The sequence below is a fragment of the Eucalyptus grandis genome, chromosome 5, assembly GCF_016545825.1.
Source record: "Eucalyptus grandis isolate ANBG69807.140 chromosome 5, ASM1654582v1, whole genome shotgun sequence".
Classification (NCBI taxonomy): domain Eukaryota; kingdom Viridiplantae; phylum Streptophyta; class Magnoliopsida; order Myrtales; family Myrtaceae; genus Eucalyptus; species Eucalyptus grandis.
The window spans coordinates 10,770,798-10,831,745 of NC_052616.1; the positions used below are offsets into that span (position 1 = coordinate 10,770,798).

At 40.0% G+C, this 60,948-nt stretch overlaps 7 protein-coding genes across 34 annotated transcripts in view; all 7 read right to left on the reverse strand.

Moving 5' to 3' along the window:
- The window catches only part of LOC104444165 (probable cinnamyl alcohol dehydrogenase 1), a 34,007-nt gene extending 33,193 nt beyond the window's left edge, over window positions 1–814 (reverse strand). For 3 of the 11 annotated variants that reach the window (XM_039312071.1, XM_039312069.1, XM_039312068.1), the window contains exons 1-2: window positions 500–631; window positions 320–417 (exon numbers count right to left, since the gene is read on the reverse strand). In XM_039312071.1, coding sequence (XP_039168005.1) covers window positions 320–417; window positions 500–535 — 134 coding nt within the window. In that variant the 5' untranslated portion in view covers window positions 536–631. Of the gene's footprint in view, window positions 1–319; window positions 418–499 lie in introns of all 11 variants that reach the window. The other 8 variants (XM_039312074.1, XM_039312073.1, XM_039312077.1 and 5 more) reach the window with 8 other exon arrangements.
- Window positions 815–4,444: 3,630 nt separating this feature from the next.
- Window positions 4,445–7,668, reverse strand: LOC104444164 (probable cinnamyl alcohol dehydrogenase 1). The gene is made up of 7 exons (XM_018873796.2): window positions 7,507–7,668; window positions 7,288–7,395; window positions 6,641–6,754; window positions 6,314–6,541; window positions 5,221–5,506; window positions 4,987–5,134; window positions 4,445–4,901 (listed from the first exon to the last, which is right to left on the reverse strand). The coding sequence occupies exons 2-7, from the start codon at window positions 7,374–7,376 to the stop codon at window positions 4,705–4,707; spliced, it is 1,062 nt and encodes a 353-aa protein (XP_018729341.2). The 5' UTR covers window positions 7,377–7,395; window positions 7,507–7,668; the 3' UTR covers window positions 4,445–4,704.
- A 17,721-nt stretch (window positions 7,669–25,389) lies between these two features.
- On the reverse strand, window positions 25,390–27,315 carry LOC104446184 (probable cinnamyl alcohol dehydrogenase 1). The gene is made up of 4 exons (XM_010060078.2): window positions 27,290–27,315; window positions 25,914–26,199; window positions 25,678–25,828; window positions 25,390–25,586 (listed from the first exon to the last, which is right to left on the reverse strand). The coding sequence occupies exons 1-4, from the start codon at window positions 27,313–27,315 to the stop codon at window positions 25,390–25,392; spliced, it is 660 nt and encodes a 219-aa protein (XP_010058380.2).
- Window positions 27,316–29,334: 2,019 nt separating this feature from the next.
- On the reverse strand, window positions 29,335–32,594 carry LOC104444157 (probable cinnamyl alcohol dehydrogenase 1). Of its 13 annotated transcripts, none has more exons than XM_010057777.3 (7): window positions 32,275–32,391; window positions 32,098–32,195; window positions 31,565–31,678; window positions 31,238–31,465; window positions 30,107–30,392; window positions 29,870–30,020; window positions 29,335–29,783 (listed from the first exon to the last, which is right to left on the reverse strand). In XM_010057777.3, the coding sequence occupies exons 1-7, from the start codon at window positions 32,308–32,310 to the stop codon at window positions 29,587–29,589; spliced, it is 1,110 nt and encodes a 369-aa protein (XP_010056079.2). In that variant the 5' UTR covers window positions 32,311–32,391; the 3' UTR covers window positions 29,335–29,586. The 13 variants fall into 13 exon arrangements, with proteins under 13 accessions (XP_010056079.2, XP_018729331.2, XP_039167996.1 ...); XM_018873786.2 differs by lacking the exon at window positions 32,275–32,391 and adding an exon at window positions 32,476–32,594 and having other exon boundaries at window positions 29,512–29,783; window positions 32,098–32,189; XM_039312062.1 differs by lacking the exon at window positions 32,275–32,391 and adding an exon at window positions 32,457–32,572 and having other exon boundaries at window positions 29,512–29,783.
- An 809-nt stretch (window positions 32,595–33,403) lies between these two features.
- Window positions 33,404–39,644, reverse strand: LOC104444166 (short-chain dehydrogenase TIC 32, chloroplastic). 6 transcript variants are annotated; one of them, XR_005550873.1, is made up of 11 exons: window positions 39,428–39,644; window positions 37,980–38,206; window positions 37,831–37,897; window positions 36,317–36,345; window positions 36,030–36,238; window positions 35,499–35,617; window positions 34,972–35,067; window positions 34,768–34,840; window positions 34,324–34,477; window positions 34,056–34,233; window positions 33,794–33,933 (listed from the first exon to the last, which is right to left on the reverse strand). XR_005550873.1 is itself a non-coding variant. In XM_039312059.1 (11 exons), the coding sequence occupies exons 2-10, from the start codon at window positions 38,193–38,195 to the stop codon at window positions 34,174–34,176; spliced, it is 1,023 nt and encodes a 340-aa protein (XP_039167993.1). In that variant the 5' UTR covers window positions 38,196–38,206; window positions 39,428–39,644; the 3' UTR covers window positions 33,841–33,933; window positions 34,159–34,173. The 6 variants fall into 6 exon arrangements, 5 of the variants coding, with proteins under 5 accessions (XP_010056096.1, XP_039167990.1, XP_039167991.1 ...); XM_039312059.1 differs by having other exon boundaries at window positions 33,841–33,933; window positions 34,159–34,233; XM_010057794.3 differs by lacking the exon at window positions 34,056–34,233 and having other exon boundaries at window positions 33,404–33,933; window positions 39,428–39,642.
- A 1,601-nt stretch (window positions 39,645–41,245) lies between these two features.
- Window positions 41,246–42,147, reverse strand: LOC104446181 (probable aquaporin NIP5-1). The gene is made up of 3 exons (XM_010060076.2): window positions 41,722–42,147; window positions 41,553–41,614; window positions 41,246–41,444 (listed from the first exon to the last, which is right to left on the reverse strand). Exons 1-3 carry the CDS (start codon window positions 42,145–42,147, stop codon window positions 41,246–41,248), a joined length of 687 nt encoding a protein of 228 aa, XP_010058378.2.
- Window positions 42,148–54,209: 12,062 nt separating this feature from the next.
- LOC104446186 (probable aquaporin NIP5-1) lies at window positions 54,210–55,221 on the reverse strand. Its single transcript, XM_010060080.3, has 3 exons — window positions 54,796–55,221; window positions 54,622–54,683; window positions 54,210–54,542 (listed from the first exon to the last, which is right to left on the reverse strand). The coding sequence occupies exons 1-3, from the start codon at window positions 55,219–55,221 to the stop codon at window positions 54,344–54,346; spliced, it is 687 nt and encodes a 228-aa protein (XP_010058382.1). The 3' UTR covers window positions 54,210–54,343.
- Between the last annotated feature and the right edge of the window lie 5,727 nt (window positions 55,222–60,948).

The following is a 60,948-nucleotide window of genomic DNA, read 5'->3' on the forward strand; positions in this document are numbered from 1 at the left end:
AATGAGAAAAGGAAAAATTCCATGACTACAAGCATATTTGTCCATACGGTAGATACAACCTCAAATGCTCAGAAAGGCAGCCAGTACAGGATCCTCATGTCTGCAGCCAGTACAGGATCCTCATGTCTGCCATGAAATTCTGAGTAACCCATAACCAACAATTCTCGACTCAGAATTCAGCGCATACACAACAAAAGAAAGAACGAAAAAAAAATGAAATGGTCTGGACCGAAACTGTCTCTCGTGAACACTGTACTGAGACTCTCGCATGAACACTTCGGTAGAAATCGAAAAAAAAAAAAAAAAAAAATGGCAATACCTGCGGGTGAATTTGTAGGGGGAGAGGAACCCAGAAGGGTCCCGGGCAGCCCAACCGAGGCAATCCTCCTTCCCACCCTCCGAGCTCATCTTCTGCACCTACACACCCGGCGAAGCAATCACACAAACAGGTACGGTTAGATTCATCCAAAGAAGAAGAAGAAAGGGTGAGAACGCGAACGAGAGAGTGCCCAAGATCAGAGACTCGACGGGTCATCACACGGCGACGACTCGAGTCACAACGAGCTCGCCATCACTCATCAACTCACTCACTCACCCACCCCCACCTACCCAAGCACAACCCCACAGCAACTCAGAGAGAGAGAGAGATGACTACGGAGATGGAGAGAGGTTACGCGGTGGTGGAGTATGCGGTAGCGCGAAGAGGGTGATGAGCCGAGCAGAGTCGAGGACGGGAGGTTCAACGAAGACTTTTGCCCCCTCCTACTTTGCAGGAAAGCTACGAGTCGTCGTATGGATTTTATGGCGGTGGCCCCTAGGCTCTAAAAGAAGGTTCGAGGAGCCTACTGCCTAGCCTTCTTTTGCTGTTAGTTTCAATATCTGCTGCTTTTCCGCCTTAGCCCAACCGACGTTGCCCTCAAAAGACATTAAAGATAAGGTAGTTGGAAGGAAACATCATCCGAAACTTAAAGATGGGGTAGTTGGAAGGAAACATTATACGAAACTTTGGTTCAATAGGTAACGTGATTTTCTAAATTTTTAATTTACCCAATATGATTTTTTAAAATTTTGGTATAGATTCAACTTAGTCTTTAGAGTATATATTGTCGCAAATTTTAAATTAATGAAATGACGACGTTGAATATTTTCATATGATCAAATGACAACATTAAATATGTACTAAAATTTCAAATAATATTGAATATTTTCATATAATTTTGAGATTATATAGAATATGTATCAAAGTTCATTAACTATATAGTTCCGTTCGTTTCACGAAAAATAATTTCTGGAAAACCGTTTTTAGATTTTTCGACATTCATTTCATGGAAAATGAATTCATTGGGAAAAATGTTTCTTCTAAATTAAGGGAAAATGTTTTCCACTTTTAAAAAGTGAAAAACATTTTCTTCACTCGATCTCTCTTATCTTACACCTCTAAAAATCTCTACTTTATCCTCACATTTCTTTTTCTTCTTTTCTTTTTTTAATTCAAATTATTTTTAATTTCCTTTTTATTTTATTTTTAATTTTTCTTTATTTTTCTTTTTCTTTTCTTTGTTTCCCATCTTTTCTTTCTTGGCTAGTTGTCAGTCATTACCAAGCGAATCTCGAGTTCGTCAATCTTAAGCTCACACTCTGCACTCTTACTTATCATTTTCTTTATTTACTCTACCCTGCAGTTGTACATTGCTCAAACAAATGGCTCTACATGCTTTACTTCTTTTTTCTTTTGTTTATTAGAACACAAAAGACGCATGAGAGAACAGGCCACTCAACTGGAAGATTCTCATGAGGGCTGTACATGCTTTGCTTCTTTTCTCTTTTACTTCTTTTTAAAATCCATACAGACATTTTTTAGAGTAGATGAGCGTTTGACAACAATGAGGGAACAAAGATATGCTCGAATTTAAATGCAAGTTCATATTTGATGGGTTTATAGGTCGGTAAGTGATGCATGCCTAAGTGGTGAAGTCTTAGAAAATATTTTCCTTACCAAACACCGAAAAATAATTTTCGAAACATTTTCAAGTTTTAGCTTAACACTAGAAAATATTGTAATTTTCCTAGAAAATGATTTTTGGAAAAATATTTTCCGGAAATGACCAATTTTTCACGAAACGAACGGACCCTTAGTCTCGGGAGTTTCTATGTTACATATGATCTAGTCCTTCAACTTTTCTATTTGTATACACTCAAATCTTTTGTCATATTCAGTTTTTATGCAGTTAAGTTTTATTTTGTTCATTCAAATCATTCAATGTTCTCGACTAGTGCAATTGAGTGCTTCACTCACCCATCATAACACACAATTCCATTTTTCTTTTTCCAAGTTTGCTTTTCGCTCATTTGGCACCACCTCAACATTGTGCGATATTTTCTACCTCAATGATAATACTATGTTATTGATTACTATGACACATTCAGCAAGAGGATTTACTGAACGATTTAATTGCACGAATCAAGAAAGTTAGAAGACTTGATTGAACAAAATATAAAGTTAAGAGGATCAAATTGTGCCGATATGGAAATTTGGATGACTAAAATTGCATCAAACCCTTTTATAGGGAGATGGGTCAGCCACAATAACATATTCTTTCTCAGTGACTGGCTTTGACACAACCAATGCAACATTAGTACGAAAATGAAAGATGAGTGGACAAAAGAAGGGCAACAGATGTTAAACGAAACCTGTTTCCCAAAAGCACCATGCAGAAACTTCCTTTCATTGGAAAATTTTTCTTGAAACGGAACTAAAGATTACTGGCTTCGACATAACCGATGAACATACCAAGAGCTGAGGCCTTATCCAACAACAACGTGAAAATGAAAAATGAGTTGAAAAGAATGGACAGCAGCTGTCAAATTAAACATTTTTTCCATGTCTCGTTCAGAACTTGTCACTCCTTCATTACAATCTTGACCCTTTTGAAATTGGAAGTGAAGGTTACTGGCTTCGACATGACCAATGTATAACTTGTCGCTCATGCAATATGGTATATAGAAATGAAAGATGAGTAGAAAAAGAAATGGACGATTGCTGTCAAATTAAAACCTTTCCCAAGTCAACTTGTCGCTCCCCTTCCTTCCATTAAAATGCTTTTATGGTGGAACTGAAGATTACTGGCTTTGACACAACCAATGTAAACCCTCCAAGAGGTGAGAGAACTTATGCAAAAGTATAAAAATGAAAGACAAGTCGAAAAGATGAGGACAATAACCAAACGCGTGCAACTCAATTGCACTTTTCGATAAGGATAAACTGTACCTCTCCTCATCATTGAAAGAGATAGGATTAAACGCAGACGTGATTGACATAGAGATTCTTACTAGAAATTAAATAAAAATAAGTCTTTCTTGGTAACAGGATGTTTGTTCTCGTGACCGTGTAGGTCTTTCTAGGTTCTCTGACGCGTGCCATGAGGTCATGGCATGTTATGCAACCAGAGATATCCATTCCATATTTCTATGGTAACTATCCATCGTTACCTCCTGTGAACCTAAGAAGAACAAAACCAATCCATAAAGCTGTGGAGGATCAAGAACAACCCGCCCTAAGTTATTGATGAACTGAGTTAACTGTTTGAAGCCTAAGTAGCGAATCATTTAAAGTTTAAGCTACTAAAATGTCAGATGCCAAACAGAAGGAAAATCTACAGAGCCAACATCTGCATCGGATCAACGATGGCATATCAACAACTAAGGGAAAAATCTGCTACTAAATATTTATCTGAAACTATAAGCGAGGATCACGTTGCACTTGCATAAGTCTGTTAACGCAGATCAATGGTCATGCTCTGGCTAGCTTTGTAAGAAGTTTGAAAACTCTACACCGACAGGCACCATTTGCAAGAAGACCTGTTCCCTCAAATGCTCATCTTTGTACTGAGCTGGAAATGCTTTTAGCAGATGACTGTGCCTCCAGAAACAAATCGCATGAAGTGGCCCACAATTCTCTGGCAAGTCCGGTGTCGTACGAAACTAAAGAAGAGTTGATAGTCCGGCCCTTCCCACCAAAGAATACACACCAGAAATTTCCTATATTTGCAAGACAGCGGCTATTAGTAAGCACTGTTCCAACATATAATAGCAGCCGCATAAGATTGATACCACAGATTATCAGCAGAGAAGGGAAAATCAATTCTGGAAACACTCTGTCATACCGTAGAATCAACATTAATGGATTTTACGTCCAATGCTAGTACGACCTCAATTGAGGATAAAACGAGAGAGACTCATTCAAGATGGTTCAGATAAGTGAAGCACCAGTACAGGAATGCTTTACACCAGCCCCATTTAGTGGGAAAAAATCACTATCACCCATATCTGCAGCTGTGGTTGCCTATTGAGATGAAACACAAGTGATTTCATTGCAGTCCCATCTAGCAGTCCCATCTAGCATATAGCAGAAATTAAAGATAACGATTGCAGTCAGAAAAACACATAAGAGAATTGTTGCTGTAACTCTCGTTACTTTATTCATCAGAACATAAGCCTATTAAATAGGCAGAACATCCAAACCACTTAGCAAGAAAATAGCTATAGAACAACAACAACAAAGACCCACTAACACACCCCACTGACCAGAACATGTGGAGAAACTAACTCCTAAAAACAAGCCATTTCCTATTGACTAGGACTCCACTATTACATTATTGAAGACATGTAAAAACTGAAAGTTAACTACTTCAACAATTGATGGTGTCACTTCAAGGAGTTCTCAATGTCGATCACGAATCGATACTTAACATCTCTCTTGATGAGCCTCTCTAGAGCTTCGTTGGCATAATCGATCGGTATCACTTCGATATTTGGGTATATCTTCTGCGCTGCACATAGGTCTATCATTTCTTGGGTATCCTTTGTTCCTCCCGTTAGGCTACCTGAAACAGTTCTCATATCTGCCAAAAGTTCACCACGAGCAACTTAGTTCACCTATCAGGTATAAAATTTCATTTAGTAATCAGATTTAAAACAAAAACATACTGAGGTTAAGGCTGGCTGGACTGAATTTAACTTCGCTTGAGCCGACCAATGCTAGAATGCCACCCGTCTTCAAAACAGACATGTAAGGATCAAACGGGTGATTGCCGGATGCCGTGTCAATTATAAAGTCCAGGGACTTAGCAATGGCCTGCGTGCATTGGATTTATCAGATCACAACAGAATTTGACCACCATGGATCTCAATGTGGATAATTCTAGTTTTTCCTCTTTTTACCTTCATCTGCTCTACGTCAGATGAGATAACGAAATGGTCAGCCCCAAGCAGGCTCAGTGCTTCCTCCTTTTTAGAAATGCTTGTACTGAACACTGTGACTTTTAGTCCAAAAGCCTTCCCAAACTTAACTGCCATATGACCGAGCCCGCCAAGTCCAATTACACCTAGAGACTTACCAGGTTGGTTCATCTTGTGACGTATCATTGGAGTGTACACCGTGAGTCCAGCACAGAGCAATGGCGCTGCTAGATCCATCGGGTAGTTTTCTGGAATCCTGAAGCAATACCTGTCAATGAAGCACCACAATTAAGTTTCCAAATAACACCAAGAGAGGAAGTGATTTCCCAATAGAATCAGCATCCTGTCTTTTTTGTCTAAAAGGAATCAAATCACAGAGCCAGAAATCCTATCTTCCGCATGCTAAGGAATTTTACTTGCTTAGACCACAATTCAGCATCATGTTGTTTCCGTGATCCTTGTTCTGACCACAAATTGCTCAAGACAAACATTTCTTGCTGTAGCAACAAAAATAAAGCAATTGCAGCATACCGGAGGCCACACTCGATTAAAATTAAGAAAAGTCACTTGCTCTAAGAAAGGAAACTGGTGGCATATCACATATGCTTGATTGAACACGTAATTTCTGTATTTCCTTCAATCAATTTCTCCAAGGGAGTCAAGATTCCTGTGGTTCTATCAGATACAAGAATTAGTGAAAGCACATACATTTAACTACCCATTTGATCTGATACTTATGATCTAACTTTAACAATCTAAGGACAGCTTATTCCATTCTTGACGATGGTTACTGAAAAGAAAGAATTTCTTTTTGCATTTAATAAAGCCAATTCTCCATTGAATGGTTTCAATGGTAATTGGATACAAAGGACTTAAAGACCCTCCAGAGCCGTTATAGAAAGTATCTTTATCCCTTTCCACATGATGCATTATGCCACTTCTGGTCACAATCAGAATACGAAGAAAATTAGCAGAGAAGAAGACATGACATGAAATCTTTTTTTGGCCACCATGATTTGAAATTCTTTCACAGTGCAAAATGCTGCCTAATAACATTGTGTCAATAAGCAATTACCTTTCATGGACGACAATGTGACTAGAATATCCTCCCTTTGTCACTGTACCGTCCGTATCGATTCCGTCAAAAGTCAAAACCATCTTTTCACAGTGGACTTCTAGCCCGTCATTGCAATACTCGCACTCTCTGCATGAATTGACATAAGTTCCCACACCCACATGATCGCCAACTTTGAAGCGTTGGACACTGGAGCCAACCTGTTTCACAATTCCAACTATCTCGTGCCTGAATCAATCAAAAAAATCATTCGCAAATTTTGTTTAGAGAATTATTAGGATGGTGCTAAGAAAAAAAGATTAACATTCGAATCACGCTGCATCCTACCCTGGCACCAGAGGATACTTGGAGGTTCCCGACATATTCCTAGTCCAAGCCACATCTGCATAGCACACTCCGCAGTGCGTGATCCTAATCGAGACGTCATCGCTTCCCACGGTCCTAAAGAGAGAATTCCCAAACAGGTGAGCATCTAATCAAGCAACTAATCAGACTCAGTTACCTTTTGTTCTCATTTTCCAGATCAATAAACTAAGCGTGGCTTACAATAATCATACATTCAACCCAAAACAAAATTTAAGAAAAGAGAAATGAAAAGGAACCAAATCCAAGACTATAGCATTTGTCTAAATAGTGCATACAACCTCAAATGCTCACAAAGGCAGCACCTGAATCCTAATGTCTGCCATGAAGTTCTAAGCAACTCATTCTGGGACATGACATATCTTGCGTACGAACAATTCTCTACCCAGAAATTAGTGCATACACAACACAATTTATAAAAGAAAAACGAAATGGTTTGGTCAATGTGGAAATTTAAATATATGACAAGCATCAAAAACTGTTTTGCATTACAGGTGAGAGGATAAGACCTGAGAACACTTTATTGAGACTTATTCAGACAAATACTTCAATAGAAATTGAAAGTATAAGGAGCAGATGAATTAAATAAAGAACAGTGGTAACAGTAATACCTGCGGCTGAATTTGTAGGGGGAGAGAAGTCCAGAAGGATCTCTGGCAGCCCAACCAAGACAATCTTCCTTCGCACCCTCTGAACTCATCGTTCCTCAACGACCTCAACTGAAATCGACCCACAAAAAAATTGCTGCGTTAATCTCTCAATAAGCTGAATTATGGAAGAAGAAGAAGAATTATTTTCGTGAAAGAGAAATGAAGAAGAGAATTTCAAACCGAAAAACAGAAGTTCAAATGGTCAAAAGGCCAAATGTCACGAAGACTTGGCAATTCCGTTTCCGTGCAGACAAGATTTTGCGGTCTGACTTTTGAGCAAAGAGCGAGATTAGCAGAGAACGAGGTTGAGCGCTCAAAAATAGTAAAATTGGTTTTGTGTTTTGTGTTTTGATTAGCATATTTGTCTTTTAATTGTTTTTTGGCTATGTGTGTATAAGCAAGAGTTATTCGGTTTGTAAACCGTCAAAGAAACGTGTGCTACAGCACCACGTCTCTCTAAGCCGCCGGAGAAGAAAAATCATGAAGAAAGTACAAGTATCTTGGGCACACAATAAAATATTAGTCTTGGCTAGCAATATTTTATTCTCTCTGAAGACAGCAAGAAGAAGAGATACGCAGCCCACGTTTTTTGACTGCCAAGAAGAAAAGTTCAACTTTAACTCTTGCACGTTTGAAGTCCATGCGGTGAAGTGCTTTTAGATATAGGGTTACGTTAGTTTAGTGTGTGTGAGAGAGTGAGAGAGTGAGATTTTAGAGAGAGTTTTAAGCTTAGCAAAGTTAGTGTATGTACTCTCTTAAGCCTTTATAAAAGCATATTGTGTAATATAATCTCTCTGTGTGTGTACTCTCTCCCTCCAAGTCCTTTTGGTTCCAACAATTGGTATCAGAGCTAGCAATGGCATCCACTAGTTCTGTTCAGTTGCAACTTCCAAAGTTGAACGGAAAAAATTACAACAACTGGTCCGTCCAGATGAAGGTTCTATTCAGGTCCCAAGATTTGTGGAACCTGGTGGAGAACGGCTACACCGAAGTAGCTGATGCTGAAGAATTCAATGCTTTGAGGAAGGAGGAGAAAGAAGCGTTGGTGGAATCTCGAAAGAAAGATCAGAAAGCATTATATGCGATCTTTCAAGCTGTGGAGGAGACGATATTTGAAAAAATATCGAGTGCGGAGACAGCGAAAGAAGCGTGGGATATATTGCAAAAATCCTACAAAGGCGATGATCGTGTCAGGCGGGTGCGGCTCCAAACACTTCGAGGAGATTTTGAGTCTTTATGCATGAATGACTCAGAATCTATCTCGGCTTACTTTGATCGTGTACAAACCATCGTTAACCAACTGAGGGTTAATGGTGAAGAGCTCCAAGATGTATGAGTCGTAGAAAAAATCTTGAGGTCTTTGACTGAAAGATTTGACTACGTTGTTGCGGCAATCGAAGAAGGCCAAGATATATCAACCATGACGTTGGAGAGGTTGATGGGTTCATTATGTTCGCATGAGCAAAGAATGAACCAGAAGTCTATCAGTTCGAATTCTGAGCAAGCACTGCAGAGTCGGGTCACTCAATCAAATCGAGGAGGTCATCATGGTGGCAGAGGTCGTGGAGGTCGTGGAGGTGCTGGAGGTAGAGGTGGAAATCTGAATTCCACTAAAAGATATAAAACACGTGACAAATCAAAAGTCAAGTGTTTTAACTGTAACAAATTCGGACATTACAAATCCGAATGTCAAGCAAACATGAGGCAAGAGCAGCCAGAATATGTGCACGCTGTCGATGCAAATGAAGGCGTGGTGTTAGCATACCAAATGGATGACTCAAGTACCATGGACACAAAAATTTGGTACCTTGATACTGGGTGCAGCAATCACATGTGTGGTCAAAAGGAGCTATTTTTGAAGTTAGATGAGACGGTCGTGGTGAAGTCAACTTCGGGAATAAATCCAAAATTCTCGTGATGGGCAAAGGTAACATTGATATCAACTCAAAAGATGGTACTAATGTTACTATTGCAGACGTTTACTTTGTGCCGGAACTCTTTTGGAATTTGCTGAGTGTTGGGCAACTATCCGAAAAAGGCCACAAAGTTAACATTGAAAATGGTGTGTGCACCATTAGAGGCGCAAACAATAAGTTGATTACGACGACACAGATGATGAAGAACCGGATGTTTCCTCTATCCCTTCAGACGAAGACTCTATTGAGTTTCCAAGCAACGACAAAAGATAGCAAGTGGCTATGGCATCTTCGGTTCGGTCATCTAAATTTTCGTGGACTTAAATTACTAGTCCAGAAAAAGATGGTGACTGGCATGCCCTTGATCGACGCTCCAGACCACTCATGTGAAGGATGTCTCGTTGGAAAGCAACATCGGAAATCTTTTCAAATTGGGAGAGCTAGAAGAGCCAAGCAACCTCTGGAGTTGGTACATACAGATATCTGTGGCCCTGTTGAGGTGGAATCATTTGGACAAAAAAGGTACACGCTAATTTTTGTCGATGATTTTACTAGAAAAACATGGGCTTATTTTTTGAGAGAAAAATCTGAAGCTTTTGGCAAATTTAAAGAATTCAAAGTCTATGTTGAGAAACAGAGTGGCTTTAATTTAAAGACATTGAGATCGGATAGAGGTGGAGAGTTTACTTCCAATGAATTTGACAATTATTGTAAAATTCATGGAGTGAAACGTCAGTTGACTGCTAGCTATACTCCTCAGCAAAACGGTATAGCAGAAAGAAAGAATAGAACAATTTTTGAAATGGCAAGAAGTATGCTAAAGGCTAAAGCATTACCGAAGAAGTTTTGGGCAGAAGCCGTTGCTTGTGCTGTATTTGTGATGAACAGGTGTCCAACAAGGAGTGTTCTTGGAAGAACCCCAGAAGAGGCTTGGAGCAGCAACAAGCCAGATGTTTCGTTCCTACGGGTATTTGGGTGCGTAGCATATCCCCATATACCGGATGAACGAAGAAAAAAGTTGGATGATAAAAGCGAGAAGTGCATTTTCATTGGATATAGTAATGTGACTAAGGGTTATAAGCTATATAATCCTGTCACGGAGAAGGTAATTATTAGCGGGGATGTCCAATTTTTTGAAGATGAAGCCGGGACTGGAATCAAAAGGCTGACCAGAAAGACATTACTATGGAAGATGAACCATTAGTGAGGGAGACCGAAGAATCTTCAATTGAAGATCCATCACTTTCACCTGGTAATTCATCCTCCTCACCAGCAAAGACTGCAGAACCATTGATTCGTCGTTCACAACGACCGCAGAAGACGCCAGTAAAATTCAAGGATTATGTGGTCACAAGAGTTGATCATAATGACAGTGACGAAATCACGATGAAACAATGGTAAACTTTTGTTTATTTACCGAATGTGACCCCATATCCTATGATGATGCAGCGAGATGAGAAGTGGAACCAAGCAATGGATGAAGAAATCCACTCCATTGAAAAGAATGACACGTGGGTGCTAACTTCTTTACCACTTGGTAAGAAGCCTATAGGTGTCAAGTGGGTGTACAAAACAAAGTGCAAACCCAACGGTCAGGTGGACCGTTACAAAGCTAGACTGGTGGTGAAAGGCTACAAGCAAAAGCCAGGTATTGATTATTTTGAAGTATTTGCACCAGTGGCTCGAATGGATACCATTCGAATGATCTTGGCACTTGCAGCTCAGAACCATTGGAAAATCCATCAAATGGATGTGAAATCGGCATTCCTTAATGGTTTTCTCGATGAGGAAGTATATGTGGAGCAACCACAAGGTTATGTGAAGAAAGGGCGTGAAAATCAAGTTTATAAACTGAAAAAGCGTTGTATGGGCTAAAACGGGCACCTCGAGCTTGGTACACGAGGATTGATACTTACCTGTTGGAGCATGGCTTTCAAAAGTGCCCTTATGAGCATACACTGTATATCAAATCAAATACTAACGGCGATATTATAATTATTTGCCTTTATGTTGATGATTTGATATTTACAGGAAGCTGTGAGAAGATGTTTGCTGAATTCAAGGAGGCCAAGACAAGTCAATTTGAGATGACAGATTTGGGATTAATGTCCTATTTTCTGGGCCTTGAAGTGAAGCAGACAAATGAAGACATATTTGTTTCACAGCAGAAGTATGCTAATGATATTTTGAAGCGATTCAATATGGAAATGCTCAAATCAATTCGAACTCCTGTAGCAGAACGGTTGGAGTTGAGGAAAGAAGGAACCGGTGAACTGGTAAATCCCACTTATTTTAAAAGTATTGTTGGCAGTTTAAGATATTTGGCTACCACTAGGCCAGATATAACTTATGGCGTGGGAATTATTAGTCGGTTTATGGAGAAACCATACCAATCACATTTGCAAGCAGCAAAAAGAATTTTAAGGTATGTCAGTGGAACTCGTGATCATGGAATTTTATATTCTTACACTGACAACTTCAGTTTAGTGGGGTATACAGACAGTGATTGGGCAGGTGATACTGAAACACGGAAGAGCACTTCCGGATATGCGTTCTTTCTTGGATCAGGAATAATTTCTTGGTCATCAAAGAAACAACAAGTTATTGCACTCTCAACAGTTGAAGCAGAATACATTGCAGTATCTTCAGCAGCATGTCAGGCGATGTGGCTTCGAAGGATGCTTTTTGAGCTTATGCATGAACAAAAAGGTCCTACTAAATTGATGTGTGATAACAAGTCAGCGATTGCATTGGCCAAGAATCCCGTATTTCATGGCAGGAGCAAACATATCGACATCAAGTATCATTATATTCGTGAGCTGATTAAAGAATGTGAGATTGAACTTGATTTCTGTAAATCCGAAGACCAGATTGCAGATATTTTGACAAAACCATTGAAGGCAGATTTGTTCGAGAAATTGAAGACAATGCTTGGTGTCGTAGTCTTACAAAATCAATTTTAAGGGAGGCTGTTAGAAAATAGTAAAATTGGTTTTGTGTCTTGTGTTTTGATTAGCATATTTGTCTTTTAATTGTTTTTTGGCTATGTGTGTATAAGCAAGAGTTATTCGGTTTGTAAACCGTCAAAGAAACGTGTGCTACAGCACCACGTCTCTCTAAGCCGCCGGAGAAGAAAAATCATGAAGAAAGTACAAGTATCTTGGGCACACAATAAAATATTAGTCTTGGCTAGCAATATTTTATTCTCTCTGAAGACAGCAAGAAGAAGAGATACGCAGCCCACGTTTTTTGATTGCCAAGAAGAAAAGTTCAACTTTAACTCTTGCACGTTTGAAGTCCATGCGGTGAAGTGCTTTTAGATATAGGGTTACGTTAGTTTAGTGTGTGTGAGAGAGTGAGAGAGTGAGATTTTAGAGAGAGTTTTAAGCTTAGCAAAGTTAGTGTGTGTACTCTCTTAAGCCTTTACAAAGGCATATTGTGTAATATAATTTCTCTTTGTGTGTGTACTCTCTCCCTCCAAGTCCTTTTGGTTCCAATAGCCATAGCGTCGCCTGTTCTTGATTTTTTTTTTCGTTTTATCTTGTGGAAAAGAATTAGTGCCAAACGTAAGCCATTACCTTTCCCTAGCCAATGAAGTATGCAGTGACGTCTTCTGGAGTACGGTTCTTGGTATTTGTGGAAATGTGTGTTTGATGTGTATTTTGTGTGTGAACTATCAAGAGAGCAAAAGAACTAAGAAACAATGTAAGCAAGAAATAGTTGGGCAAAATAATAATGGGAATGTGAAAAAGAGAATGAGGCTGAGGCAGCAAACGAGAGAAATTTGAATGAAAGTCGACAATAGTGGCTGAAGAAGAAACTAGTATGTGGACAGAAAGAGTACTTGGAGAAGAAGAAAATGAGTTGTCTTGTAGCTGTACTATGGCAGTGAAAAAGTGAAAAATGTCATGTCGGTTGTAATTGCCTACATAGGCTTATAGTTCATTCATATGATGTGTGTGAGGTGAACCCTCCACCTTGTGTGGGGTGAACCTCCACTGTGAGAGGTCTTAGACCTCCACCATGACCATATGAAGAGTGACTATCAACACCTCCATTAAATTATTTTGTCTTCTTCAATAAGTTCTTGACAGCTGGAGTTTGATGAAGAAACTTTGCTTCATGCTTTCCACTGCTTGCTATTTCCCATGCACGTAGACTTCTTTAGCCTATTCTAGGATTTCTTCTTCAACTTGCTTTTTCTTACTTGCATTCCCATGTGAATCTTTTAGGTTCAGCTAGCAACCATCATTCTCAACAATTCTAAACAATCTTCAACATGGATGCTGCTACCAACGTTTATTAATTTTTAGACAGTTTTAGAGAAAATGAATTATAATTTCCAACATATAGTATTTTGGAGAAAAAAGTATTTCAGCATAACTGTGCAAGGATTTGTAGATCACTACAATATCACCGGAGGCAAATAATTATCCGTCATTGACATGACCAATATAGCAAAAATTCTTTTAATTGTTTACCTTAGTTTAGCAAGATCTGCTTAAATGACAGCCTTGAGTATCTTCAATTCCTTTTCTCTTGCCTTCAAAAAGATATTGAAATGCAACGCGGAATATCAAGACAGATTGTCATTGACAAAGCCGTAAAAGCCTACTCGATCTGGCAAAACTGGGGACTGTTCTTTCCAACGATCTTGCCCACCTCGGCAGCTGCTGTGCAAATGGATAGGAATGCATGCAGAGGGACAAGCTGATTGTTACCTGCTTTTAGTCGTTCATTTGAAACTGTAAGATTCACGTGCCATAAGATAGCTAGACAAGCGGGCAAAAAATGATGCGCCTTGCACCGAAGGTGGCAAGAGCAATTAAATTAAATTCAAAACAAAAAAAGCTTGATGCATAAAATGAAAAGTCATCCTTTGAGCGAATAAATGACAAAGTAAGTGCAATGAGAGTCACTAATGTTCACGCTAGACTTATGCCATGACCATTCCTTAGCCGAGAGAACGTAAGCAGCGACATCTTCTAGATAGTGGTTACTAGCAAATTTTTTTTTTTATCCCCAGCCTAATCAAATTATCCGAGTTATAAGCTCAGAAAGAAGTCAATGAGCAATCTACCGCTAGGACCTATGAATGGTCATACGATGTTGGTTACACATCTTGTTAGAATATAATATGCGGAAATAATAAAATCTTGCAATTTACGTCAACGCACAAATTCCAGATAAATAAACGAGAAATAATAAGAACACTATAAATTTACTTGATTCGGTCCGAGTATCGATATCTACATCCACAAGGAGAGCCAGCAGCAAATAATCCATTATAATCGGAAAATCAAAGTTTACAATCGCCCACACGCTCGATTGCTTCCCACACCAAGATTTAAGCTCATATTCAAAGAGTTTATAAATAAACAATTCACTTGGAAATTATCGCGTTCAAGCTTTAAACAAAACATTCTACATACGCCAAAAACAAGAACTCGGGCATTTGTCTTTTGGTTCGCGTACGTACGGATTCGCGTTCTTCTTTGCTCGATCGTTCGTGCGGCGCTGTTCTAGACGCTCCTTTTGTGTGGCTCTTTCTTCTTCGTAGGGCTCCAGCGACTCTTTCTTAAAAAAAAAAAACAAAGACGTGTTCTATTTTATATGTGAGCCTAGAGTCTAACAACTTTGACTTTGAGCCCACCATGTGCTTCTTTCTTCAATGGGAAGTGGGACGCTGCAGAAGTTAAGACTTTGACTTTGGGCCCACGTAGACAGCCTTGTTCGGCTCCGTTAGATAGATAAAGAAGAATCTTTGCTCCTTTTTTTATTCTATTTTATTTTCTCTTTTATAAACTTTCATGGAGTCCAACGAAGCCTTTTTTTGTTGACCGAAAATATCCAAGACCCAAAAAGAATTTCGAATTTCTTTTTTTGTGCATAATCTTGAATATTATCTTCATCAGAAAAATATCTTCACGATCAAATAATAAAAATTTTATCCAAACAAATCGTGTTTTGCAAACACTCAAACTCGAGACATAATTTAACACATCTGACATGATGTACTGCCCAATTACTATCCTCTGACAATTTATATTTGATTAATCTATTTCAAGAATATTCATTTGTTAGACTTGTTGGCTTACACGTCACTGTCACTGTCACGTGATATATCTTATATTGAGAATACTCAAAGAGCTTTTACTCCAGATACTTGGGAGCATCTATGATTGTTTTATGTATATTATGCTTGTGATGCATCTTGTTTTGAGTGGACTATAGAAATATTTAAGTTCATGCCAATTTGACTAATATTTTATCTGGATAAGTGCATTGGAATATTTAAAATTTATCATAAAAATATAATTAAGCCATGAAACTTTGAAATCAAGTTCTAGAACTTGTCACATTGGTCTAATCTAAATCCTTCCATTGCATTTTTGAAAATTTCAGTACTTAACTACAATTTTCTGACAAGTTTTAGTATTTTTAATATACATATTTTTTTCAACCTCACTAATGTTTTTAAGCAACAATGAGCTTGACATATCTCTGATTTTGGAATTTCAATGGCTATAGGAAACAAAAGGACGTCCTCTAATGAATCGACAATCTTCTGCCATGATAAAGCTGGAAGAGAGATGAGTGTCTTCCATAGTTATAAAAAATGTTAATGCGATAATCTGTAGGAATTCGTCTTCCTGACGTGCATGAATATTTCCGGCCATGAAACATTTCACAATGAAGACATTCTTGTTGTAATTATGGTTATAATGGATCAAAGGAAGCCAATAAATTAAGATACGTTTTTTCTGTTCACGTATCTCTTTTTGGATTCATGAATTTCCTATACTTTTATGTTCACGTATCTATTGAATTCATGAATTTCTTAGATTCATGTATCGTTTAGTTCATGTATTTATTGAGTTCATGAATCTATTGAATTCACGTATCGTTGGATACCTGAATCTCTTGGATTCACGTATCTCTTTATTCATGAATCTCGTGGATACACGCGTCTATTTAATTCATGTATCTCTTTAGTACATGAACTAAAAAGCTCTATAAATAGATATGAGCATAGAGCTTCATAAGAGTTTTTGGTTTTCCCGATTCGATTCCAAAAGGAGCTTTGATGTCCTTTTCTACTATTCTGTTTTTCCTGAGTGTGCTGGTTCAATTGAACGGTTCGACAAAGTCCTGTTTGCATAGTGCTAATCCAAACAGGTTCGAGGTGTTGTATCTTGGAAGGCATAGTTCGTGAATCTGCGGGGCACCTTTGGCAGGAACTAATCGCCTTAAGGAGATTCGGTTATCCGTACCTCACCTCCAATTTTATGTTATATCTTATTTTCTTCTTCTCCAAGATTTGTAAAGGGAATGAAATTATAAAGTTGTTATCATCTTCTTTACTTTCATGTTCTGATTGCAACAAACAATGTGCTTTCTCTGGATTAATTTCCAACAATCTTAAGGCGATTATCTCACACTATTTGTTGTTCTTGTCATATTATTGAGATGGCTGGAAACAACCAAGTGCCCTTCAATGTCCCAAATGTTTCTGGAGATGTTCCTATGGTCGATTCGACCGTTGCTATGGAAGATGTTCAATCCTCAGGGTCTGAATTTGTAGCAGCCAATGCTACGGACCCTTGGGCTAACATCAATTTTGGTGGTGCGGGTACAAGTCATACGACTGGTATGCCCGGGACTATTTTTCATAACAGTACAAGCCAAATGGCTTTTGGCTCCATTTCTGGAGGGATGGTTCAACGAACTTTGCCTACTGTGATGGCAACGCCTCCAGTTACAGCTAATGAAAAACTAGAGAAATTCACCGAAGTGGGCTTTAAACAGTGGCCGCATAAGATGTTCTTCTATCTGACCATGCTCAATCTGACGAAATATTTATCGGAGATGTGCCCGATAATTAGTCCAAATGAGCAAGATGTCACGACGCTCGGTGCGTTGGAGGCTTGGAAGCATGGGGACTTCTTATGCCGAAATTATATCCTTAATTGTTTAGTGAATTCTCTTTATAATGTTTATTGTAATATTGAATCTGCTAAATAGTTATGGGAGTCCTTAGAGAAAAAATACAAAACTGAGGATGCCAGCACCAAGAAATTTGTGGTTGCCAAATTCTTGGACTACAAGATGGTGGATTATAAATCTATCATGAGTTAGGTTCAAGAATTGCAATTAATTCTGAGTGACATCTCGGCTGAGGGAATGATACTTAGTGAATCATTCCAAGTGGCGACTATGATTGAGAAATTACCTTCGGGTTGGTCAGACTTCAAAAATTATTTGAAGCACAAACGGAAGGAGATGAGCCTTGAAGATCTCATTTTGCGCCTCAGAATCGAGGAGGACAATAGAAGGAGTGCGAATCCTTCTTCTGAGCCAAAGGCCAATGTTGTGGAATCTTCCAAATCCAAGCAAGATAGAAAAAGGAAGATGTCTTTTCAAGGAAAAGGCAAGCAGAAGGAGCAGTTCCAAAAATTCCAAGGAACGTGTTTCATATGCAACAAGCCTGGCTATCGTGCTAAGGATTGCAAGAAGCGCCTGAAAAAAAAGGCAAGAACGAAGGTGCAGCCCAGCAACTGAATTTGACAGAATATGACAATATTGAGAGACTGTCTGCTGTGGTAATGTCCGAAGCATCTCTGGTGTCGAATACTAATGGCTGGTGGCTAGACACGGGTGCCACAAATCACATCTGTGCAGATAAACACATGCTCTCATCTTATGAGAAAGCTGAAGAAGATGAGAAGATTTATATGGCTAACTCTGCATCAACAAAGATTGCCGGAAGAGAAACGGTGATCCTGAAGTTTACATCTAGCAAGGAGGTCGCCCTGCTGAATGTGCTGCATGTACCAGAGATTTGGGAAAATCTAATTTCTTGCCCTATACTTGTCAAGAAGGGTTTCAAAATTGTATTTGAATATGACAAGTTTGTACTTTCAAAAGGAGGGATGTATGTGGGGAAAGGGTACTTGTGTAATGACTTGTTTAAGACCAATGTGGCTGTCATTGATGTAAACTCAAAGTATGGAGGTTGGGACACCTAGAGTGCCATAACTTGGCATGAAATGACACTTAAGTGCCATAACTTTAAAATGGTACACTTAAGTGCCAATATCAGTAAAATAGAACACTTAAGTGCCACTCGGCGAAAATCCGGCCAAATGGCTGACGTGGCAATTTTCCGGCGAGTTTGGTCCAAAACGGCGTCGTTTTGCACCCTAACGTAGCGGAGAAACGCAAAACGACACCGTTTCGTGTCTACGTGTAAATAATAATATATAAATTAATTAAATTAGATTTAAAATATTCAAAAAATTAAAAAAATTGTAAAATTTTAAAAAAATTAAAAATTAAATTTAAAAAATTAAAAAATTAAAAATTAAAAATTAAAAGGGGGAGGTCAAACGGGGCAGCTCCTCGCCGCCGCCTCCCCGCCGTCGCCGGGAAGGGGGCGACGGAAGGGGGAGGGTCGGCCGGGGTCGCCGGCCCCGGCCGATCGACGGTGAGGGCTGCGAGCCCTCATTTGGATCGCGGCGGGCCGCAACCCTCGCCCAGATCCGGGCGAGGGCTCGTGGGCCCTTGCCGCCGGTCGGCCCCCGGCCAAGGCTGGCGACCCGGCCGACCCTCCCCACTCCGTCGCCGGCCCTTCCGGCGGCGGTGGGAGGCTGCGAGGGCCGCGAACCCTCGCCGGATCGGGCAAGGGCCGCAACCCTCGCCCTAGATCTAGGCGCGTCTTTGCGACCCTCACCCAGATCCGGCGGGTCGCGGGCCCTCGCCGCCTCCCGCCGCCGCCGGGAAGGGCTGGCGATGGAGTGGGGAGGGTTGGCCGGGGTTGCCGAGCCTTGGCCGGGGCCGGCGAGGCCGGCGGCCGACGGCGAGGGCCCGCGAGCCCTCGCCCAAATCTGGGGGCGGGTCGCGGCCCTCGCCGTGTCGGCTCGGCCGGGGCCGGCGACCCGGCCGACCCTCCCCCTCCGTCGCCGGCCCTTCCCGACGACGGCGGGGAGGCGGCGGCGGCGGCGAGGGAGCCGCCCCGTTCGACCTCCCCACCCTTTTTTTTAAAATTTTTAAATTTTTAAATTTTCTTTTTAAAAAATTTTTAAAATTTTTGTTTTTAAAATTTTTGAATATTTTAAATTTAATTTAATTAATTTTTAAATTATTATTTACACGCAGACATGAAACGGCGTCGTTTTTGCATTTTCTCCGCCACGTCAGCGTGCAAAACGACGCCGTTTTGAACCAAGCTTGCCGGAAAGTCGCCACATAAGCCATTTGGCCGGATCTTTGCCGGAGTGGCACTTAAGTGTCCCATTTAACTTCAAAACTGGCACTCAAGTATACCATTTTAAAGTTATGGCACTTAAGTGTCCCTCGGTGCCAAGTTATGTCACTTGGGCTGTACTTCTGCCCAAAGTATGTGTACCCAAAAACTATTAATAAAGAAAAGTCTTCGGTTTACATTGTTGTGTCTCCTTATCTATGGCATGGTAGATTATGACATGTAAACTATGGTACAATGAAGAGAATAGCAAACTTGGGGTTAATTCCAAGATTTGAGTTGGATGCCCGTTACAAGTGTGAGACTTGTGTTGAGGCCAAGTTTGCCAAGAAACTTTTCAAATCCATTGAAAGAACAAGTGAACCTCTACAATTAATCCATAGTGATTTATGTGATTTAAAGTTTGTAGAAAGTAGAGGTGGAAAGAAGTACTTCATCACATTTGTGGATGATTGTACTAGATTTTGCTATGTTTATTTACTAACTAGCAAAGATGAGACTATGAGCATGTTTGTCAAGTATAAAAATGAAGTTGAAAACCAACTTGATAAACGAATCAAAGTGCTTAGGTCTGATAGAGGAGGAGAATACAGTTCAATCAATTTGAAAGAGTTTTGTGCTAGTTTTGGAATAATTCTCCAAACGACTGCACCTTATACTCCACAACAAAATGGAGTTGATGAACGATTGAACAGGACACTAAAGGAGATGGCTAATGCCATGCTTTTGAGTTCAGGTTTACCTCAGAACTTGTGGGGGGGCAGTTTTAACTGCAGATTATATTTTTAATGAAGGCTAGGTAAAACTCCATACGAGTTATGGAATGAAAAGTTACCATCCTACAATTTTCTAAAAGTGTGGGGGTGCATAATGTGATTTATAATGGTAAGTCTAGACATATTCGTTGTAGACATAACACCATAAGGCGGTTGCTCTCAAATGGAATCATTTCTTTAGACTTTGTAAAGTCAAAGGAAAATATTGCGGATCCGCTGACAAAAGGTTTGTTGAAAGAGCATATAAACTGCGCATCGAGGGGAATGGGTTTAAGAGCCTTAACCCAATAAAGAGATTCCATGATGGAAACCTAACCTATGCGATTGGAGATCCCATGGACTAGGTTCAATAGGACAACGCAAATTTTGGAAACTCTAGTGTAAGCATTGTCTCTCATTCTTATGATGCAACAATACTTTCCTACAGCGTTATTAAGGGTACGCTATGCGTTTAATGATTCCTATAACTTGGAATGTAACATCCAAGTAACATCCAAGTAAGATATGGTAGGATATCTTTAATAGGAATGCACCTATATGCGTGGAGCTGGCCGACTCTATGAAAATCTTTAAATGCTAGATTTTCTAAAGCACGCACGAATCCCAAGAGGTTCAGGGCCGAAAGAACGAACACAACCGAGAACCAATCTTGAATTGGAAATACTCCGTGTGAGGTTTATTGTCTAAGCTTACACAAACAACTGGTAATTCAAGGCTTAGTCCATCGACTAGTTAAGTAAGTCGATAAGCTTTCACTAAAGAAGGTTCAAAGCGAAAGCTACCTATCTTGATGCGGTTTATTTCAACAGGCATGCTCAGATTCCTTCGAGTCAAAAATATTTTGTTGATCCATTAATGTGGGGGATTGTTGTAATTATGGTTATAATTATAGTTAATGGATCAAAGGAAGCCAATAAATTAAGATACGTTTTTTCTGTTCACGTATCTCTTTTTGGATTCATGAATTTCCTATACTTTTATGTTCACGTATCTATTGAATTCATGAATTTCTTAGATTCATGTATCGTTTAGTTCATGTATTTATTGAGTTTATGAATCTCTTGAATTCACGTATCTTTGGATACATTAATCTATTGGATTCACGTATCTCTTTATTCATGAATCTCGTGGATACACACGTCTATTTAATTCATGTATCTCTTTAGTACATGAACTAAAAAGCTCTATAAATAGATATGAGCATAGAGCTTCATAAGAGTTTTTGGTTTTCTTGATTCGATTCCAAAAAGAGCTTTGATGTCCTTTTCTACTATTCTGTTTTTCCTGAGTGTGCTGGTTCAATTGAACGGTTCGACAGAGTCCTGTTTGCATAGTGCTAATCCAAACGGGTTCGAGGTGTTGTATCTTGGAAGGCATAGTTCGTGAATCTGCGGGGCACCTTTGGCAGGAACTAATCGCCTTAAGGAGATTCGGTTATCCATACCTCACCTCCAATTTTATGTTATATCTTATTTTCTTCTTCTCCAAGATTTTTAAAGGGAATGAAATTATAAAGTTGTTATCATCTTCTTTACTTTCATGTTCTGATTGCAACAAACAGTGTGCTTTCTCTGAATTAATTTCCAACAATTCTGTCACTTAAACTGGCAAAAGGATATCGAGCTTGTTCTTTTGGCGAGTGTATTGCCGTTAAATATGCCAATTAATTCCACGACTATTAGCATTTGTTTAAATAGAGCATACAACCTAAAATGCTCACAATGGCAGCTGGTACTGGATCCTCATGTCTGCCCATGAAATTCTGAGTGCCTCAGACATGGCATATCATGCACACAAACAATTCTCAACCCAGAAATTAGTGCGTACACAACAAGAGTTAAAAAAGAAAAAAAAAATGATTTGGTTAATGTGGAAATTTAACATAATGACAAGCATAAAAAACTGTTCAGCAGTACAGTAGAGAGGTCAAGACCTGAGAACACTGTATTGAGACTTATTCAGATCAACACTTCAGATAGTCACTGAAAAGCTAAGGAGCAGATGAATTGAATAAAGAACAATGGCGATGATAATACCTGCGGCTGAATTTGTAGGGGGAGAGAAGTCCTAGAAGCCGTCATTGATGCCATAGCGATGGATGTTCATGATTAATCTTTGAGCTTACTATTGTGGAAAAGTATTAGTGATTCGCCAAACGTAACCCATGACCCTTCCTTAACCAAAGAACGCATGCAATGACATCTTCTGGAGAGCGGCTCCTGGAATTTTTCCATCCATCCTCCCACAACCTAATTGCATTATCAACCTATTGACACATAAAATATGTCAATAGGCAATGTGCCGTTGCACCACAGGACCCGCAAATGGTCATCTATGTCAGTTACACCGCCAATAATTTGTACCTGACCCTTCATGGTCCTATTATTCAGTTAATCTGTTTAAAGAACATTCATTTTCTTCAAACATGCTTTCTCACGTGCCACTATAATATGATGTGTATATACTATCTCTTCAAGAGCTTTGACTCCTATATACTTGGGACATTAAATTTTTTTAGCAACAATGAGATCGGCATATCTCTGTTTTCGGGATTTCAGTTGCTAAGGGAAACAAAAAGGACGTCCTCTAATGAATCAACAGTATTTTGCTATAACAAACCTGGAAGAGAGATGAGTGTCTTACGTAGTTACAAAAACAATGATCACGCAATTGTTGGTAGAAATTTAATCTGTTGACGTGCATGAACATTCTGAACAAAAAACGGAAAACGTGCATGAACATTTCCGGCCGGGAAGCATTCACGAGGAGCTGAGAGGCACTCTATTTCTTAAAGCAGCAAAATGATTACGAGCTTGTTCTTTTGGTGAGTGGAATGAATAAATTGTACAAAAAATCCTAAACTTATTGTCCGATCACTAATTTAATTCTGAACTTTTTAATTTGATCAATGTTTTTAAAAACTTTTGACGATTTTTTGTAGTCCACCTAGTTAAATTTAGGTCGAAAATCAGTGATGGAGCAATTTAGTAAACACTAGCCGTTTTAAGTGATATAACCGATAGCTGATATAGATGATCTTAAATGATGTGGCGTCGTTTCACAATTTTTTAATATTCTTTCTTCTTCTTTTTTTTCTTTTTTAGTAATTTTTTTCCTATTCTTTGGTTCTCTTGTGTTCATTTTCTTCCCTCCGCCGATGGCCGATGCCTCAGCAATGATCGGCGACCATCATAGGCTACAAGTGAGGGCATTGAGCGAGACTTGCAAGCCTTCTCCTAGATTTGGGCAAGGGCCCTATAGGCCCTCACTGGCCGTAGGCAAGGTTGGGAACTTGCAAGCCCTTGCCTAGATCTACCCTCGCATGGGGTCAATGCCTGCCATCACCAAAGCCTCAATGTCTTGCTCTGGAAAGAAAATGAACAGCAGAGAAGGAGACGATAGGAAAAGAAAGAAAAAAGAAAAAAAGAGGAAAGGAAAAAGAAAAAAATCTGAAAATAATAACAAAAAAATTGCAAAATGACGTTGTTTCATTTAAGATCATCCATGTCAATCGCCAATCATGCAACATGGCCTACCTTGTTGGATGTAGTAGATTTAGGATATTTTGAATATTTTTCTCCTATTAAATATGCCTGATTTATTTGATATCCTAAAATTTGTCAACTTTGTGAAATCAAGTTCTAAAATTTGTTGGCATTTTTCGTTTTTCATATTGAACGAAGTTAATGAAATGACTTGATTACAATTACTTGATAAGTTTTATGGCTTGATTATAATTTTTGAAAGTTGTAGGGCTCAGTTGCATCTCTATAATAAGTTTTAAAACTTGATTACACTATCTGAAAAATTAAAGATTTTCAGTATACTTATCCCTAAAATAAAAGAAAAAGGGCCTACCCCCTTTACATGAACTCTTTAATTTAAACACACCATGGAATTTCCTATCCTTTTACACTGTTTCATTAACTAAGATTTTTTTTTTTTTTTGGGTTAAAACCAAGATTTAGTTCTTCTTCTTTTTTTTTGGGACCAGCCAAGATTTAGTTCAAAGATAGATATTTTGAGGAGAAAAAAATTTCAGCAAACTATGCAAGGATTTGCAAAAGATCGCAACAATATTACCGGAAGCATATAATTATTTATCACTGACGAATGATATAGTAAAAATTATTTTAGTAGTTTACCTTAAGTTTAGCAAGATCTGCTTATTCGGCAGCCTTGAGTTTCTTCGATTCCTTCTCTCTTGCCTTCAAACAGATATAGAAATGCAACGCAGAATATCAAGATAGATTGCCATTGACAAAGCTGTAAAAGCCTACACAATCGGGCAAAACTGGGACAGTTTTTCCAGCGATCTTGACCACCTCCGCAGCATGCCGTGGAAATAGATAGGAACACATGCAGAGGGACAAGCTGATTATCACTTGCTTTTAGTCAAGCATTCGAAACTGTAAGATTCATGCACTATAAGATAGCCAGACAAGCGAAAAAAATGATGGGCATTTCAGTTGAGGTGTCAAGAGCAATTAGATTGAATTCAAACCAAATAAAGCTTGACGCATAAAAGAGAAATGTTGTGCATTGAGCGAATATATGACAAAATAAGTGCAAAGAGAGTCATCGATGTTCTAGCGCTTTGGCCAATTGAGTTCTTAAAATTTTACTTTGCTTAATCGAATCCTCGGCATTTTCAATTTCAGTCAATTGAGTCCCTCAACCTTGATCCTCGGAAATAGTCACATGGCTATGATTTTCCAAGTTGATAAGAAGATGCTCGAGAAGAAAACCGGGTAGGAGGTGAAATGGGACCTAAGTGTAAGTTTTACTATTTCAATAACTACAACTGATCTGACAGAAGATTGAACTTTCATGGATCTGGCACTTCGTTTGAAGCTATACAAACAGAAATCAGCGGGCTCAAGAACCCAATCTTTTAGATAGTTTCTGAATTATCACACAGAAAAGCACTAGGATATCTTTACGCATTCACTTATTTCCTCTGTAAACTCACAGTTATTAAAGTATATTAGGCATCATTTATTTGTAGTACATTAGGTACAGATGTCCTCTCTCTGAAATTCCCTCTTTTCCTCTTCTTACGATCAGCTTTGCCAGAAGATGTTTCCAACTTCCGACATTGATGATGTCATTTCAAGGAGTTCTCAATGTTGATCACAAATCGGTACTTAACATCTCTCTTGATGAGCCCCTCAAGGGCTTCATTGGCATAATCGATCGGTATCACTTCGATTTCTTGGTGTATGTGCTGTGCTGCACAGAGGTCTATCATTTCTTGGATATACTTCATTCCTCCAGTAGCGCTACCCAAAACTGTTTTCATACCTGCAAAAAGTTCATTATGAGCAACTTAGTTCGTTCGCCTATCAAGTATCAATATTTCATTCAGTAATGAGCTTTGAGAACAAAAACATACCGAGGTTAAGGCTTGCCGCACTGAATGTAATTTCGCTTTGGGACCCAACCAACGCTAGAACGCCACCCGTCTTCAAAAGAGACATGTAAGGATCAAATAGGTGAGCAGCAGATGCCGTGTCGATTATAAAATCCAGGGACTTAGCCATGGCCTACATGTATTGGAACCATCAGATCACGGCAGCAATTGACCTCCATGGATCTAAAGTACTGATAATTCCAGATCTTCCCGTTTGCCTTCATCTGTTCTTGGTCAGATGAGATGACGAAATGGTCAGCACTCAGCAAGCTCAGTGCTTCCTCCTTTTTAGAATTGCTTGTACTAAACACAGCGACTTTCAGTCCAAAAGCCTTCCCAAGCTTAATTGCCATGTGACCGAGCCCACCGAGTCCAATTATGCCGAGAGACTTACCCGGTTGGCTCATCTTGTGACGCACCATTTGAGTGTATACTGTGATTCCAGCATAGGGCAATGGTGCTGCTAAAGCCAATGGGTAGCTTTCTGGAATCCTGAAGCAGTACCTGTCAATGAAGCACCACAATTAAGTTTCCAAATCACACCAAAGGAGGAAGGGATTTCCCAATAGAATTGACATCCCATCTTTTTTGTATAACAGGATTCAAATCACATTTTACTTGCTTAGAGCACAATTCAACATCATGTGGTTTCTGTGATTCTTTTTTTGACCACAAATTGCTTAAGATGAAAACTTCTTGCTGTAGCGACGAAAGTAAAGCCACTACGGCATACAGGAGGCCATACTCGATCAAAATTGAGAAAAGAGGCTTGCTCTAACAGAGGACACTAGAAGCATATTGCATATGCATGATAGATCATGTAATTTCTCTATTCCCCTCAATCATGTCTCTAAGGGACACGATATTCCCGTGACTGTCGGATACAAGAATCCGTGAAAGCACGTACATTTTATTACCCATTTGATCTAACACTTACTATCTAACTCTTGGAAACAATCTAAAAAAAGGGAGGAAGAGGAGACAAAAGGCAAGGATTGAGCAATTTCCATCTCTTTCTCTCTTTTAATTAAGGGTTAATATTCTAAAAAACACCAAACTGGTACACATATGACAAATTTATCCCGACGGACTATAAAAAACCCTAAACTTATATATTTGTGACAAATTTACCAAAAACTAATTTATTCAACCGCAAAAAACTTTAAGATGGTAAATTTGTAACAAATATACCCTCCACTAAATTGGATTAATACCACCAAAAAAATCACAAAAATTGTATACTGTGACAAACGAAGCATAAAATCTCAAATTGGTATACTAGTCAATTGGCTTTTTTTTTTTGGTAAAGTATACTAGTCAATTGTCACGTGTCATTTAATTTAATAATTTGACGGTAAAATTTAATGAAAACTAACATATGGTAAATTTGTCACAAGTATAGTTTAGAGTAATTTGTCAAACATATACCAGTTTGAGGTTTTTTAGGGTATTCACCCTTTAATTAATTTAGTTTTAAATTTAATTTTATTATTTTTTTATGAAAAATTCATATGTTAGATTTATTGGCTCACATGTCATTGTCACTTGATGTGTATGATATATAGAATAGTCCAAGAAATTTGACTTTAGATACTTGGGAACCCGCAAATGGTCATACATTGTCGGTTACACATTCAACATGATGTATTAGCTAATCATAGTCCTCTAACGGTTTATATTTGCTTAAAATATTTCAAGAATATTCATTTGTTAGACTTGTCCGCTCACACACCACTATCACTTGATGTATATGATATGTAGAATAGTCTAAGAACTTTGACTTTAGATACTTGGGAGTGTCTACGCTTGTTTTATGTCTGTTATGCTTGCAATGCTTCTTGTTTTGAGTGGACAATACAAATATTTAAGTCCGTGTCAATTTGAACAACTTTCTTTATTATAGAGCAATAGTCTTTAATCTATTGTGTTCTTGACCACAAAAAACCAAGTAACAAATAAGTATAAATTATTGTAGGGTCCAACGACAATCTTTAATCTATTATGTTCTTGACCACAAAAAACCAAATAATAAATAAGTATACATTATTATAGGGCTCACTCCTTTAAAAATTTGTTGCTCACAACAACTTATTTATTCTCATAATAACCCAAAGTTATACTAGCAAAGCTCTTTTGAGTAAGTGTATTGAAAGTTTTAAAAACTTGTCACTAAAGTGTATTGAGTCCTAAAACTTTCAAAATATGCAATTTAATCCTAAAATTTGTCACAAAATGCAATTGAGTCTTAAAATTTTCAAAATGTACAATCAATTATAAAGATTTATCAAAATTGGTCCAATTGAAGTCATTCCATTGATTGCAATTTTTGAAAGTTTTAGAGCTCAATACGATTTCCTAACAAGTTTTAGGACTTAATTACACTTTTTGAAAATTTTAAAACTTAACTATAATTTATGATAAGTTTTAGGATTTCTAGTACACTTATCTTCTTCTTTTTTTCACCTCATTAATCTTTTTAGCAACAATGAGCTTGACATATCTCTGTTTTCAGGATTTCAGTGGCTAGGGGAAACAAAGGGATGTCCTCTAATGAATCAACAATCTTCCTGCCATGACAATGCCAGAAGAGAGATGAGTGCCTTACATAGTTATCAAAAATGTTCATGTTATAATTGGTAGGCATTCGCTCTGCCAACGTGCATGAACATTTCCGGCGATGAAACATTCGTGAGGAGCCAGTAAAGACATCCTATTATTTAAACCGGCAAAAGGATATCGAGCTTGCTCTATTAGCAAGTATATTGTCGTCAAATAATCCTGATTAATCCGATATTTTCATACAAAAAATCGTCATCGAGGCCAACTTAATCCAAAATGCCAATGGACAGGCTTGGGTAAGCTAGTGGATAGGTATGCCGCTTTATCTTATGTCGTGTTATCTCACGCGAGAGATGGTGCTGCGTTCTCTTTAGAATGCACATGACTTGGGATAGGAAAACCTTAGGATCCGACAAGGAAGAAGGAAAAAAGCAATCTATTGTCGGGCCAATACAAGATCATTTCATGTCAATCTCCGCAGTCTTGAGGCCATGGAATCTACGACATACTTGCTCATTCACAAGGACTGAGCAAATAAATAATAAAATAAGAGCATAGGTCATCATTGATCGTCTTCCCTTTGACTGATTGAATTCTAAATATTTTATTTTCAATTGAGGTTTAAATATTTTATTTGATTTAATTGACTTCTAAACATTTCCAATTTTAGTCAATCAAGTCCCTCGAATATTATCCTCGGAAAGAGCCACATGGCTGTGATTTTCCAAGTGGCTAAGGAGATGCTTGAGGAGAACCTGTAGGAGAGGCGAAGCCATTCAAGCAGAACTCTCAAGAAGCCAATTTTTCAGACAGTTTCTCAATCATCACATAGAAAAGTACCAGGATTTCATTACCCACTTCACTTATTTCTGCTATAAAACTCACGAGTATCAAAGTATATCAGGCATAGTTTATTTGTACTCCAGCAGAGCAATTAAAAAGGCACAGATGATGCTCTCCTCTAGCAGAAACTCCCACTTTTCCTCTGTGTGATCAGCTTTGCCAGCAACAATTTCCAACAACCCAAATTGATGTTGAAATTTAATCAAATAGACTCAGAGAAGAAAACACACAAGAGAATTGTTGCTGTAACTTTCGTTACTTTATTCATCGGAACATAAGCCTATTAAATAGGCAGAACATCCAAACCACTTAGCAAGAAAATAGCTATAGAACAACAACAACAAAGACCCACTAACATACCCCACTAACCAGAACATATGCAGAAACTAACTCCTAAAAACAGGCCACTTCCTATTGACTAGGACTCCACTATTACATTATTGAAGACACGTAAAAACTGAAAGTTAACTACTTCAACAATTGATGGTGTCACTTCAAGGAGTTCTCAATGTCGATCACGAATCGATACTTAACATCTCTCTTGATGAGCCTCTCCAGAGCTTCGTTGGCATAATCAATTGGTATCACTTCGATGTTTGGGTATATCTTCTGCGCCGCACACAGGTCTATCATTTCTTGGGTATCCTTTGTTCCTCCCGTTACGCTACCCGTAACAGTTCTCATATCTGCCAAAAGTTCACCGCGAGCAACTTAGTTCACCTATCAGGTATGAAATTTCATCTAGTAATCAGATTTGAGAACAAAAACATACTGAGGTTAAGGCTGGCTGGACTGAATTTAACTTCGCTCGGGAAGCCGACCAATGCTAGAATGCCACCCGTCTTCAAAAGAGACATGTAAGGATCAAACGGGTGATCACCGGCTGCCGTGTCGATTATAAAGTCCAGGGACTTAGCAATGGCCTGCGTGCATTGGATTTATCATATCACAACAGAATTTGACCACCATGGATCTCAATGTGGATAATTCTAGTTTTTCCTCTTTTTACCTTCATCTGCTCTAGGTCAGATGAGATAACGAAATGGTCAGCCCCAAGCAGGCTCAGTGCTTCCTCCTCTTTAGAAATGCTTGTACTTAACACTGTGACTTTCAGTCCAAAAGCCTTCCCAAACTTAACTGCCATATGACCGAGCCCGCCAAGTCCAATTACACCTAGAGACTTACCAGGTTGGTTCATCTTGTGACGTATCATTGGAGTGTACACCGTGATTCCAGCACAGAGCAATGGCGCTGCTAGATCCATCGGGTAGTTTTCTGGAATCCTGAAGCAATACCTGTCAATGAAGCACCGCAATTAAGTTTCCAAATAACACCAAGACAGGAAGTGATTTCCCAATAGAATCAGCATCCTGTCTTTGTTGTCTAAAAGGAATCAAATCACGGAGCCAGAAATCCTATCTTCCGCATGCTTGGGAATTTTACTTGCTTAGACCACAATTCAGCATCATGTTGTTTCTGTGATCCTTGTTCTGACCACAAATTGCTCAAGACAAACATTTCTTGCTGTAGCAACGTAAATAAAGCAATTGCAGCATACAGGAGGCCACGCTCGATTAAAATTAAGAAAAGACACTTGCTCTAAGAAAGGAAACTGGTGGCATATCACATATGCTTGACTGAACACGTAATTTCTGTATTTCCTTCAATCAATTTCTCCAAAGGACTCAAGATTCCTGTGGCTCTATCAGATACAAGAATTAGTGAAAGCACATACATTTAGCTACCCATTTGATCTGATACTTATGATCTAACTCTAACAATCTAAGGACAGCTTATTCCATTCTTAACAATGGTTATTGAAAAGAAAGAACTTCTTTTTGCATTTAATAAAGCCAATTCTCCATTGAATGGTTTGAATAGTAATTGGATACAGAGGACTTAAAGACTCTCCAGAGTAGTTATAGAAAGTATCTTTATCCCTTTCCACAAGATGCAACTAATGCCTAAAAGCCATTCCTCACAGTCCTATGCATTATGCCACTTCTGGTCACAATCAGAATAAGAAGAAAATTAGCAGAGAAGAAGACATGACATGAAATCTTTCTTTTGGCCACCATGATTTGGAATTCTGTCACAGTGCAAAATGCTGCCTAATAACACTGTGTCAATAAGCAATTACCTTTCATGGACGACAATGTGACTAGAATATCCTCCCTTTGTGACTGTACCATCCGCATCGATTCCATCAAAAGTCAAAACCGCCTTTTCACATTGGGTTTCTAGCCTGTCATTGCAATACTCGCACTCTCTGCATGAATTGACATAAGTTCCCACACCCACATGATCGCCAACTTTGAAGCGTTGGACACTGGAGCCAACCTGTTTCACAATTCCAACTATCTCGTGCCTGAATCAATCAAAAAAATCATTTGCAAATTTTGTTCAGAGAATTATGAGGATGGTGCTAAGAAAAAAAGATTAACATTCGAATCACGCTGCATCCTACCCTGGCACCAGAGGATACTTGGAGTGTCCCTGCACATTCCTAGTCCAAGCCACATCTGCATAGCACACTCCACAGTGCGTGATCTTAATCGAGACGTCTTCGCTTCCCACGGCCCTAAAGAGATGATTCCCAAACAGGTGAGCATATAATCCAGTGACTAATCAGACTAGGGTACCTTTTTTTTCCATTTTCAAGATCAACAAACTAAGCTTGACCTACGATTATCGAGAAAACAAGAAACCAGAAATGAGAAAAGGAAAAATTCCATGACTACAAGCATATTTGTCCATACGGTAGATACAACCTCAAATGCTCAGAAAGGCAGCCAGTACAGGATCCTCATGTCTGCCATGAAATTCTGAGTAAACCATTACCAACAATTCTCGACCCAGAATTCAGCGCATACACAACAAACGAAAGAACGAAAAAATGAAATGGGTTTGGACCGAAAACTGTCTCGCGTGAACACTGTACTGAGACTCTCGCATGAACACTTCGGTAGAAATCGAAAAAGAAAAAGAAAATGGCAATACCTGCGGGTGAATTTGTAGGGGGAGAGGAACCCAGAAGGGTCCCGGGCAGCCCAACCGAGGCAATCCTCCTTCCCACCCTCCGAGCTCATCTTCTGCACCTAAACACCCAGCGAAGCAATCACGCAAACGGGTATGGTTAGATCCATCCAAAGAAGAAGAAAGGGTGAGAACTCGAACGAGAGAGTGCCCAAGATCAGAGACTCGACGGGTCATCACTCGGCGACGACTCGAGTCACAACGAGCTCGCCATCACTCACCAACTCACTCACTCACCCACACCCACCTACCCAAGCACAACCCCACAGCAACTCAGAGAGAGAGAGAGAGAGAGAGAGAGAGATGACTACGGAGATGGAGATGGAGATGGAGAGAGGTTACGCGGTGGAGAATGCGGGAGCGCGGGGTGATGAGCCGAGCAGAGTCGAGGACGGGAGGTTCAACGAAGACTTTTGCCCCCTCCTACTTTGCAGGAAAGCTACGAGTCGTCCGATGGATTTTATGGCGGTGGCCCCGGGCCCGAGATAGCTGGGAAGGAAAAATTATCCGAAACTTTTTTTTCTTTTTTTTTTTTTTTGGTGGCCCGAGCCTTATCCAACAACAACATGAAAATGAAAGATGAGTTGAAAAGAAATGGACAGCAGCTGTCAAATCAAACATTTTTTCCATGTCTCGTTCAGGACTTGTCGCTCCTTCATTACCAACTTGACCCTTTTGAAATTGGAAGTGAAGGTTACTGGCTTCGACTTAACCAATGTATAACTCCCAAGAGTCCAGGCCTAACGCAATATAATATATAGAAATGAAAGATGAGTAGAAAAAGAAATGGACGATTGCTGTCAAATTAAAACCTGTCCCAAGTCAACTTGTCGCTCCCCTTCCTTCCATTATAATCTTTTTTTATAGTGGATTTGAAGATTACTGGCTTTGTCACAACCAAAGTAAACCGTCCAAGAGGTGAGAGAACTTATGCAAAAGTATAAAAATGAAAGGAGTCGAAAAGATGAGGACAATAACCAAACGCGTGCAACTCAATTGCACTTTTCGATAAGGATAAACCATACCTCTCCTCATAATTGAAAGAGATAGGATTAAAGATAGTATTAAATGCAGACGTGATTGACATAGAGATTCTCACTAGAAATTAAATAAAAATAAGTCTTTCTTTGTAACAGGATGTTTGTTCTCGTGACCGTGTAGGTCTTTCTAGGTTCTCTGACGCATGCCATGAGGTCATGGCATGTTATGCAACCAAAGATATCCATTCCATATTTCTATGGTAACTATCCATCGTTACCTCCTGTGAACCTAAGAAGAACAAAACCAATCCATAAAGCTGTGGAGGATCAAGAACAACCTGCCATAAGTTATTGATGAACTCAATTAATTGTTCGAAGCCTTAGAAGCAAATCATTAAAAGTTTAAGCTACTAAAGTGTCAGATGCCAAACAGAAGGAAAATCTACAGAGCCAACATCTGGATCGGATCAATGATGGCATATCAACAACTAAGGGAAAAATCTGCTACTAAATATTTATCTGAAACTAGAGGATCACGTTGCACTTGCATTACTCTGTTAACGCAGATCAATGGTCATGCTCTGGCTAGCTTTGTTAGAAGTTTGAAAACTCTAAACGGACAGGCACTATTTGCAAGAAGACGTGTTCCCTATGCTCATCTTTGTACTGAGCTGGAAATGCTTTTAGCAGATAGCTGTGCCTCCAGAAACAAATCGCATGAAGTGGCCCACAATTCTCTGGCAAGTCCGGTGTCGTACGAAACTGAAGAAGAGTTGATAGTCCGGCCCTTCCCACCAAAGAAATACACACCAGAAATTTCCTATATTTGCAAGACAGTGGCTATTAGTAAGCACTGTTCCAACATGTAATAGCAGCCACATAAGATTGATACCATAGATTATCAGCAGAGAAGGGAAAATCAATCTGGAAACACAGTCATACCATAGAATCAACATTAATGGATTTTACGTCCAATGTTAGTGTGACCTCAGTTGAGGATAAAACGAGAGAGACTCATTCAAGATGGTTCAGATAAGTGAAGCACCAGTACAGGAATGCTTTACACCAGCCTATTTAGTGGGAAAAAATCACTATCACCCATATATGCAGCTGTGGTTGCCTATTGGGATGAAACCCAGGTGATTTCATTGCAGTCCCATCTAGCATATAGCAGAAATTAAAGATAATGATTGCAGTCAGAAAAACTCACAGGAGGGGCAAGGGCTGCATCCAGAACTGAGTTGACCGCACCTTCAGGTGAATCCAAAAGACCCATTGCAGTTAAAAATGCAAAAGCTGTGTAGGAAAGGTAAGGGGGAACTTCTCGCATGATACTGGTTTTCACTACTCCAGGATCCACAGCACTGGAAATAAAAAAGAAACAGGATAACATCTCAATTGTGCTGCCAGCATGTATTCATACACAAAACTATAGAGAAAGACAATCTACAAAGCCTAAGGACATTTTCTTGTTTATAATCAACTAGTATAGTATCTCTGATAACAAAAACCAGGTTTTCGACTAAAAAGGGATAGCTCATGGATTTGTGGAAAGTGGAAAGTTCAAATTCAAGTACCATACAAACTTAAGGGTGAGATTACACTGTCCTACAAGAATGCTTAAATCCAGAGTAGCAGAATTGTTGATACATACAGAATGGAAACATGACAGGAGCTTTCCAAGCGAAGGCGTCGATGAAGTTCATATGAGAACAGCAGAAGGCATACTGTAAACAAACAGGAAACTCTTACTAAAGTTGTGATAAGATGTAACATTTGCTTCTCAAATATTGCTGTATCTTTTATTCTATCCTTTCCTTTTTGGTGCTAGGCTTCTCAAATAAAACATGAAACTTACATTTTGAATAACCATAGATCTGTGCACATGGATACTGTTTCATCCTGAAGGAACTCTTCCCAATAACACTTTCCTTGTCAAACGTCACACCACATACTGAAGAAGAGGAGAACCGAGGAAAAGGTGATTTTAAATAATAAAAAAAAAACTATGACTCTAAACCTAGTATAACAATTGCACTAAGACAGAAACTGCACAGAGAAGTTGGACAGCAAGAAACTACAAGCAAACAATACCAACTATTTGACATCATAAAAGAGTTCTGTAACTTAGACACTGAGTACAGCTATATTGCACATTCTAGTTTTAGCTTGCTATCTCAGGCACTGTTAAAGTCCTAGATGGGCACTGTATTTAGTTCACTAATTGAATGAAAAAATGACATGCCATAAGGGTCAGCAAGCCCGGGTTTCACAGAGGAACCTCCTTGCAGGCTGGCCACCAGCTGCAATCAGTGTTCCACAGAATTTGGCCAAACATGCAATATAAATGGAAGCGTTTCTGACCACAAAGTGAAAATATCTTACCGCTTCGATGTGTAAAGGACGTGACATTGACTATCCGAGATGGAACAGGGCTGTTTCTGAGAAGTGGTAATAAATGCTTTGTCAAAAAGAATGGTCCCATGTAGTTCGTTGCCATCATCCTGGTGTATAAAGAGGTGGTGAGAAGAATCAATAGGAGATCAGGCAACAATGCATTATGAAAGACTGCAATTAATAAATTCCATTCCAAAAAGAGAAAAGCTCCAAGGAGACAACGGAAACAGTGGGAGATGCCACTTGCTACCGTGGCAACAAATCTCCGCAAGTAAACTACGAGTTGACAAGGTATATAGGAAAATCAAAATCACTAGAACATTAGACTTTCAATTGGGAAAGTGACGACACTATTATCGTTACTTATTTAGAAATTAGAACATATGCATCTCATTAGTTAAATCTAAAACAACAGAATATATATTCTCCACTGTGACTCCTTTAGTGTTTAAATTGCCAAATATTTGGATCTTTGGAAAGAATATTGCAAAAAAATTCCCATGGCAATAAGATAATTACTCATCGAAGCCTTCAGCTGTAATTCTGCAGGATGTTGCCAACATTCCAGCATTATTTATCAGAAGCTGGACTGAGGCATGCATATTTGATTCCAACAGCCATTGCTCAAGGGAGCATCTGAAGTGTAAGATTGACTCGATAGATGATATATCAGCTTGAAAAGCTTTAAGATGGGCATCCTTATTGTGTTTACAAATCTCTGCCACTCTCTGTGACCCAAAAAAAAAGAATCATTGAGAGCATCATGTAGAGCAAAGAAGCTAAAACGGATGCCACACAACAAGTACCTCTGACAACCTGTGAGCAGACCGTCCAACTGCAGAGAAAGCATAAATTTCGGTTAAATAATTGTACCTGCATGGATCAAAACTCATTCTTCTTGTAACAAAGAAAATATGCATTTTGCATTAACTCTAAGGACAACAAACAGTCATCCGTACATTATTTGTCACATTAAGCAATTGACAAGCTTTTCTCTTTGCTTGAATCACCAAGTAAAGACCAGAGAACATTCATATATCTACCCATAACTCTTCCTATGAGAGTGTTCATCACAGGCTGGTAGGGGTGAGCATGGTCTGGGTTGGTCCGGGCCACCCCCTAACCCTAGGACCAACCTGTACAATGTCGGTTCTCAATTTTTAGGACCGAGGACCAACCCTATTGAGCCTGGGACCAAGGACCGGACCGACCCAATGGGTTCGGTCCGGTTCCAGGGTCAACCCGGGACCGATCGATAATTTTTTTCGTCTTATTTTTTATACTTCCTAAAAAAGCAAACCTACAAATTCAAATTACACATCCATCAACAATACGGTATTGTGCAACTAAACTATAAAATACCAATACATATTTAGCAAATTTAAGATGACACAATAATAGAAATTTCGTATCCGCTAACTGCTCATCGAGATATGGGACAAGATGGAAAGTTCTTGTAATCATCTATCTTTAATATTTATAACACCATATGCAAAAGTGTTTTCCTGATCATGTAGAGTCCACCCAACCAAAAAATGAGCTTCGCACCACTTGACTAGCATTTGATCATGTAGAGTCTACTCAACAAAAAAATGAGCTTTACACCACTTCACTAGCAAATCACCGTAGCAACTGCAGTACTACTCTACTCTTTAAAAACTTCTACCATTTGACACAAATTGAAAAGCAAAGTATAGCTGAAATTCATTAGTAAAATACAAATTAATCATAAAAAGTTCAAAATACTTAATATAAACCATGAATATATAACTTCACATCTTGTTAATTCACTTGTACTTCTAAACACTTCAAAACAAAACAAACGACACATAATTAATACTTAACAAAAGTTTTAAATTGAAATTACTATTAGTGCTATTGATAGAACATCTCAATAGAATATAATATAATAGACATTTTACTTAGGTTTGAATATATAAAAGAATTATAAATAATATAATATACAGGGTTGGTCCAGGGTTGGACCGACCCAAAACTCTTAGGACCGAGGACCAACCCGCACAGTGTTGGTCCTGGAATTTCAGGACCAAGGACCGACCCAGTCCCCTTGGGAACCGGACTAGGACCGGCAGGGTTGGGCCGGTCCAGGGTCGGTCCAGGGTCGACCCTACACCGCTGCTCAGCCCTACAGGCTGGTGGCATTTATGTAGACAGCCTATTTTTTTTTCCTCCCAATGTAGCTATCATCAAGATGATCCAGCACAAGCAATCACAGAAAATCCAGGCATGGGGTTGAACTAAGTGTTGCTACATCCATATCAAAGGAATGAGGAGGATAAACCACAGACTGTGAAATTACCAAGGACAACAATGAAACCTTCTTTTGAAAGAGCATAAGCAGCCGCTGCACCCAAACCAGATGTAGCCTGCAGGCAAAAGGCAGAGAAAGCTCTCGGTAGGATAATCTAATTGAGAACATTTGCTACTAGCAAAAGAAATCTGCCGTACGCCAGTGATAATGCAGAGAGGTCTCAGAGGAACTTCTATGTTGGCATTTCGAGGGAATGAAACAATTCGACCAAAAAGACCATGGCTGAAGAATTGCCAGTATGAGGCCAGCAAAGAGAACGTCCAAAGTACTGCCATTATCCAGAAGTCTACTGTACAAATGAAACGAAAAGCCTCGACCAACTCCTTTGACATTATTCTCATCTTTGCCACCATGGACTTCTTACCTGTGTTGGCAAAGTGAAAACAACGACAAAACAAATTCAGGATACTAATAAATCCAACAGAAAAGTATATGCGCACGGTAAAGTCCTAAAGTTTATTCGATTAGGTAGTGGAACTCGAATTTAAAGCAAGTGAATGTCACAATTAAGTACTGGAGAGACCCAATCTACGGAGAAAACACGCACCCTTACATGACCAGTGCAGCAAAATGAGTGCCTTGTTATTTGACAGTCAGAGTTGAGACCTCAGTGTTCAGTCTACAGGAAAAGTTTTAGCAACCTCGAGAGAGGTAAGAACTAGGCAGATCTCACTATGCAACCATAAATCAACTAACTTCAGGTGTACTTTCAAACAAATTCTTTGACCAAGCATCTGAGGGAAATCAACAATACAGAGTTCAATGTTCTAGTTCGTAAATACTTTGGCCTTTTCATTGTCATTTATGAATGACGGTTTCCCTATTGTTTAGAATGTACAGCTTTGAAGTGTCTTAATGCCACCTTGTCTTCCCACCACAGCAAACACAGACCCAGGTAAAGGAATTAAATGTTAAATCCAGTCTTAATAAATTTACACATCACAACACACAACCCAGTGAGCTTACTCCATCGGTTACAGTCACCGTGCTCACCCAGAGTAACAAGCACACCATCAAAAGTAAGATTAACAGAGATAGCAAATGATATAGCTTGTTTCAAAATGAAATTCTGTTCATTTCCAAGCTCCAGACTTTCCACATCAAAGCTTGACGTCTACTCACCCTCAACACACGCAGCTATAAAATTATCATCTACCAGCAGAACTCGTGAAATTCCAAACAATTCAAACGGGCCTACACGCACGTCACCGACCTAGACACGTTCCCTATTGAACATTAACCACCCCAAATCATCTCCAAGCTCAACGTCCTCACCATGCAACAGCTCCAGAGCTCCAAAAAGACCCAACAAGTTTTTCGCCAACCTTCACGTCAACTCAAGCTCCCCCGCTCACTTCCTCCCTGACAATACACACCCCCCACGAAGCGCGCTCTAAGAAGCATTACGTCAAACACATTGGGGCCATCGAAACTCCGGGCAGAGTTCTCACACGAACCCAACGCAAATGGGCATCCACGAAAACAGGAACTTGCAGAGAGGCGAACGCGGGCGCTCGTGCAGATCACTGTAAAGCTATTGCAACGAAACGTGAAGGGTTGCGCCGGAAACGAAAGGGCGACTCACGGGGAACGTGAAAGGGTCGAAGGAACGAAGGAAGGCGAGAGCAGAGACGGGTCGCCTCGACTCGACACGGTTCTCGTCGAAACCAGGAGAGTCTGAGATTGACTGGATGAAAAATCCGAGCTTTACAAAAAGTTAGATGCAGGATGAGACGAATATCCGGTTCTTCAACCCGAGTAAAAGCGTTGACACTAAGGGCAAACTTTTCCTTGCATATTAGGGAGAATTAAGTGGGAAATTTTCGTTTATCGAATTCGCCAACATGTTTTCCAAAAAAAAAAAAGAAAAAGAAATCACTAACGTAATTTCATTCACTATCACCCCTTTTGAAAAATCAAATCTATGCATGGGACCGATTAAATTCCATTCGTCAATCAATACTCTTTTGTATGAGAATTTGAAGGAAGAATGACTCGCAAAATACAAAAAAAAAAAAAATTGAAATAACAAATTTATGGAACATCACGAAATAAAAATTAATGTAAACGAATCATACATTACATTTTCTTTATTACATTTGTGTGATGTAAACTATACTGGAATTATTTCTTGTGAATCTTGAGATTGGTAGTAATTGTATCAACATTTGAAATCCTATTAGGGATAAATATATTGGAAATATTAAAATTTGTCACAAAGTCACAATTTAGCCCTAAAATTTGTAAAAATAAAATAAAATAAAATTCTAAAATTTGTTACGAAAGTATAATTAAATTCTAAAACTTTTAAAAGTACATTCAAGTTTTAAATTTTGTTGACATTTTTCATTTGTCAAATTTGATGGAGTTTATGGAAATACTTGATTATATTAACTTGTCAAGTTGGCTTGGGCCAAGTTTGGCATACCTATAGTCTGTCGGACCCATGTTAAGGTCTACTAGATTTGACCCTCCCTAACTTTTGGGCTGGATTGGGTCGCTGCGCCCAGCCCTTGCATGATCTCTCTCTCTCTCTAAACTTTCCCTCTGTTTTTTTTTTTTTTTTGGTTACTTTAACATTTTTATTTGTCTTTTGAATTAATGATCTCACGTCGCATGGTTCAAATTACTAGGGTGTCAGAACCGAAACCAAAACCTAACCGAAATTTCATGCATTTTTTATTTGATTTGGTTTCGGTTCGGATAATAGAAAGATAATCGTTATTTATTTTCGATTTGGGTTATTCCGGTTCGGTTTGATTAACCTAATCGAACTGAAATCCTTAATAAAGATAAATGTGCAACTTAAAATCTCTCCTTTTTCTCACCTCTTATTCTATTCGATTCCAATAAGCAAGGTAAAAATCAAAAAATCAAAAACTAAAAACCGAATTGAATTGAACTGAATTGGATTTTCGGTTCCGTTCATATTCGGTTCAGATTGCGACTCGGTTTGCTTTAATTGCTTACCTTATCAGTTCGGTTTGGTTCGGGAAATTCGAACTGAATTGAACCTTTGACACCCCGTTAGCCACATCGATGAAGCCATGTCTATAATTCAACAGCGTTAATTACGTTAATTATGATGGTTGATGATAGAGTTGGCAAGATGCGAAAGATATAGAAATACATCAAAAGAACGAAAAAATAGTTAGAAGACCCAATCGCAGGAAAATCAGTACTATATCGAGGGCTAAAAATTGCGATTAAATAAATTATACATCAAAAGGGGGAAACAAGGAGAACTAACACGACCATTCACAACAGCAGTGACAGCTGTGTCCATGGAGAATTTTTCTTACACAACTACCACGGGTGGATCCAAGCTAATTTGCTATCTATCTAGTCCCGGGTGAAAACGGTCGGGCCTTGGTTCGGAGCCGTCGAGGACACACGACCATCCTCAACGCTCCAAGCTCGTCCTCCTCCAGCGCAGTGGCTCCACCTCGTATCCTCTAAGCTTCACGGCTTTGTAAGTCACGGCGCCAGCTATGGCTCCGAGCGGAGGAGCCACCATGTACATCCACAATCCTTTGTAGTTCCCTGCAGCCACGGCCGGGCCGAGAGTCCTCACGGGGTTCAGGGAACCTCCGGTCGGCATCCTGCATTTCCCGGGAACATTGTTAAGTAACATTATGAAAGCTAAATTTCTGTAACAACGCGTCCATACTTGCACGCCCGAAGGTGAGTAGTTTCAGTACAATGCTTACCCTGTCACAAGAACGCCAAGCAGCACCGTTGCTCCGATTGCAATACCTGCCAAATCTCCTACCTATCATCAGAAAAAAAGGAACAAATGTAAGTGAAATGGATACATGCTGTATATAGATGCCACGAGTACAGATAGAGGAAGAGTCGATATGCAGCATGGCGACGTACTGCACGAGTGTCAGTCACCACCGCGACGATCACGAACGCGAGAATGAAAGTGGCGAGAAACTCGAGAGCAAACGCCTGTCCGATGTCCACCGAAGGCACCGTGACGCCGCCGTTGGCAAAGGGATGGAAAACGCCCTTGAGGACGTAGGAAGCACACATCGAGCCCGCAACCTGCGCGGCGATGTAGCCAGGCACCTGGATCCATGGAAAGTGCCAGATCACCGCGAGGGCGACTGTCACCGACGGGTTCAGGTGGGCTCCCGAAATGTGACCGATCGAGAAAACTATGATCATCACGGCGAGCCCAGCGCATGCCGCGTTCCCAAGCAACGTCTCTGCTCCGTTGTACTTTTGGTTCACAATGGGCCCGCCCACCGCGCAAAGTACTAAGAAGAAGGTTCCAACGAACTCTGCTCCGACCTGCATCGTTCATGTAAATCTAAATAAGAAAATCTATCCTATCTTTCTTTCTTGGTTTCACTCGCTATGAAAAGGCATAAGAATTATCAGTTTATGCTGCAACAGCTAGCGAGCCTGTCTAATCTTTACTGATCTTTGAGGTCGATTGGGCTTTACCTTCCGCAACGAATCATACTTATCCGGCTGGAGACGCCGAACACCTTCAGTTGCACCGTCACTCGGCACACACCACTTGCACTGTTCCACGGACCCGTCCTCCGGCGACGATGAGTCCACTTGCAACGTCACGGACGCCGGTTGGCACATCTTCTCTTGCCTGGACAGCTCGCTGGAGATTAAGGGAGACCAGAGGTCGCGAAAAAGGATCAAGAGATCGATGAGAAGAGAGATCAAGTCGAGGGAGAGCCTTCAGTCTGTTGCCTCCGTTTATGATAGTTGATTGCAGCGACCCCAAAAGCATTTTTATAGGAGAGAAGATGACGGCTTTACACATCTCCAACGTCATCTTCTTCTTCATTAGTTCAGCTTGTTGACTCGCTCCTGAGGATTCGGTCATTCGTAGTAGTTCAGACTGTCTGCACCTTGACTAGATCTAGGGTTACTCTACACAAATAATGATTTGACTCGGTTTGGCATGCTCAGAAAAACTTGGAGGACCCGTTTCTATTTCTGAAATTTAGGTGTGCAAGTCTACATTTGTGGACCAGATAATGAATATATAAGACCGATTCTATAAAGAGAAGATCCATCAAAACGATATATATTTTTTTCTTTTTTTTTTTTTTTTTGGGGGAAGTTAGATTTCTGCCAAACTTGGTAAGAGTCGAAAAGTCAAGTATAAATGGAATTTCAAGGGCGTAACAAATCGATTTATGACTTTGCTGTTCTTTAAGAGATTTTGGGAAAGAAAAAGAACGAATGTCAGGGGTACTTAGTCTAGTAGCTGCAAAAGTTGGTAAATAACTCTAATTTTTAGTTGGTAATTTCATATGAGAGTTTTGTGAATTCGAAGTGTGGGCAAGTTATACAAATAAAAGTTGTTTTGTTAATACAAAAATTGGCAATTTGCAACCTATTAGAAAAAATTGATAGTTTCATAAAAGTATTGGTAAGTTATCGATAAGATATTTGGAAAAAAAAGGCATTGTTTATTTTCTTAATAATAATTTTTCTACATTTAGCCCTTGCGTCAACATCGAAATTTACCAGCATAAAAGAAAAAATCCGTATTTTTTTTTTTTTTACATGGAATATATGTGCTAGCTTGTTAACCATGTTCTTCAATAAATAATTATTAGGAATATTTAGAAGCACGATGCCTTCAGTTTTCATCTATTCAAAGTAGTAATAAACCTATTACGACTCGATTATCAAATTTAGGTTTCAGTGTTTATCTAACTTGGTAACTTACAACATGATTTGCTTACCAAAATTATCATGCGTCTTATAAGAGAATTTACATTCATCAACCACATTATTAGCTTGTGTGGATAATTACCACTATTTCAAATCCGAAATCAAACTATATCTACCTAACAAGTCCGCTCTGGGTAGGTTTTGTGACTTGTTCAAACTGATCTCTTAAGCACAATGAGGACAGAAAGAAAAGCATGCTCATGTGAATCGTTCACGATTGTAATATATACAATATTTTGAAGTGGAGTTTGGCTAAAACTTTGTATAATCGATTGCATACTCTTTCAACTTTACGATAAGAAGCGACAACGACGCTTGCATGACATTGTCAATGCATGTTGGTGCTGGTCGTCAATGCATGTTGAAAAGGCACAAAACTATACATCCTCGTTGTCTGTACTTTTGACAATAAGTTTTGCTCTTGCCCTAGCTTTCTGCTGATCTATTTTAGTATGGGAGAATTACCAAAATAGTCCTAAATCTATTGCAATTGTACAAATTTAATCATAATTTTTTTTTTGCCAATTTAGTCATAGATATTTTACAATTATACTAGTTTAGTCCATCCGGCCAAAATAAACCAACCGGCGCTGACGTGGACACCGGCTAATGAACACTGACATGGCATTTTTAAATATTTTTTTGAATTTTCTTAATAATTTTTCGAATTCTTAATATTTCTTTTTTCCATCCACTTCTCCTTCCTCTAGCTAGCCGACGCCAGCTAGAGGCCAAGGTCGATGAGGTTGGCCTCGCCATCACTGGGCGAGGCGGGGCCATATCTGGTGAGACTTGGCCTCGCCTAGCCATGGCGAGGGCCGACCCTAGCCATGGCTGGGTGGGACCGAGCCTCGCTAGATCCAAGGTGAGGGTCAACCTCGCTAGTGGTCGACGAGGCTCCTCGCCCAAGGACGGTGAGGCTTGACCTCACCATGGAAGGGTGAGGCCGAGCCTCGCCAAATCTAGCCACAATGGTCTCGCCCAACCAAGGCGAGGGTTGACCTCGCCAAATCTGGCGATGACGGCCTTGCTGTCTCTGGGTGAGGCTCGCCTTCGCCAGTGTTCGGTGGGGACAAGCCTCACCATTGGCCGGCGAGGCTAACCTGATTGGCTAGAGGAAAGAGAAGGTGGAAAAAAAATTTTAAAAAAAAGAATTAAAAAATTCAAAAAATATTTAAAAATTCGAAAATTAAAAAATTGCCACATCAGCTTTCGCCGGATGGCCGTCGCTGGACAGTCGTCGCCGACCGCATCAACTAGTCAATTTTGGCTGGATGGACTGAACTGACACAATTATAAAAAATTTATGACTAAATTGATCAAATAAATTTATGACTAAATTGGCACAATTGTAATAAATTTAAGACTTTTTGATAATTCTCCCATTTTAGTCTCTGTAGTTTACTAATAACTCCTCCATTTACTTACAAAAACTGGTGTATCAATGTCTAGCACGATCGATTGCGCATAAATGGGATTGGAGATCTTTCTATCCGCTGGTTTCTTCTCTCGACGTCTCAATCTTTCTCAACCATTGATTTATAAAAGAGACTGAGGAAGAACTCCATAACCCCGACTTCACAACACATAGACGAGAAGGACAAACTAGCCAAGTTTCTAAGTGGTAGGAATACATAGGATGGAGATCCTGTACATTTATGGATTCTTTCATTTCTTTCCCTTTTTCCTTTTCCAATCTGTCCTTCTCTTCATCGCCGCCTCTATTGCGCCCTGCACATTGTGCACAGATATCATGGCTTGTCGTCGCATCCAATGCCCTCGCGGGGGGTTGCGACACACAATTCTTGAGGGATTTCCATTGTGTTTGCCATCGTTGGAATGTAGCTAGCTACCATTCATCGCAAAGACAGAGATATAAGGGCGACATGAGTAAGGAACGATACAATTAGCAAGCCTGCGACACCCACCTTTAGGTTACGGCTGCTAGAGAATGGATAATTGAACTCAAGGTCAATTGCTCTAATGCTTGTCTTGGCTGCCAAGTACTTGAAAGCTTCACTCGTCGATTTGAAAAGGATAATAAAGAAAGACTTAAGGGAAATACCCTCTTGCTTAGGATATGATTGGGTTCTGTGGACATCATCAATAGACGATATCTGAAATTCCTCCAATGTTTGGCCTCCTCTTGCTAAATCTGTCAATTAAGAAGTGAGACTTCAGCATGATCCGGGTAAAAGAACGCAACTTATGAGACTAAATTCTTTTTCAAAAGGTTTGGCACATTTCGCTAATGTTGCATCATGATCCACGGCCAAGGAGATGCGTGAAGAAGAGTTGTTTATCAACTGCCTGGATTGCCCTCATTGGAAGAGATTTCAAGGCATCGAAGCTGTCCCATTTCGCATTTCGCTGATATGAAACGTATGTCTCTTAGATAATTTGAAGGAGAGAGAACGTTTAAGCCCAGGTTTCATCGCTCCCCACCTTTCATTCGACTTCGATTAATTTCAAGGTGTTAACAAGTGAGCAGTATCATAAGATTAAAACCAGTCTCTAGTTCAAGTTGATGAAGTAATCATTCATAAAAAAGTCAGACGCTGTTTCGACATCCGAATCGATCACGCGCTTGAACAGGAATGCTGATGCGGAAACTTCATTGTTAAATGCAAAGATATCAAAGTCGGAAAGGGAATAACAAATTGATGAAGTAATCATTCATTAAAAAGTTAGACGCTGTTTCGACATCCGAATCGATCACACGCTTGAACAGGGATGCTGACGCAGAAACTTCATTTTTAAATGCAAAGATATCAAAGTCGGAAAGGGAATAATAAATCCAGTTTGCCTCGATCGCTATCTTGAATTTTTCTAAGCTGAAGAGTTTTGCTCTTTTCACGTTATAAAGTCGCCAATAATCATGAATCAGAATTTCAGAATCATCTTCTTCTCATCATGAAACAGCTTGAGATCTCACAAAGCAGGATCTGTGCTTTCAGATCTTGAACTCTTGGCGATGGGCTAATTCGTGGAAACCATCAGAAAGCAAGATGATTTACATAAACACGTTCCCATCAGAATTAATGTGGGTTGCGTAGCTTTCATCCTAAGTCTTGAGTCTCGCTGTTTTTCGTTTTTGGGTCATTTTTCAGGTCCGAAGATATCGCCACCGTCCACGTACACACCGCCAAAGGCCTCCTAGCCAACAGTCACCGGTACTTAGATGTGAGGTCAGAAGTTAACAGACGGTATTTTCCGTCATGTTTCGGCGTCTTTTTCAAATTGAGTGGGGATGTGAAATGTCAGTACAAATTGAGGGTTCGAGTGCAATGACACAGGACAGACGGAGGAGATCAAATTGAACCACGTTGAGAAAGCAGTGAATGCGCCTTACATGTTCTTAACACCAGATGGAAGAGTCCAGACTCTCCAAACGAATGCCGTTTGCTTCATCACAACGTTAGGGGTGCAACGGCGAGGAAAAGGAGCATTAAATCGTGAAGCTTTCGCTAGTTAAGAGCTTCTCAGTCTGATTCCAAGCGGAATGTGACATTATTCACAGGCGATACCTTCTGATTAATCAAACAAGGTTAATAAATATTAGCAATGGTTGTTTGTGTGTGTGTGGAAAATTGGTGGATTCAGGTGTTGGATGCAAATTGCGCCATCCCAAGATCTCCATAACCAGAACAATAACATGTATACTTGAGTAGAAAGATTAACACACTTGTTTTGAGATTCATCGTTCTTGAAGCGGAAGTGGAAAAACCAATGTTCCACGCATAAGTCCTTCTCCTCTATTGCCATCCGTATCACTAGCTCAATGAGACGGCCCCCTCATCCTTTAGTGCTAGGTTAACGCTCCTTTGTGAGGATACATGTGAGAATTAGGGTTAGAGGAGAGATTTGAGCACTATTTATAGAGTTTCCAACTAAGCCTCTCATTACGAGCCAGGCTCAACTCGGCTCACACTAGTCAGCCCCAGATTAGACTAATTAAGAAACATTCTATCTCACCTTAGATCAAACCCCGTAAAATAGTAAATTACAATATCAATTAATGTAGTCCACATTAGGAAAACTCTTACATTCTCCCACTTGGACTATATTAATTGAAATTGTACTGTATGTGCGCACTTTGGTCTAGAGATAATTCTTAATAGTCAATCCCATCCCATAAAGTCTCAAATACCGAATCATGGCGGTAACTGCATATATACACACAGAGCCTTTCATGGTCACGAATGTTCTCAACTTTATTGATATTGATTCAATATGGTAGTGTGACAAATTGATAACATCTCTCATAGAGAGATCCCATTTGTTAGTCACAATTCTCTTACCTTAGGTGTTACAAAAAAACTTTTACCACTAGAGAATGTCTTTATGGTTCCAATGAACCCACGTATGCATTGTCCTTACGGTTAACATTTCTTTATATATAACAAGACAAATGCACAAAGCTAATAACCAGATGCCCCTAGCCTTCACTCAAGGTTTATACAATACATTGAGAATTTATCAATATATATTCAACATAATAACAACATACTCAAAAATATTTTATTGAATGCAAAAGTTGATACATATCAAACCATTACTAAGTGTAACGAACACGGATGTGAACTTTATCAAAGTAAAGCGAAAATAGCTCCCACTAAACAACAGCATCTCGTGATAATGACATGTCATTCAAGAACAGAAGAGTAAAACCCTTTAGTTAGTGGATCTGCAACCACATCATCTATGAAAATATGCTTTATTATAACATCACTTTTTTGTACCATTTCTTTATGGTCAAAAAATTTTGACCGCCATATATTTGACCCCTTGAGACATTCCGGAGCCTATTAGCCCAAGTAACAGCCTAAAGGAATGTTACAAGCTCTGCTTCCATAGAAAAAGATGACATAGAACTTTATTTACTGCACTTCCTATTAACATAAATATGTATTCCGTTATTGATCACATGTCATCCTAACAGCTAGCAAAGTTTACATCTGAATACCTTACTAGCTGCAAGAATTGAACATGTCTGTAAATTAGCATATAATCTTTGTCCTCTTTAAGTACCTTAAAACCTTCTTGGCAGCAACCCAGTATGATTGATTTCTGCCTAGAAGTTCTGTCATAAAGACGATATTTAGTCTAGTGCAAACTTGAGCATACATTATACTTTTAAGTGCACTGACACAAGGTACACCCTTTAACTAGATTTTCTTAATATCTAAATAAGAACAATGTGATAGATTCAGTCCATCACCATTAATGGTAGGAGCAATTCTTGGCTTGCAGTGATGTATATTGAATATTTCCAAAATACGATCAGCAAATGTCCTCTGAGAAAAATCTAATAAAATCTAATATACATATCTTGAGAATAATCCTTACGAACCTCAGTGTAAAGGACAAAAGATGCCTCAAGGTCACTACTTGTAAACAAAATATCACGTACATAGAGTATGAGAAAAATAAATTTCCTTCGGTTGCCATGTTCACTCTGAAATAATCTTTAAAAATACTAGAAAGAAATATTTATTTTGTTAATATCTATTAACTGTCCACCCCTCTTTCAGAGTGAAAACTTTATCGTCTTTTATGACATCTTTTGCAATGCAGTCAGTTGGTAAACCACTTTTCATATGTTCCTGAATGGAACGCTTCATGGACAGTAAGCAAATTCTATTGATCTTTTCCCAAGCAACAAGTCCTATATCCACAACTTAAAATTTGAAGCAGTAAAAATCTTAATAATAGTGGAGTTATTAATTACAGAAAATGTGACTGAAAAAACAAGCAATGTATATAATTAGCATCATGTAAGCACTGTGTAACTTGACGTATAGGTACACATCCAGAGAGTTACACACATAATCATATAATCACCTTTGGGCAGAATATATTACATGCAGTTGTACACTCCCCACATGATAGCGGTTATGAGAATATATTCCGATCTTCATGAATTCATCACCTTAGGGCATATAAACTACTATGATCAGTCACTCCTCCACCACACTATCATGTATTCCTCCATGAACTAATACACAATCATCTCATTTAGGAGTATGACTACGCATTAGACCAGGAGACATCACAATCATTATACGAGACCGATATTTCTCAAACCCAATCAAGCGTGCCACTTTGGTGATCACAACTCAATTGACTCCTTGAAACTCTCTCATACCGGAGATATAACATTTACTTCTCACATACACCATATACATGTGATTTTAATTTTAGTGATAGGGGCAGTAAATCACTAAAATCACATATCATGCTAATTACACTGCTTTATTCATCCAGGAAACTCACCAATCATAACAACATAAGAAACTTCTCATAACATAGAAGAAAGCGTCTCTTATGCACCCAAATTATAGATTACCATAATAACATAAAGAAGAATACTGATCCAGAGGATCTATCACAAGTTAATATCAATAGCAATACATAGTACCCCAGATCAACAAGCTTGACAGCTGATCCACTATCGCTCATGAGTTTCATAAGGTAAAACATGACTCTAAAGCCAATATCTGATTTATTAGCCAATTTTAAGTAACAAATTATCATTGCATTAACCAGTGGCCTATAAATTGAGTCAAAACACATAATCAAATATTTAAACTATAACAGTAGATACTATTGCTCTACGTAAATATTGTCATACTTTTTAACCATAAAAAAATGTTCAACTTGATAGACATTAACAAGTGAACAAATGAGTTTAGGTACAATATGTAATAACTTAATAGACATGCATTACCCACATTCAACAGATGTGTTAATTTGTACAATCAATTTGGTCATGAGTTCTTAAAACATCCATCATTCAAAGATTACCAAAAGAAACAAAAATACATCAAGATGCATATAAAGAATTATGTTTGAGCAACAAAAGTTTCATAACTTTTACTGTTTCTCATCACCTCAATACATAATTTAAATAATATCCCATAATAGTTGTATCTCATTAAGCCAACTTCAGTTGACAATAAAGTTTAATCTTTATTAATGAATCACACTTTTATAATGTTTATGTGATAACATACCAATAACCCAACACTTGTATTTCCAAAATCACAGAAAAATATGCAAAAATACACTAAAAATACACGTATTTAGGGTTCCGTATATATTTTCATATCCATAAAATCATCAAACATGTAAAATAAATACACCACAAGATAGAGAATGGCCATACGAATCTAACGCCACCAACCACGCGCCGGTCCAACACTCCACGCACCCGCACGCGCCGCCTAAGTGCGCGGCGCGTGGAGCTCACGCGTGAACGAAATTGACCGATCAAAACCGGTCCAGCCGGGACCTATCCAACCAGTTCTCGGCTCGACTATCCGGTGCAGCCGTCCGGTCCGACTAGTTGACCGGGTCGAGTTAGTCAACGGATTGGGTCGAGTCCTCGGTCGGGTCGGGTCGGGTCGGGTTGGTTAAGGGTCACGGGTTGGTCAATGACGTCATCATGACGTCAGCATCACACGTGCCAGCTGCACCCCGTGCATGGGAGTGTGTGAGGGCGCGTCTCTAACGCCCCAGCAATGCGTGGCCGCGTGTGGGGGCGTGTGTGGCCTCTCCCAGTGACGTGCCTCCTACGGTCTTGCCCGTCTCGGCGAGCCCAATCCGAATTTGTGATTTAATTTTGTTTTTATTGAACAAAAAATCACGAAAATCACAAATTATGGCAAAAATCTTATGCGTTCAAGTTCTAAGATTATGGTTGCTCTGATACCACATGTTGGATGCAAATTGCGCAATCCCAAGATCTCCATAACCAGAACAAGAACATGCATAATTGAGTAGAAAGATTAACGCATATGTTTTGGGATTCATCGTTCTTGAAGCGGAAGCGGAAAAACCGATGTTCCACGCACAAGTCCTTTTCTTCTATTGCCCTTCGTATCACTAGCTCAATAAGATGGCCCCCTCACCCTTTAGCACTAGGTTAACGCTCCTTTGTGAGAATACATATGAGAATTAGGGTTAGATGAAAGACTTGATCACTATTTATAGAGTTTCCAGCCAGGCCCCCTCATTACGGGCCAGGCTCAACTTGGCTCACACTAGCCAGCCCCATATTAGACTAATTAAGAAACCTTCTATCTCACCTTAGACTAAATCCCGTAAAACGGTAAATTACAATATCAATTAATGTAGTCCACATTAGGAAAACTCTTACATCAGGGGTATAAGAATTTGAACAACATGGAAGGAGGAGAGTCTGCTTGGGCTGACAAATGATTTGCAGGGGACAAACTGGCAGAGTAGCTCAAAACAGCCTGCAAATTCTGGCCGGAAAAGGAGGAGGGTTGGCAATTTGTGTTTTTGTGTCATAGCCGTATATGAAATCCATGTCAATTCTCAAGTCGGTCTAAAAGAAATTGATTTTGATTCCACTTGGTGAATAATCAAATTATGATGAAAATATGTCGATTTGTATCAACATATAAAGTTAGGGGTGTTATATTGTGTCGAGTCATATTCTCATTTTCTCTTTGTAATTTGTGTTTTATCTGGCATCACATGAAACCGAGAAAAGTACCAAAAAAGTCATAAACTTATTGCATTCGTACCAATTTAGTTATAAACTTTTCAATTGGACCAATTCAGTCCTAAACCTTTTTACATCGGTACCAATTCAGTCCATCCGACCAATTTTGGCCTGCTGGCGCTGACGTGGACATCGGCCGTGACTCGGGACGTTGACATGGCATTTTTAAATATTTTTTTATCATTTTTTTATCATTTTTTTTTCCTTTTTCTTTTCTTTTATTCCTTCTTCCTCCTTGGACTGTTCCAACGGTGGTCGACAAGGGTCGTGGCCCTCGCCTGGCCTCTCCTAAGGCCTCTGGTGAGGCCGCTTCGCCCGGATTTGGGCGAGGCCAGCCTCGCCTTGGCCTCGTCAACCCTTCACTCGCAGCCGATGAGGCTGGCCTCGCCCAAATCGAGCGAAGCCGCCTCGCCTGCGACCCTAGGTGAGGTCGGGCGAGGGCCACGACCCTCGCCGGCAGCCGGCGAGGGCTTCGCGGCCCTCACTCGACCTCGCCCTAGCCTCGCCCAGATCCGGGTGAAGCCGCCTCGCCGGCGGCCCTGGGCGAGGCCGAGCGAGGGCCGCGAAGCCCTCGCTAGGCGGCTGGTAAGGGCCGCGACCCTCGCTTGCAGCAGGCGAGGGCTTTGAGGCCCTCGCCGTCCACCATCAAAACAGTCCAAGGAGGAAGAAGGAAGAAAAGAAAAGAAAAAGAAAAAAGAAAGAAAAAGGAAAAAATTCAAAAAAAAAATAAAAAATATTTAAAAATTGCCACGTCGGCGTCCGGTCACCGACCGATGTCCACGTCAGCGCCGGCAGGCTAAAATTGCTCAGATGGACTAAATTGATATTGATGTAAAAAGGTTTACGACTGAATTGGTTTAATTGAAAAGTTTAGGACTGAATTAATACCAATGCAATAGGTTTAGGACTTTTTTGATACTTTTCCCCATGAAACCGGTATCACATGTTGTAAGAGTGTGTGCATATTAAAGATTATATTTTCCCTAAATGTCTTTATGTGATGTGAAGAATCTTATCCCCAACAACTCTCCTTTTGTCACTATTCTTTATATTTCACTTTTCTGGTAACTAGTGATGTGATATCATGCATTATACACTGAACGATACATTTATTAATCAAATTACTTTTTGGTCGGCCATTTTTTCATCCTTTTGAAGGGGAACGAAAGGTTATCCGACTTTGACATAACCAATGACCATACCGAGAGCTGAGGCCTCATGCGATACTATGAAAATGAGAGATGGCCTGCAAAGAAAAAGGACGGTAGCCGCTAAATAACACCCTTTTCTAAGTTCCATTCAGAGCAGAACTATGGACGTCAGCTGCCTTTTAATGTTATTTTCTATAATAAAAAGTTCTATTAGGCCTAGGCGCCTCACGGCGATGCTCTAACGAACATGAGCAGAACCGTCAGGCCTCACTGGCGGCCGATAGAGGTGACTATCGAGCGGGCCAGGTCCCGGCTTGAGCCTTGAGCTCTGACCTAATTTTTTTTTTCTTTTTTGGTAAGATTCTGACCTGATTTTTTTTTTTTTTTGTTCGCTTTTGCCTATAATATAATTCTTATATACAAATCTCCAGAGTGGATCGAGCTAGAGTCGGACTCAATAGAGATGAGCAGAAGTTTCTCACTGGATGCCCTTATCCTAACTCGTCCAAAAAAGTGTTCAAGTCCTTATGGCTTAGGCCAGACTTGGTGCACTCGTAGTCCACCAAGCTCATGGTTAGGTGGGCGGGTTCGACCCTTGCCGGCTGCTGCACCCAGCCCTTGCTTGACATCTCTCCCTTTCTCCGAATTTCTCAATATTTGTGGATGACAAGGCGTCGCCCTAAAAGATACGCCACATGATCTAATGATGTTAATTAATGGTTAACGACAAAAGACTTGACAAGATGTGAAAGGCAAAGAAAAACATTGAACGAAAAAAGTTGTTAGAGGACCATATTGCATGGACATTAATACTTCGAGGACTAAAATTGTAATTAACTAAATTATACATCCAAAGGGAACTAACATGACCATTAACAGTAGCATTCTATGGAATACTTTTTGCGAACTCAAGCTGACCACATCTCAGCGACTTTGGACCACGCTTGGTCAACCTTCTCCAGGCACTTACATTCTCTTTGTCAATCCCCCATAAATCACACAAACCGCTACAAAACTACCACAGGTGGATCCTAGCTAATTGCTATTTATCGTGGTGGAGCAGTCGGGTCTTGCATCGGAGTCGTCGAGGACCCAACCATCCTTAGCATCTGATGCTTACTCTCCTCCGACGTGGCGGCTCAGCCTCATGGCCTCTAAGCTTCAGGGTCGTGTAAGTCACGGCACCAGCTATGGCTCCAAGAGGAGGAGCCACCATGTACACCCACAATCCTTTGTAATTCCCTGCGGCCACGGCTGGGCCGAGAGTCCTTATGGGGTTCATGGAAGCCCCGGTCGACATCCTATCATCACGGTGTTACGTATTCGGATTTCTCTCTATGTTTTTACAAAAAGTTATGAACAAATAAAAACAATTCTTACCCTGCTACAAGATTGTCAAGCAGCACTGTTGCTCCAACTGCAATACCTGCTAAATCTCCTACCTGTCATCATGCAAATGCAACCAGGATATGGTTGGAGAGCTTTTGATGATTAATGGAATGAAACGAGCACGGATAGAGGAAGGGCGAATATGTGACATGGGCGACGCCATACCGCGCGAGTGTCGGTTGCCACTGCGACGCTCACGAACATGAGGAGGAAAGTGGTGAGAAATTCCAGAGCTAACGCCCGTCCAACGTTCACCGAAGGCACCGTGACAGCGCTGTTCACCAAGGGATGGAAAACCCACTTGAGGACGTAGGAAGCGCACATCGAGCCCGCGGCCTGCGCGGCAATGTAGCCGGGCACTTGGTTCCATGGAAAGTGCCGAGTCACCGCGAAGGCGATCGTCACTGATGGGTTCAGGTGGGCTCCCGATATGTGACCGACTGAGAAAATTATGACCGTCACAGCAGCTCCAGCGCACGCCGCGTTCCCAATCAACGGCTCTACTCCACCGTACTTTTGGTTCACAATGGGGCCAGCCACCGCGCAAAGTACCAGAAAGAAGGTTCCGACAAACTCCGCTCCAATCTGCATCATTCGTGTAAATCGAATTAATAATTTCTATCCTGCCTTTCTTCTTCTGTTTCACTTTTCATGGAATGTGAGGATAGCTTAATTTCCATACTAAACCTAGACAAAGCCTCCCCCTAACTTATTTAGCCGCCTAATCTTACTCGTGTTCGAGTTTTATCGGGGTTTACCTTCCGCAACGGATCATACATATCCGGCTTGAGATGCCAAACACCCTCGGTCGCATCGTCAATCAGCACGCCCCTGGGTCGTATCACGGACATGTCCTCCGGCAACGTCAAGTCCGTTCCTACAGCAAGCTCGTGGGCCCCTGATCTTGACATTCTCCTCAGTTCGACGACTCGCTGGAGATTAGCCGAAACCAGAGAGAAGGTCAAACGTCGATTCCTAGGACGCGCGAGAGATTAGCGAGAAGAAGAGATCGATGGAGGGTGCTTATAACGGCGAGCGTTCAGACGGAAAGCATTTTCTATAGAAAGTTAACGACATTACACGTCTCCATCGTCTTCCTCTTCTCCGCTAATTAAGCCAATCATTTGCTCATAATGCAATAGTTTTTATGCTTATTCCTTTAATATTTTTAAGAAAAATAGCCATCGTTTCCTCCGGACTCAACGTAATCCTGAGTTTTAGGTGTTGTAACTCTATATGTCAGCTTGTGGAGCCTGTCCTATCGTCCTTCTCGAAAAAAAATAAAAGAACTGTTCTTTTCTGGGTTAGCAGATTTCTAAAGAGTAAATGACACAAATAATCCCTGAGCTTAGCGGTTCATGACGCAATGTGTAATGTGGTCGTTGAACTTTTAAATTGTTTGATGTAGTCATTGAATTTTCGTTACCCATTATTTAAACCTAAATTTTGGCGGCCTCACTAATCTTTTATTGCATAGAAAAATTTAGGGTCGACCTCAACCCTAAATAAAATGTTAGTTAAAACTATATATAGTTTTTAGGAGCAATTTTATTATTTAATAACATTGATAGTGATAGGTTCATATAGTTGCATCGGATCGGTGACGAAAGAACTCAGCTGAGGGAAGTTCTAAGTTAAATCGGGCTAAGTCCATAAGAACATGGAATTCGGACAAGCTTGTTGGATACTCACCATAATCGGAAATTATATGGGCATTGTGACATCCCAGATTTTCAACCCTGTCTTCCACTAAATAAATCGGGCATTTCATTGGCATGCCTATAGGGCTATTCTCAAAACTGATCACTCTCGAGATAACTAGACTATTTGGGGAAACCGTTAAGGAATTTTAAAGCAATAGACTTGAGAATTCGACTAGGAATCGGCTTCTCGACCGTGTCCATCTTTAGAGGTCATTACGGCACAGTATAAAATTGATTTGAAACCATAAATAGGCTAGTTCAACAGAGATATGTGGCTAATCGTGGGTGACACCACTAAATTGAAAAATTCTCGTCGACCGGCATTAGACTGATTTTCTTATTGTTTTGGTACCCTGTGTCCGTATTTGAATTCTCGAGATTTTCATGACAACCGAAAGTCGCCAATGAGTCGAGTGGGTTCATTATGGCTCGAAGAAAATCGACCACGGGTCATTTGCACTTAAAATTTTTTGAAAGTTACCCGGTAGCTTAGGTCACACTAAAAACGCGCCAAGTTGAAATTAATTGTGAATTCAAGTCCGATTTCAGAAATTGAAGATTTTGTCATGTCACAATAAATTTTAGGAACATCGACTTAGTCCCTAAAGATTTTTCTGACACCCGAGACTTTTTGGGAAAAAGTCGGCTTAGGATCGTTTTTGTGCAGAAAAAGCCGATGATTATTTTTTATGGTAAAATTGGAAAGCGTGAGGGATGTATGGGTGAGGAAAAACATCAACTGAAGCATTGGGGTGCCAATTGGATTTATGAGGGCTAAATGAGATTGAATTGAATTTGATCAAGTATCCAATTGAAGCCCATTTCTTGCAAATTCGTAGCTCCCCCTCCCCCTAGCCAAATGGACCATTTCAAGAGTGGTAAAAGGGTGTTTTGGTGGCTCAATGACAGCCATGGAGTGTTGGCTTGATGGACAAGCCTTTGGGGGACAAAATGGTAGAAATTAAGAGTGGTAGGTCCCCATTTGTGGCTTCTCTCTCCCTTCCTCTCCAAGACAGCCTCCTCATCCCTTTTACCCCTCCATTTCGCACACCACAGCCAAGGAAGACAGCGAGGAAGACTGCTAGAGAGCAGCCCTCCAAGTCGCACGCCGCCGTCGCTGTCTACGCCTCGCACGAGCCCTCGCCTGCGCGCCGTCGCCCTTGCTGCGCCCTCACTGTCCAAGCCCTGTTTCACCATCTAGCTGCTGTCTAGCAGCCGTGAGGGACGGTGGAAGCCTGCCGGAGCTTCCTCCACCGCCGGCTTGCCCCGGTTTGGACCTGAGACCGTCCCCGCTACCTTTCCCAAGCCTCACCACACCAAACCAGCTTGTTTTTCTTCTGTTTGTAGCCAAGAAACAACAGCTGGAAAAATGGGTTTCCAGTAGTGATTAAGGTCCGTTTTGAGGTGTTTGTGGGCCTCGGATCCTAGGCCCGCTTTGGAGAAAAACGTCCCTTGCGACGTTCCCGACGTTTTGATCCGAACGGATTGTTAAACGAGTAAGTTTTGCTCACTAATCCCTAATTAGTTTGCTAAATGCTTAGGGGTTGATTAGATTTAATTAAGTGCAATTAGGTGGTTAGATTAGAGTAGAATAATTAAATTAGGCATTTACCTATGCATGTTAGGATAATGGTTAGTGTAATTAGCAAGTAGACATGTCCTATTATTTATTGAACGACACTTGGAATTTTTCCAGGTTTGTCTCGACGTCCAATTAGGCATTACGGGCCAAAATTGGATTTATTAGTATTTAATAATTAATTTTCGAAATTATTTAATTAATTAATTATTTCCGGAAATTCAACCGGGATGATCGGTGACCGGAATTTCATGTTGATTGTCATTGTGCAGTCCGTTTATTTAATTGAGCTTTAGTTTGTGCTGAAATGAATTATTTGTGATTATAATATTATTTTTCTGAATTAATTAATTTTGGTAATTAATTGGAAAATAACCGGGCGTCAGTTAACAGCGCCAAAAATGTTTTGGTGGACTACAGAAAATGACGGGATTTGTGGAAAGGAAATTATAATATTTTGGCTAAGGCCGACCGTGTGCTCACGCACGTGTACTTTTGTCGGAAATGAATAAAAGGACAAATTGATTGTACGTTCGGAATATCATGTTATATACCGGCTCGGTGACTCAATATGCTATTTTGGAGAATGGACAGTATACCATGTCGACTCGGTGACTATATAGGTCATTTTGGAGAATGGACGACATGCCATAATGGCTCGATGACTCAATATGTCATTTTGGAGAATGGATGTTATGATGAATATACTCGGTGACTTAGTATGTCATTTCGGAAAATGAATCATATAAAATACTGGCTCGGTAACCCGATAGGTTATTTTGGAGAATGGACAGTATTGCTTGAAATGACCATGAAATGGTCTGATTGACATGTAAATCGACTAGGTCAATTGATCAGTGTTCGATCGTTAGTAGTCGTTTGAGTGCCTATTTGAAATATACTAACTTGCAGGAGGAAAACTAAGGCCAAGGTAAGTCCTCTGACCCATGTGTGCATAGGCAGCCCATAGTGTATTGGTTTACTAATCGGGTCTTAGGGGGTAGAACTCGCTGAGACTTTATCTCACTGGTTATTATATAACCATTTTAGGCCCCTAGATGGCATCACCTCCACCTCCTCGTCCTCCCATGCATTTTAGTATTCTAAAGGAGATCATCGAGGTAGGATACCACTTCCTGATACACCACCACCTAGAAGGGCTAGAGTATGTGTTGATAGAATCCAAGGTTTGGGTTGATGTGAATAGAATCGACCTAGTACCGCACGAGTATCGATCATGGTATCGTCACTACCATGATAGGAGAAGAGAAGGTCCCATCCCAGAAGGCGATGTGCCTATGTACGTTCTAGAGGCAGCATTCGGGTTGGGGATGGTAGACGCTAAGGATGAGTCGGTAGTAGATGCTAAGGATCCCAAGCTTGAGGGTGATCCCAAGTCTCCAGTAGACTCAGCCGAGAGTGCTAACTAGAGTGAAGAGGAAGGGGAAATCGTTGAATAGGACGAGTCACGAGAGGAAGAAGGCGAGGAACCTGTGGTGGAATTTGATGAGGAGGAGCTTGAGGATGACCCTGAAGAAGAAGAGGAAGAAGAAGAAGAAGAACTTGAAAAGGAAGCGGAAAATCCAGAGGAGGATCCAGAGTATAACCCGGATGAGGACTAAGATCCCATCCTGCTTGCAAACCTAGGTTGGGAACTGATGTGTGATAGTTCAACCATTGTTGAATAGTATTGTAATATATACTATGCGGTTTGCTCTTTATAAAAGTGTGGTTATAGTTTTTCAGTTATGAAAAATATGGCCCTACTTTTCTATCACATTGTTTTATTGTCTGTGAATTTTATTATGTGTTTCCGCTTGCGTATTAAAATGAAAGGGTCGGCGATGCATCCTGGGACGTCGCTATAAATCGACTAGGTGAGGGATGAGCACGCGTTCGAGGATCGAGGCGTGACAGGCATTGCTCCTATCAAACTGATTGAGAAATATACTCTTTATTCCCTATGGAAATTAATTGATTCATTATTTTGATGACTAAAGAAAGAGAGGGAGAGGCGAGTTAGCAAGATATTAAACACTGAGTTGGACGTGCGAGTGAAAGACAACAAATGAAGATTGTTGGGAACAACGGATTCCCAAATATAGTGATTCGATACTTAATTGAACCCAAAAAAAAAATAAAAAATACTATGAACACAAAAGCGTACCCAGGAAATCACATGTATCACCGATCAAAAAAGGCACATTACGAAATCAAACGTACCTTATCTTCCACAGAGTAAACACCAATGTTGCGATTCGAGGAGGAATCCGGACAGTGTTCTCAGAGGAGAATACTGTTCTTTTAGGGAGAGAGCGGTAGAAGACGTAAACCGGGAGAACGTAATCTCTCTTTATCTTAAAAACGTCGTTTTTTAAAATTACGTAACTTCCCTTATATCTTAACCGCTAAGATATAATAATAACCTCCCTCATGGCCCCTTAACTAACGGGCCGGGTTTTTGGGCCCATCATGGGCGGACGGGCCTACTTAGGCCCATCAAATAAATAGAAAAACCCATCAAAGATGATATCTTGTGGGATGATTTTCATATGAATTTTTACGAAAAAGGGAAAAGATATCCACCTTGGCAAGCTGGGCTCCATTGAATATTTGGAAGAATATATTTTGAAGATCAAGTTTGCAAGTGAAGTACAGGATATCGGCTATTTTGTGATAGCTAGTATAATCACCTAGAGGGGGGTGAATAGGTCCACAAACAATTTATCGAGATACGAAAGCGATTCTTTTCAAATGATAGAAGGAAAGTTTACTATGATTAGCGAGAATGAAGTACGATCAAAGTAAATAGAGTAAGGAAGAGAAAATTGAACACAGAGTTTATAGTGGTTCGGCTTATTCCAAGCCTACGTCCACTCTTCCGCACTGACAGCCCACCGGCTGGATTTCATTATGATCAAAAGAGAAGTTACAGCACAGCTTTGCCTTGATTCTACAGTGTAGATGTTCTATCACACCTCCTCAAGGTTTCTCACAAATATAGACTCTCTTTTGTATACAAGTATTCGCTCAAAG

Excerpts from the sequence above, each read along its gene's own strand:
- LOC104446181 (XM_010060076.2), bottom strand. The coding sequence starts at position 42,147 with ATGCAGGTCGGAGCAGAGTTCGTTGGAACCTTCTTCTTAGTACTTTGC. Across the intron at positions 41,615-41,721 it reads TGGTGACTGACACTCGTGCA|GTAGGAGATTTGGCAGGTAT; the intron begins GTACGTCGCCAT and ends TTCTGATGATAG. Across the intron at positions 41,445-41,552 it reads CTTGGCGTTCTTGTGACAGG|GATGCCGACCGGAGGTTCCC; the intron begins GTAAGCATTGTA and ends CGGGAAATGCAG.
- LOC104444166 (XM_010057794.3), bottom strand. The coding sequence starts at position 38,195 with ATGGTGGCAAAGATGAGAATAATGTCAAAGGAGTTGGTCGAGGCTTTT. Across the intron at positions 35,618-36,029 it reads ACAGCTGAAGGCTTCGATGA|GATGATGGCAACGAACTACA; the intron begins GTAATTATCTTA and ends TTTATACACCAG. Across the intron at positions 35,068-35,498 it reads GTCCTTTACACATCGAAGCG|TATGTGGTGTGACGTTTGAC; the intron begins GTAAGATATTTT and ends CCTCTTCTTCAG.
- LOC104444164 (XM_018873796.2), bottom strand. The coding sequence starts at position 7,376 with ATGAGTTCAGAGGGTGCGAAGGAAGATTGTCTTGGTTGGGCTGCCAGA. Across the intron at positions 6,755-7,287 it reads CCCTACAAATTCAGCCGCAG|GACCGTGGGAAGCGATGACG; the intron begins GTATTACTGTTA and ends TTCTCTCTTTAG. Across the intron at positions 5,507-6,313 it reads CACATTGTCGTCCATGAAAG|GTATTGCTTCAGGATTCCAG; the intron begins GTAATTGCTTAT and ends CTTCATTGACAG.
- LOC104444157 (XM_010057777.3), bottom strand. The coding sequence starts at position 32,310 with ATGACCCGTCGAGTCTCTGATCTTGGGCACTCTCTC. Across the intron at positions 32,196-32,274 it reads CTGATCTTGGGCACTCTCTC|GTGCAGAAGATGAGCTCGGA; the intron begins GTTCGAGTTCTC and ends CTGGGTGTTTAG. Across the intron at positions 29,784-29,869 it reads TCCAGCCAGCCTTAACCTCA|ATATGAGAACTGTTACGGGT; the intron begins GTATGTTTTTGT and ends AACTTTTGGCAG.
- LOC104446184 (XM_010060078.2), bottom strand. The coding sequence starts at position 27,315 with ATGTATGACCATTTGCGGGTTCCCAA. Across the intron at positions 26,200-27,289 it reads GACCATTTGCGGGTTCCCAA|GTACTGCTTCAGGATTCCAG; the intron begins GTATCTAAAGTC and ends CTTCATTGACAG. Across the intron at positions 25,829-25,913 it reads CTGACCAAGAACAGATGAAG|GCCATGGCTAAGTCCCTGGA; the intron begins GCAAACGGGAAG and ends CAATACATGTAG.
- LOC104446186 (XM_010060080.3), bottom strand. The coding sequence starts at position 55,221 with ATGCAGATTGGAGCGGAGTTTGTCGGAACCTTCTTTCTGGTACTTTGC. Across the intron at positions 54,684-54,795 it reads TGGCAACCGACACTCGCGCG|GTAGGAGATTTAGCAGGTAT; the intron begins GTATGGCGTCGC and ends GCATGATGACAG. Across the intron at positions 54,543-54,621 it reads CTTGACAATCTTGTAGCAGG|GATGTCGACCGGGGCTTCCA; the intron begins GTAAGAATTGTT and ends CCGTGATGATAG.